The sequence below is a fragment of the Pleurodeles waltl genome, chromosome 8 (genome assembly GCF_031143425.1).
Source record: "Pleurodeles waltl isolate 20211129_DDA chromosome 8, aPleWal1.hap1.20221129, whole genome shotgun sequence".
NCBI classification, from domain to species: domain Eukaryota; kingdom Metazoa; phylum Chordata; class Amphibia; order Caudata; family Salamandridae; genus Pleurodeles; species Pleurodeles waltl.
Window position 1 is genome coordinate 680,948,781 of NC_090447.1, and position 72,089 is coordinate 681,020,869.

At 46.9% G+C, this 72,089-nt stretch overlaps 1 protein-coding gene across 1 annotated transcript; it reads right to left on the bottom strand.

The window, feature by feature from the left end:
• Positions 1–1,068: 1,068 nt before the first annotated feature.
• LOC138249548 (interleukin-1 receptor accessory protein-like 1) lies at positions 1,069–59,562 on the bottom strand. The gene is made up of 3 exons (XM_069203497.1): positions 59,472–59,562; positions 56,100–56,216; positions 1,069–3,190 (listed from the first exon to the last, which is right to left on the bottom strand). Exons 1-3 carry the CDS (start codon positions 59,560–59,562, stop codon positions 2,472–2,474), a joined length of 927 nt encoding a protein of 308 aa, XP_069059598.1. The 3' UTR covers positions 1,069–2,471.
• Between the last annotated feature and the right edge of the window lie 12,527 nt (positions 59,563–72,089).

Genomic DNA, 72,089 nt, shown 5'->3' on the forward strand with positions numbered 1-72,089 from the left:
GGATGTTATAGTTATAGACTGGTGGTCAGTTGAAACACATTGTGAGATTCTGCAATAAAACTTCAAGTACTGCATCATTGACTGTGCCCTGAGTGTGCATCTTCAGTGATTGCTTTCTGTATTTGTCTGACCAGCTTGCTACAGCAGCATACACACCACCCCTTGTGGGTTCTAGGTCCCAGAAGGAGCCACTTTGTGTAACATTTTATTTTATTAGTTCCATATTAATAATACAATTCTTAAATTACATTATATTTTGATTTTAACATTCAAGTATTTTGATAGTTTACTTTAAAGAACAATAAACTGTAATAATTTTCCTTATACTTTCACATATAGTTATCTCTGTCATGGTGGCAGAGGTCTCCAGTTATGTATGTAAATCTACTAGCAGTAACTTTACACAAAGAAATTCTGCTGTAGGAGGCTCCATCCACTGGTTCAAGGAGTGGAGACATGTAACTTAACAACTACGTGTGGATCTACATTCAGAAATGGTGAATAGCGAAAAAGGACAGAGTTACATCTATGTGATTTGTGCCACCTTGTGTGGCTTTGTAAAGAAATGTAGCACAAGACAGCTGCTTGTACTGTGGTATGATACATTTCAAGGTGGGAGTTGTTCAATGGATGGAGCACGAGGTTCCCATGTATCCACCTATGAATTTTGGCACATTCCCAGACAACCTAAAGCTAGTAAACATGGGAATCAAAATGCTACGCCTTTGCCAGTGAAGCGTAACAAGAAGAAATATTTTTATTTCCTCTTTCGATGTGTGCTGCATTCTGCAGCACGCATGGAAAACGGAACATGCCTCTATGGATTGTTTTGTGCAGGAAGGTATCCCTTCCTGCACGAAAACAGTCCTGCCTGTAACAAAGGCACCCTTGCACTAGGATGCAAGGGTGTCTGCATTGGCAATAGGCATAACACAGTGTATCAGCGCAAGGAGAGAGCAGGAATGCTCCAAATCTTTGTACAAATGGAGCATTTCTGCTCTCTCCCTTTACCGCAGTGAGGCACAGCAACTTTGTTTGCTTCCCTGCGTTGCGTGAAAAATAAGTAAATATGCCCCTAAATTTTTAATTTGAAGGAAAGCCTACTATGTTCATTGAGTTATCTGCATGTCTGTCTCAGGGGTGTATTGGGTGAAAAAAGACACACAAACAACTAGCACGCATTAAACATAGATTCATACCTTAAAATACATTTATTTTGTATTCAGGAAAATAAAATTTTCAACATGTTTCTCTTAGTGGAAATGTCACTTTGCTTTTTGAAAGGCCTTAATTAAAACAATCATTGGACTCAATCAATCATCAGTCATTGGTTGTTTTAACTCCCAAGACATTTGATGTATACCACAGCAGATTTCTTTACTTCGTCAGAGGAATGCGGTTCTTTTGTCCCCTGTTGTTAGCAAATTATGAAACAAGGGACATTAGAGGACATGTGATGCCGTAAACTGTTGATATTTTGTTCCTTGTTACCAAGATTGGGGAAATACATAATCCAGCATGACAAAATATGTTACATATCTGCATAATGTTGATTTATTTCTAGTTGGAATGGAACTCACCATTGTCAAGTACTGTACTCATATCTATTCCTATGGCATATGTTTGCTGGGTGACATTTCACATTGGATTCTGAAAAATTTAAAATAAATCAAATGTCTTCTCTACTATGAGCACTTTCTTATTTTTGCCTTTCGAAGAAATATGGAATGCTGCCCATTTAACGGGGCCTTACACAAAGCAAGGAGACAATTAAAATAAAATTGAAATGCCAACTGTGATTCTTTGAAAAAAGGCTACAGTATTCTTGTTGACACTCCGTAGCACTCAACGGTGAATAGGTGTTTTGTTACCCAGCACATATTAAAGATTTTGAAAAGAAAGACAACGAGCAAATTGAGGTTTTTCTTCGAATGCTGTCAACCCAATTATAGTGAAGGTAAAATTAATACAACCTCGATTTCAAATAGGTAGAAAGATCTGCTTAAGAATACAGTACATGTGTTTATGAACTTTTCAACCGTATTTTTTCATGAGATTGCAGGATTGACCGACTCACCTAATATCAGGCAGGTTGAAATGTTCACATTCCTTGCCAGAAAACGCATTGCTCAAACAGTCCAAAAAAACTTTTCAAAATAGTGACATTTCTGAACTATGCTAAACCAACAAAAAAATCCTTATCTACATATTACTCTCGCCAATAGAAATGTAACTTTACAAAGTTCAAAGAGGAATAAAACTGTCAAACGTGTAATGGCAAGACACCGGTAAAACAGGAAGACAATAATGCTACAAAGAAATTGCAAAAGAATATGTACAAGACCCTGTTTTCCTCATATTTTATAGACTGCAATGCATGTTTAACAGCAGCAGTCCAGGATGCAGTTCCAAGCACCAGACTGCTGATGCAGCTTCTATTTCCAGGGATTGTGCAGCCTTCAACTTTTGTGTCACCAAATTACACTTGATATACTTGTTTCCCTTGGCAAAAGTGGCAGAATAGCACTGTTAGTATGTGCCTCTTCGAGATGTGGATCTCTGCTTGCGTTTGTCTGGGACCGCTGGCCATTTATAAGTGTCATGGGGATGTTGCAGTAGGTATGCTGGTTACCTATTGACATAAGAGGCAGAGTGCCAGTAGGAGGTACGGCATATTCATAATTACGGTAACAGTGCTTCTGGCGCAGTTGGGAATGGTATGTTTGATGAAAGGAAGATCGTAGGTCTGGATGGGCAGCAGCTAGAGCTGTGGAGGCAGCAGCAGCCATTGAGATCGCTGAAACAGTCTGCAGTTCGCCAAAAGGCCCCTGCTCGCTGACATCCAAAACCTGCTCGTGTGAGACAGATTCCATCCTCTTAAAAGGCATTTCATACTGTAGGCGTTTCCAGAATTTCGAATTTAAATTATTGCACTTTGGTCCTTGCCATTTTATTACTGTCAGCATCTTAATAGTATGTTTCAGGGCCTCAACCTCTTGATAATTCATAATTCCACGAAGTTCACTGCATTCAATGAGGATAACTTTTATTTCCCCGGTGATTAACATATTGCGTAGCCTGGTTTCCAGTTCAAAGATGCTCCAGCCTCTTCTGACAACATAATTTGGGGTCATAACTATTATCAGCCTCTTGCTTTGGTCAACGCATCTGGCGACGTCTTCGATGTAAGCTGCAACAAATAAGGCAAATAGCAATTGAAATTAATGCTGACACAAGATTAATCATAAGCACTTGTCAGGGAATGCATCTGGCCATTCTTTCGCTTGAGTGAAATTTTAGTGCATAAATTATTGAACAGACGAGCAAATCTATTGAAAGACATCAAAGCCAGTCAGCAAACATCCCAGTGTAATACATTTTTTTAGAAACAGCTTGCAAAAGAATTGCAGAAAGACTAAATACATTTGTCATTACTGCCGTAATCCAGTTATGAAGGAATAAATCTAATCAATTTTTGTATTTCTTCTATCATAACGGAACAGCAGCATAACAGATGCGAAATAGATTATCTTTTATAGTCACAAAGCGTGTAGCCTGCCTCTTCAACTCTGCAATGTTTCCATCCTTGCCTGAAATTCCATATTGGGATTAGAAGGAAAACACATAAGGATAATGTACTTTCGGCATATTTTTAAAGTGATTCTCCCAGATACTTTTTTTTTGTTATAATTCTACAGGAATCGAGTAAAAAGTATGAATTGTTGGTTTGGGTAAACTGCGTGTAATCTTATACACGTGGCAATAATAGTACTTTCGATTTCAATTCTAATGTTAATGTGTTTTCTGAAGTATTGGCAACCCAGGTCTACTCAAAGTCCAAGTCATGAAGAGCTTCATATAAGTAATGAGCCCAAGGATTAGTCGACGTTTTAAGGTCTTGTTTAATAAAATGAAGTAGGGCTTTGAGGGAGCTCTCTAACATGTCTAAGTTGGTGACAATAATTAATATGAGCCGTGTTACATGAAAGATCTTGTTTCAATAGCCAAAATTCTAACTATGTCTGTAACCTACTAGTGCTCTGGAAGAGATGGACAATTCATCAAAACAATTAGCATAGGAGGAGATCTAAGGTGGGAGCTGTAGGAAAGTACCATCTTGCCTGGCATGGTACCCCCATATTTCACTGTATGTATGTTGTTTCAGTCTTTGTGTCCGGGGACCCTGCCAGGCAGGGCCCCAGTGCTCATAAGTATGTACCCTGTATGTGTTTCCTGTGTGATGCCTAACTGCCTCACTGAGGTTTCAGGAAATCCCTATGGGCTGCAGCATTTCTTTTGCCACCCATAGGGAGCTCTGACAATTCTTACACATGCCTGCCACTGCAGTCTGAGTGAAATAACGTCCACGTTATTTCACAGCCATTTACCACTGCACATAAGTAACTTATAAGTCACCTATATGTCTAACCTTCACCTGGTGAAGGTTGGGTGCAAAGTTACTTAGTGTGTGGGCACCCTGACACTAGCCAAGGTGCCCCCACATCGTTCAGGGCAAATTCCCCGGACTTTGTGAGTGCGGGGACACCATTACACGTGTGCACTATACATAGGTCACTACCTATGTATAGCCTCACAATGGTAACTCTGAACATGACCATGTAACATGTCTAAGATCATGGAATTTTCACCCCAATACCATTCTGGTATTGGGGGGACACTTCCTTGATCCCCCGGGTCTCTAGCACAGAACCCGGGTACTGCCAAACTGCCTTTCCGGGGTCTCCACTGCAGCTGCTGCTGCTGCAAACCCCTCAGACAGGTTTCTGCTCTCCTTGGGTCCAGGCAGCCCTGGCCCAGGAAGGCAGAACAAAGGATTTCCTCTGAGAGAGGGTGTTACACCCTCTCCCTTTGGAAATAGGTGTGAAGGGCTGGGGAGGAGTAGCCTCCCCCAGCCTTTGGAAATGCTTTGTTGGGCACAAATGGTGCCCATCTCTGCATAAGCCAGTCTACACCGGTTCAGGGATCCCCCAGCCCTGCTCTGGCGCCTAACTGGACAAAGGAAAGGGGAGTGACCACTCCCCTGACCAGTACCTACCAGGGGAGGTGCCCAGAGCTCCTCCAGTGTGTCCCAGACCTCTGCCATCTTGGAAACATAGGTGTTGGGGGCACACTGGACTGCTCTGAGTGGCCAGTGCAAGCAGGTGACGTCGGAGACTCCTTCTGATAGGCTCTTACCTCTCTTGGTATGCAATCCTCCTAACCTGGTAGCCAAACCTCCTTTTCAGGCTATTTAGGGTCTCTGCTTTGAGGTATTCTTCAGATAACGAATGCAAGAGCTCACCAGAGTTCCTCTGCATCTCCCTCTTCACCTTCTACCAAGGATCGACCGCTGACTGCTCCAGGACACCTGCAAAACCGCAACAAAGTAGCAAGACGACTACCAGCAACATTGTAGCACCTGATCGTGCCGGCTTTCTCAACTGTTTCCTGGTGGTGCATGCTCTGGGGGTAACCTGCCTTCACCCTGCACCAGAAGCTGCGAAGAAATCTCCTGTGGGTCGACGGAATCTTCCCCCTGCTAACGCAGGCACCAAAAGACTGCAACACTGGTCCTCTGGGTCCCCTCTCATCCTGACGAGGGTGGTCCCTGGAACACAGCGACTCTGTCCAAGTGACTCCCACAGTCCAGTGACTCTTCAGTCCAAGTTTGGTGGAGGTAAGTCCTTGCCTCCCCACGCTTGACTGCAAAGCTGTGTGCCGCGTGATTTGTAGCTGCTCTGGCTCCTGTGCAGTCTTCCAGGATTTCCTTTGTGCACAGCCTAGCCTGGGTCCCCAGCACTCCGTCCTGCAGTGCACAACCTTCTGAGTTGTCCTCCGATGTCGTGGGACTCCCTTTCACTCTTCTTCCAAGTCTCTGTTGGGGTACTTCTGCGGGTGCTGCCTGCTTCTGTGAGGGCTCTCTGAGCTGCTGAGCACCCCCTCTGTCTCTTCCTCCAAAAGGCGACATCCTGGTCCTTCCTGGTCCTCAGCAGCACCCAAAAACCTCTACCGCGACCCTTGCAGCTAGCAAGGCTTGTTTGCGGTCTTTCTGCGTGGGAACACCTCTGCAAGCTTCATCGCGACGTGGGACATCCGTCTTCTAAAGGAGAAGTTCCTAGTCCTCTTCTTTCTTGCAGAACTCTAAGCTTCTTCCAACCGGTGGCAGCTTCCTTGCACCTTCAGCTGGGGTTTCCTTGGCTCCTGCCCCCCCGGACACTGTTGCGACTATTGGACTTGGTCCCCTTGTCTTACAGGTACTCAGGTCTGGAAATCCGTTGTCAGTGCACTGCTGGTGTTTGTTCTTCCTGCAGAATCCCCCTATCACGACTTCTGTGCTCTCTGGGGGAAGTAGGTGTACTTTACTCCTACCTTACAGGGTCTTGGGCTGGGCTATTTTTCTAACCCTCACTGTTTTCTTACAGTCCCAGCGACCCTCTACAAGCTCACATAGGTTTGGGGGTCCATTCGTGGTTCGCATTCCACTTTTGGAGTATATGGTTTGTGTTGCCCCTATACCTATGTGCTCCTATTGCAATCTACTGTAACTTTACATTGCTTGCATTACTTCCTTTTGCTATTACTGCATATGTTTGGTATTGTGTACATATATCTTGTGTATATTTGGCATCCTCATACTGAGGGTACTCACTGAGATACTTTTGGCATAGTGTCATAAAAATAAAGTACCTTTGTTTTTAGTAACTCTGTGTATTGTGTTTTCTTATGATATTGTGCATATGATATAAGTGGTATAGTAGGAGCTTTGCATGTCTCCTAGTTGAGCCTAAGCTGCTTTGCCATAGCTACCTTCTATCAGTCTAAGCTGCTAGAAACACCTCTTCTACACTAATAAGGGATAACTGGACCTGGTACAAGGTGTAAGTACCTTTGGTACCCACTACAAGCCAGGCCAGCCTCCTGCAGGAGCAGTCAGGAAAGACGGGCCAGCCATTTTTAAGTGCCGGTACAAATGCAGCCTTTAATATTTCTTCGACTGATGGCTTTGCTAGTTTTGCATTAAGCCTACTCAAAGCGAATATTAATGCTACACCTTTTTTATGTGGATAAATGTTAGCAGGGAGACAGGTTATTTATCAGCCAAACTTCTGAGTTATTTTACGTGGTAGTAAAAGATAAAGAAGGCGTGCCTAGGAACCATTTTTTTGGATTTCCCTTTAATGTTAAAAAATACTATTGTTTTGGTTCTAAATTGGTTGCTAATTAGTTTCTTTCTTAAACTGTGTTTCTGCAGTTTGTTAAGAGACCTTTGTAGACATATGGTGGTTTGGTCCAAAATAACCAGATCATCTTCATACTGCAGAATCTGTATTTTTTATTTGCTGTTCTCAGTCGAAATTGTCTGGTTTTATTCATAGGAGCCCGACATCAGCAAATATATAAACTGAACAATAGGGGTACCAAAACACAACCCTATTTTAAGCCTCTACTTGTGCTGCTAAGCTTTGATACACTGCGTGCCGCACCTACATTAATTCTTACTCAGGTGTCGGCATATAAGGATATTTTGTCTTGTAACACAGCTGAAGAATGCCGTAGTTTGAAAGCTTTCTCCATAAAATAAAGCGATATACTCAATTAACGCTGCTGTGTAGTCAATAAAGAAGACGCAAAGGGTTCCACCTTGTACTTGTGCCTTTTGCTGTGCTGTGGAAATGCAATGATAGTATTTATCACATTTGACCTAAAGCCATTTGAAAAAAAACAGGAATGTTGTTTTTTTCTTTCTGCCCGGTTTTCCAGTTCTGCCAGAAACATTCTGGAATATACTTTTGCCTCCATAACTAAAAGTGCGATTAGACTGTGACTGACTGGGTCGGACCTAGATTCCTCTTTAAGAGAGGATGAACAATAGATCCATAGCAGGAGTCTAGAACGTGAGCCGTCTGAAACAAGGCCCTGTGAACTGATGGTAAACAGTTTCCAATAAGTATAATTAGTCTTGTCAATTGAGAACAGGATAATGTTGGGACAAGGAAAATTGTTTAATAATAATTTCCTTGTGTTAGACCTAATATTGACCATCGTAAGAACTAATTGGTCTATTTTAGAAGGGCCCTCAATACTAAAGCTACTACTACATATGGTGACTAAAAAGCCACAACGCATGCGTCATCTGTGTTTAAATCTAGGGCTATGAATTGCTCCTATTTGAGAAATCCAGCTCCATTTTCTGTGGGATGGCCATCAACAACGTCTAGATGATTAATAAACTGCCAAAATTGACTTTGTCCCTTAATCTGGATAATTTAGACTCGTTTCCACTAACGGTCAAGGAGCTTTCTCTTTGCCTCTCATGTTTATTTTTTGTAGTTAATTTTCAAATGTATTAAGTTAGCTAGAATCCCAGAATTATTCGTTTTTTGTATGGTTTCGGAAATATTCTGAGACCCCATCTTTGCCTTTTTAAGGAATGGGAGAACCAACCATGGTTAACAGTCAATATGGTCTTGTGATTGTGTGGATAAGTTCTGCTGTGGGCTAACTTATCAAAGAGGGGAGATATTACCAGTAGCTATCAGGATAGCTGCAATGTGAAGTCTGAGGAACTCACTAGACTGTTATACAGATCGATAACTGCCATGCATATAGTTACTCCAATGACCAATATAGCCGAGATGTAGAAAGAGCCATGAGTAAAACTACTTTACGGACGATTAAATATATTAATTTCGGGGATCATCCCCATAAAACACGTGAGATAAATACATAAAGTCCAATGAAGAAGTGATACAATAAAAATACCTATTACAACGTTGAATGCAATTCATACAGATTTAAAATTAACAAAGCAACAATTACAACTATTATAAAACGTTGAATTCATCTAGGCTGCAGCTATAAAACGTTTCCTTAGCCTCCACGGTAAGTACACAAATCGTGCCAATCCGAATACAATAACTCATTGGTATTCGATCTGATACCTCTAAAGGTGTCTTTGTAAAATCGAAAACCTATACCTTTGCATGGGAAAACAATAAATTTTTCCTCAAATTGCAATACAATGGGCAAAAATGTACATGGCTTTAATATTCAATTTAAGATGCACAAAATCGGCATTTGTTGTTGTCCAGTATGCAGTGTGATCACTTGGACGTGAAGGTCTCAACAGGCAAAACCACCAGCCTGGTTGTTGGTACAGGTTATTTGCCATAGAGGGCTCAATATTGTCCATGTATTGTTTGATCTTCAGTGAATACTTGAAAGACAAGAAATTGTCAACCCCCGTCATTTTGCTTCCGCAAACCAACCATCCATTAGCCCAGTATTTATTCTTGCACTCGTCTTTAAATGTACCTAACACAGGGCCATTAATGTCCCAAAGGTCATTTAAACCCAATTGAAACAACATTTTTATTTTAAACAAACGCTAAACATATCTTGCCACATACCTTGTCCAACTTTACCAGTTCATCTAATGGCTGCCAGTAAACTTCAAGTTCTGGTAATGACCAGATGTGTAACTAGTATAGCAAAGGACTCAGGTGTGCTATGTGGGAGATTCTGTGCAGAGCCAGATCAAATTATATGAGTGTAAGAGGTGCACTTTGTGGAAAATTGAACAATGGTCTCAAAAATTGTTCTCTGCTTTTAATAATAAAGGCACTTTGCCGTAACCCCAAATTTTTGCTCTGTGAAAAGAGAAGCACCCAAACCCTTTGTACCATAGACTTTAACAGTGGGTAACATAGACCTGTATTGGGTCGCTTTATCAGGAGCGGCTTCTCTGTTAATGTGGAGGAGCGTCGCCACACTGCTGAGAGCCAGCAGTGAAAACATGAAAAATAAAATGATAATAAAGAAATGTTATCATTTTATTTTTCATCATCAAAAGCAGAGTCTAGGACTAGCAGGTCCATCCTGATGGACAGCAGTAGAGAGGAGGAGAGGTTGGCACTATAAGTGTGCATGCCCGTTTGGCCGGCTGTCTTAGGATGGCCAAACCGACATGCGCACTTAGATTTCTCCAACCTAAGCTGTCTTGCACAGCCACGTGAACAGGCACAGACTCCCAGGCTCCCTGGCCCTGGTTGAGTGCCAAACCAGCCCACTCAGACCAATCCCTGTGCTTCTCTCACGCCAGGAGATATCATTACAAGCATGAGAGCAGTGTCTGGATTTGTGTAGGAGAGTCTGGGATTCTGTGCAGTGTGCACCAGTCCAGGAGCAGGGGAGTAGAAGAGCACCAAGGCAGCTGCCAGGAGCAGCAGGTAAGTACTGTTTTTTTTTTCATTATCACAGGCATCTGACACAATGTACAGTAAAGGTAATTAACTGTATATCTGCAAGACAGGTTTCCATGACAGGAGTTCATTTAGGATAGGAAGAGTGGTGTGGCTACAGCGAGAATACTTAGGCTTCAGCTCAGGGAACTATCCTTCAGTCACCCGGATAAATTTACTTCATTAGTCAGTGATGCTGAAAACAATGTGATCTAAATGCCTGCTTTCAAAGAATATGTTTTGTCTGGACACTTCTGTTTCACCACAAGCATTTGTTTCTTCTGAATAACTATTATCTGGTGCCATCTATTGATATGGCTTTGTAAATTGCCTCTTTATTAATAAAGACAGCAGGCTTGCTTTTATTTCAAAATCTATAGATCGCTTTTACTTCTGTCCACTTTGAGACAGGCTACCAGGAAAGGAATTGTTCTCTTATCCTAGCCATTTGCTCACTTATTTCAGGTACTCCTGTTTCAGAACTGACAGTTCTTGATCTTCATTGTGGTTTTCAGCACAGTGCATTGTACAGCCAAATGAAAATGTTGACTGCTGCACTGTTTACTGTAACTCAGCTACTTGGGTGGTGACATCATCTCTCCCGCCTGATTCACAGCTCTGGTACAACACTTCCTTTGTGCAACTCACCTGTTCCGCCTAGAAACCATACTTTGCAGTAGACAGGAAAAAGATGGCATATTATCTTAAGTGCATATTTTATGCTCAAAACTTCTCCTGTCTTAGTTTGACTCTTGCTCTAGGCAAGACATCTGGTTTAAGGATGACAGTACTTATAGGTAGGTGACTAGGCCAATCCTACAAGTTGCAACTTTCATCCCAACCCTCCTGGCTCACAAGCAGTACCTCACCAATAACCCAAACAGTAAAAGGTGATTTTTGGCAGCCTGTACGCATGAACTAAAGAGTGTGACATCTCAGGGAGGTCAACATGTCTCATTTAAACACAGGCAATGAAAAATATGCTGTAAAATTTTCAATAGGTTTTATTAACAAGACTGTAACCTACGATAAATTGAATGGGCTGCAATGATTAGGCTAATGAATAATGCAAGAAACAGAATGGTAAAAACAATAGTCATGAATACAAAGACCCCCACCAGCTTGCAATAACATGAAATGTAGCACAGATGTGAAATAGTCCCTAATACCCTAGCATTAAGAATGTAATCTCTAACCTAAAGAGAGCTAGGAGTGTTAAACCTAATCTGCCAGTACCATCTCCATGAAAAGAGACCCCCAACCTTCGTTACCTTTGAATGAGGTCTCTAGATCAGACTCCGTGGGGGCATGAAGACTGGGTCAGCATCAAGCAACGTGTAGCATAGACAGCATTGATGGCATCTGGTAGGAATCCCTCTGATTATCTTGTTTGTGTGAAATGTATTTATACAGATCTGGTAGGACCCCTGACGCAGGTATGTTCCCAAACAATAAATAAGAAGGCATGCTTAGGGCGGAAAATATATAAACCATTCCCTGAAAAGGTACATTATGTTTCTGGCACACGAAAGTGGGAAAGTCCATAATGTGAATACCTACGTATCTCATTTACCTTTGGCGCTGATAGTGACGCCTTTACAGAGTGGCACTTGTAGGAAAGTACCATCTTGCCTGGCATGTTACCCCCATATTTCACTGTATATATGTTGTTTTAGTCTATGTGTCACTGGGACCCAGCCAGGCAGGGCCCCAGTGCTCATAAGTGTGCCCTGTGTGATGACTAACTGTCTCACTGAGGCTCTGCTAACCAGAACCTCAGTGGTTATGCTCTCTCTGCTTTCCAAATTGTCACTAACAGGCTAGTGACCAATTTCACCAATTCACATTGGCATACTGGAACACCCTTATAATTCCCTAGTATATGGTACTGAGGTACCCAGGGTATTGGGGTTCCAGGAGATCCCTATGGGCTGAAGCATTTCTTTTGCCACCCATAGGGAGATCTGACAATTCTTACACAGGCCTGCCAGTGCAGCCTGAGTGAAATAACGTCCACGTTATTTCACAGCCATTTACCACTGCACTTAAGTAACTTATAAGTCACCTAGATGTCTAACCTTCACCTGGTGAAGGTTGGGTGCAAAGTTACTTAGTCTGTGGGCACCCTGGTACTAGCCAAGGTGCCCCCACATTGTTCAGGGCAAATTCCCCAGACTTTGTGAGTGCGGGGACACCATTACACGCGTGCACTATACATAGGTCACTACCTATGTATAGCGTCACAATGGTACCTCCGAACATAGCCATGTAACATGTCTAACATCATGGAATTGTCACCCCAATGCCATTCTGGCATTGGGTAGGCAATTCCATGATCCCCCGGGTCTCTAGCACAGAACCCGGGAACTGCCAAACTGCCTTTCCAGGGTCTCCACTGCAACTGCTGCTGCTGCCAACCCCTCAGACAGGTTTCTGCCCTCCTGGGGTCCAGGCAGCCCTGGCCCAGGAAGGCAGAACAAAGGATTTCCTCTGAGAGAGGGAGGGTGTGACACCCTCTCCCTTTTGAAATAGGTGTGATGGCTGGGGAGGAGTAGCCTCCCCTAGCCTCTGGAAATGCTTCGATGGGCACAGATGCTGCCCATCTCTGCATAAGCCAGTCTACACCGGTTTAGGGATCCCCCAGCCCTGCTCTGGCGTGAAACTGGACAAAGGAAAGGGGAGTGACCACTCCCCTGACCTGCACCTCCCAGGGGAGGTGCCCAGAGCTCCTCCAGTGTGCCCCAGACCTCTGCCATCTTGGAAACAGAGGTGTTGCTGGCACACTCCACTGCTCTGAGTGGCCAGTGCCAGCAGGTGACGTCAGAGACTCCTTCTGATAGGCTCTTACCTTTCTTACTAGCCTATCCTCCTTCCTAGGTAGCCAAACCTCCTTTTCTGGCAATTTAGGGTCTCTGCTTTGGGGAATTCTTCAGATACTGAATGCAAGAGCTCACCAGAGTTCCTCTGCATCTCCCTCTTCAACTTCTGCCAAAGGATCGACTGCTGACTGCTCAGGGCGCCTGCAAAACCGCAACCAAGTAGCAAAGACGACTACTGCAACCTTGTATCACTTCATCCTGCCGGCTTTCTCGACTGTTTCCTGGTGGTGCATGCTCTGGGGGTAGCCTGCCTCCTTTCTACACCAGGAGCTCTGAAGAAATCTCCAGTGGGTCGACGGAATCTTCCCCCTGCAACCGCAGGCAACAAAAGACTGCATCACCGTTCCTGTGGGTCCCCTCTCAGCCCGACGAGCGTGGTCCCTGGAACTCAGCAACTCTGTCCAAGTGACTCCCACAGTCCAGTGACTCTTCAGTCCAAGTTTGGTGGAGGTAAGTCCTTGCCTCCCCACGCTAGACTGCATTGCTGGGTACCGCATGATTTGCAGCTGCTCCGGCTCCTGTGCACTCTTCCAGGATTTCCTTCATGCACAGCCAAGCCTGGGTCCACAACACTCCAACCTGCAGTGCACAACCTTCTGAGTTGTCCTCCGGCGTCGTGGGACTCCCTTTTCTGACTTCGGGTGGACTCCGGTTCACTCCTCTTCTAAGTGCCTGATCCGATACTTCTGCGGGTGCTGCCTGCTTCTGTGAGGGCTCCCTGACTTGCTGGGCAACCCCTCTGTCTCCTCATCCAAGTGGCGACGTCCTGGTCCCTCCTGGGCCACAGCAGCATCCAAAAACCCTAACCGCGACCCTTGCAACTAGCAAGGCTTGTTGCGGTCTTTCTGCGTGGGAACACCCCTGCAAGCTTCTTCTCGACGTGGGACATCCATCCTCCAAAGGGGAAGTTCCTAGTCCTCTTCGGTCTTGCAAAACACCATGCTTCTTCCATCCGGTGGCAGCTTCCTTGCACCCACAGCTGGCATTTCCTGGGCTCCTTCCCACTCTCGACACTGTCACAACTCTTGGACTTGGTCCCCTTGTCTTACAGGTACTCAGGTCCAGAAATCCACTGTTGTTGCATTGCTGGTGTTGGTTTTCCTTGCAGAATCCCCCTATCACGACTTCTGTGCTCTCTGGGGGTTGTAGGTGCACTTTACACCTACCTTACAGGGTCTTCGGGTGGGCTATTTTTCTAACCCTCACTGTTTTCTTATAGTCCCAGCGACCCTCTACAAGCTCACCTAGGTTTGGGGTCCATTCGTGGTTCGCATTCCACTTTTGGAGTATATGGTTTGTGTTGCCCCTATACCTATGTGCTCCTATTGCAATCTATTGTAACTTTACACTGCTTGCATTACTTCCTTTTGCTATTACTGCATAATTTTGGTATTGTGTACATATGTCTTGTGTATATTTGGCATCCTCATACTGAGGGTACTCCCTGAGATACTTTTGGCATATTGTCATAAAAATAAAGTACCTTTATTTTTAGTATATCTGTGTATTGTGTTTTCTTATGATATTGTGCATATGACACCAGTAGTACAGTAGGAGCTTTATATGTCTCCTAGTTCAGCCTAAGCTGCTTTGCCATAGCTACCTTCTATCAACCTAAGCTGCTAGAAACACCTCTTCTACACTAATAAGGGATACCTGGACCTGGCACAAGGTGTAAGTACCTCTGGTACCCACTACAAGCCAGGCCAGCCTCCTACAGCACTGATAACATGAAACTAAAACATCTTCCTAACTATAAAGATAGCAACCATCTTGGAAGAAATAAATAAATGTGCTAAAACAGAGCAATCTAAGTAGGTTAAAAGTCACTGGGTGACGGGGCACAGGCCTGCAAGCCAGAAGGCTAAGCTAACTCCTGATTTCTGCGTAAAACTAAATAGGATCCACTACACTCCTCCCTGTGTGAATAACAGTGAGTGAGAGTGAGTAAAAGTAAGGCACATTTTGGAAAACTGGGGCAAACTCCTGGCAAGTATTATGCCCCACCACTTTCAAAGATCACCAGCCTCCACTGCACTTTATAAATTTGCAGAACAGATGCTGTTCTACGCGTTAATACCATCTGGCTCTTTGTTACATGCGGTGACCATGATAACGTTTCAGATAACTTCAGGCCCAGGTAGTCAAAATTTCTAACCCTATCCAAGACAATCTGTCCTAATTTCAAACCACCCTTGAATTTCCTGTGAAGTTTGAAATACATATATTTTGTTTTAGCTGGAGTAATCTACAGCCTCTGCTCCACACAAAATGCAGTGAACTTGTTCAATAATGATTGTAGACTCATTGGTGTCCTAGAGATCAAAAGAGTGTTGTCAGCGAACATGACGGCAGGTATTTTAAAGCATTTAGCCTTAGGGGAATAATTAACAAAAGCCAGCAATTAATTAACAACTCCATTGAAGTATAAGGAGACTAGAATGGGGGGGGCAACTCTGCCTTACCCCTTTCAAGATTGGAATTGCTTGGTTAATAATAAGTGGCTGTCCCATCTGACCTGTGCATCATTGTCCTTGTGCAAGCAGATTACAACTGACAAGATGTTGTCAGGTACCCCTAATGAACTTAATTCCTTTCACAGTTAGGCTCTTGGTAGAAGGTGAAAGGCCACTCACAAGTTGACATATGTGACAAAAAGATATTGTGTTGTGGTCACAGAGTTCCAGTATAATGTGGTAAGGCAAAACATTTGATAAATGGTACTTATGTTTTGATGAAGCCCTGTTTGGAGATCATAAATGGCATGATTCTCTAAAATCCAGTCCTGCAGTCTATCCAAAATCTGCTTGCAAAAGATTTTCTGGAAATTATCCAGGAGGGTAATAGGTCTATAGTTTGCAGGGTTATCCTTTGGACCCTTTTTATGGATCAGGATTATTTCCACCCCTTTCCACGTGGCTGGGATGTCTGCACCTTCAACAATTGGCATTTGACAGCATGTTATTCTAGGGGGCCCAAACCAATGGTTCAGATCTATATAAACCACCAGTGATTTTGTATTGTTCCATGGCTATCTGTGGTTTCAGCTCTAAAATGTTTTTTGCAGTCTCTGAGATGAACTATTTCAGAAAGTTGGACGCTCGTTATTTTTTCACGTATTTGTCGAGACGATTGCGATTAAGACGCCAATATGTACAAAAAGCCCACCATATTGGGCTTCTATATAAAAGTGCATGAAAGAGTTAAGACATGCTAACCTTTCAGAAGTGGACTTACAAAAGTAAAATATGAAAGGTATCAGGCAGTGCAGAGTTGAAAAGGTTGCAATTTATGGTTGCTTTGCATGAATGGTGTGCCATTCCTATGCTTCGTTTTCACAATTCCTGATACTATTAAATCTATGTAATGAAATCTAATGAAAGCAAAAAAACATTTCACCAACAAACTCAGTCTTCAGGAATGTGAATTACATTTAATTTTGAGAAACCAATTGATTAAAAATGCATATGTCTATGTGAGATCATTAAAAGAGAGTATGAAATATGTGGAAAAGTATTGAAAGTACTTGGGATGATCTTTGAGTGGTAGTGTGAGTGCTTTTGTATATTTATTAATAAGTAACTAACATGCAGTTTGTCTGAGGTGTAGACTAGCTGTGTGAGAAGTTGGTTCACAAATTGTTGCCATGGAACTGCATATTGTGCATGTGCTGCTTTACTACCTGCTCTAATTGCTAGAAACAAAACCTGCACAGTAAAGGTTAAACTTATACTTATCAAAGTATTGAAAGATGTGAACGTTTTACGTGCTTGTACATGATGTGCTCCTCACAAAGAATGGTTTGCTCTGAATTCTGGGACTTGTAGTCCTATATATTCTATTTTAAAAGAGGACTACAAGACTTAGAGTTGAAAGCGAACAACATGCACTGTGGGTATACATGAAGTCTGAACTTTTGAAAGTTGAGAGCAATGTATTAGATACCTGTAGGATAGGTGTTGGTAAATTATAAGGCAGGTTTGTATGTGCTTAGATGGTAAGATATGGGGCCAGATGTATGAAAAAAGCCTTTTGCGATTCGGAAATAACGATTTTTAAGAAATCGCTTTTTCCGAGTCGCAAAATGCTATGTATCATGTGTGCGATTTGCTAATAGCGATTTTTTTTAAATCGCAAATGCTATTACCGAATCGCAAATTGCGATACAGCCCCCATTCGCACCTATGGGCCTGTCGGCCCATATTTGTGATTTTTTTGCATTTCCTAACTGGAATTCGCAATTTTGGAAATGCAAAAAATTTGCAGATATGGGACAGGCCCATAGGTGCAAAATGGCCTGGTATCGCAATTTGCGATTCGGTAATAGCATTTGCGATTTTTAAGAAATCTCTATTACCGAATCGCAAATGTGATGCAGTGCATTTTGCGATTCAGAAATAGCGATTTCTTAAAAATTGCTATTTCTGAATCGCAAAAGGCATTCTTGGTACATGTGGCCCCTAGTCACAGTGACAGAGGGACATTCAGTTACATGGTGAGCAACTAATTATGTATCCAACAGTATGAAAGAGAGCAGCAGACACACCTACTTTAACCTCTATTCCCTAACACAGCGACAGAGGTAATGGTTCGGGTACTTACATATACATAGAAGTACTAAAACAGACAGTCACATACCAGCACATTTACTTAAACATATCATGGAACTGCTTGACTCCTGCCCTCATTCAGATATGTAGGCAAGTAGTGCTACAACCTGGACATCCATCCACATAAATAGTCCTTTAACTTTGGCTCAGGCCTGCTAATTGAGAGGCTGTCTGGCACTCTCACTTACAGCTTCACTTGGCATATAAAACATTTGTTAAGTCTTAAACTCACGTTTTAGTACACATAAGTCAAGTTTGAGATAAGGTTCAGGTATGTCATAAAGCAACGTGCTTTGTGCTATAATTATTGAGAGATGTCCTTTTGAGTTTTAGTAACATACTCATGCACTTGCAGACACCTACACAAACCACTACATAGAGTATACCACTTATAAAGGAACTCACATACATGTTTCCAAAGCATAGAGCCTGTCTCTCACCCCCTCATAGACCGAAAGAGGTACTTATACATTCACTCACACATTCATGAACTACTTATGTACGCAACAGTATCAAAAGCAGTTGCAAACACACTTACCTACCCCTCCATTTACTAAATCAGGCAGTAAGGTTTTACCTCAGTCAGTTTCATAGACATTTAGAGAGTCATACGGTTGGTACACCAGACAGTCATATACTGCCAGACATATTTAAACAGCTGGACACATAGGGCCTCATTACGATTTTGGCGGTCACAGGACTGTCATGTTGGTGGTCATACCACCAACAGGCTGGCAGAGAAGACCATCAAATTATGACCATAGCGGTATTCCCAACACAATACAGCCAAAACACCGCCGGAACTGCCACTGCGATCAGACCGCAAAGGACGACGGAAGCCACATGCAGGGCGGCGGAGACCATGATTCCGCCAGACAGATTACAAGGCAGCACATCTCCAAGGTTTCTGCTGCGGTGGCACCACCATGAAAACCCAAGTGGAAATGAACTGCATGAAAGGAAACACTCACCTTCAGGAAGCCATATGCGTCCGGAGCCGCCATGGAACCAGAACTACACTTCATCCCGCTGCTCCTGCTCGCACAAAGATTTATGAATCTTCGCCAATGCAGATGACAGCAACCGTAAGTACACACACTACCTGTTACTGTTGTATATTGTCAATGTTTGTGCACTCACACAATATACTATTGGGAAGTGGGTGTGAGGGCGGCAACCACACGCTACTACACACTGACATGTACACTCACATGGTGCCACACACATGCGCACATACACAGTACACACACGTTGGCCAACACACACACATCATTATCACACATGCACGGAAACACGGCACAGGCCCAGTCACACACAATACCAAACAACACCACAACACCATAATCACACCATCATCAATACATTGGCAAGCATTCAGAATAGACACTACCCCAGGACACATCACACATACAACACAACCTACAAGCAACAGGGAACGAACACACACAATCACACTACCATACAACATACCATTTGACATACACATCACACACAGCACATTGTATCTATCATACAATGCACTTAACAGGCACACAGGCACAGCCAAAGTATAAAAAGCCACACAACACAGCAACTATAGGAGGCTGGCCTGGTTTGTAGTGGGTACCTTGGGTACTTACACCTTATACCAGGTCCAGTTATCCCTTATTAGTGAAATGTAGTAGTGTTCTAGCAGCTTAGGCTGATAGAGGTAGCTATAGCTGAGCAGCTTAGGCTGAACTAGGAGACATGCAAAGCTCCTGCAGTACCACTTATAGTTACACAGTACTTATACACAAGTAAAGACAATACTAAGTTTTACCAAAAATAAAGGCAGTTTATTTGGGTGACACAAGGCCAAAAATATCTTAGAGGCAATACTCCTTCTGGAGGTAAGTATTATACACAATATATACACTAGACACCAAATACGGTAAGTAATTAGACATAGGATAGTAAAAACAATAGGAAATGCTATAGAATGCAATGGGAGAAAATAGGTCTAGGGGGCAACACAAATAATATACTAAGAAAGTGGAATGCAAATCACAAATTTCTCCCTAGACAAGTGTAGTGTGTGCAGAATTGCTGGGAGAGTAAGAATACAGGAAAGGTAAGTAAATCACCCCGCCCCAGAGCCCAGAAAAGCAGAAGTAAAGTACTGCAAGTATCCTTAGAACACACTACAAGTCGTGATTAGAGTTATTGCAAGAACCAGGCAAGACTGCAAACAACAAATGGTGGATTCCTGGAGCTGAAGACCTGCAAAGGAAGGAGACCAAGTCCAGAAGTCGAAAGAAGTTCCAGGAAGGACAGGAGCCCTTTCCAACCCAGAAGAGGATGCAAAAGAAGAGTCCCCGGTTGGACGAAGACTGCAGAAATGCACCCAAGGAAGGTGTCAGCGGGTTCCTGCATGATGCCAAGGATGTCCCACAAAGAGAAGTTGGATGTAGGAGAGTTTTGGTGCTGGATTCCTTCAACAAGCTTGGTTCCGGCAAAGTTGTGTTTTGCGTCAAGTTGGCGCTATCTGGACCCAGGATGGACCTGGGGGGCTCAACTCTGTTTGATGAGGAAAATGCGGCTCTTAGCACTTTAGAGAGACCTCAGAACACCAGATAGCACCCACGGGAGTCCCAGGACTAGGGGACAAAAGAGGTGCAAAATGCAGTTGTTGCAGCACTACAAAGGAAGGTCCCACGCCGCGGAACAACTCAGCGAGTTGAGCATCACAGGATAAAGTGCTGGGGACCTGGGCCACGCTGGGCATGAAGGAATTTTGCAAATAGAGTACAGAGGCCTCAGGAGGTGAAGAAGACGCAGTGCACAGGGATACTGTCATTCTCTGGGAAAGCAAGGTCTTACCTCCTCCAAATTGGGACAGCAGGACCTCATGACAGTCTGTGTCGATGGGGTCCACCCTCTGTGTTCCAAGGAGCAAGCTCGTCGACAGGCGAGGACTCCAAGAAAACCGGTTGTCGACTTAGAAGGTGCCTGCTTCCGCAGGGGAGTGACTTTGTCACTCCACTGGAGATTTCTTCGATCCTTCTGGTGCAGGGTGAAGACAGGGAGTCCCCAGGTCATGCACACCATGGAAACTGTTGCAGTTGCTGGCTGAAGCTGAAGTTGCAGAGGAAAAGTAGCCCTTTTGGATACTTTGTTGCTGTTACAGTGGTTCCTGGAGCAGTCTGCGGTCGATCCGAGGTCAGAGGATGAAGTAGTAGTTGCAGAGGATTCCTGATAGAAACTTGCAAGCAGAATCTGAAGAGAACCCACAGGAGAGACCCTAAATAGCACTGAGAGGGGAATTATCTACCTTATCCGGGAAGGACCTATCAGGAGAGGTCTCTGGAGTCACCTGCTGGCACCGGCCACTCAGAGGCCTCCAGATTGTCCCCACACCTTGCAAAGCAAGATGACTGAAGTCTGGGATACACTAGAGGAGCTCTGGGCACCACCACTGGGGTGTGATGGACGGGGGAGTGGTCACGCCCCTTTCCTTTGTCCAATTTCGCGCCAGAGAAGGGACTGGGGGTCCCTGAACTGGTGTAGACTGACTAATGCAAAGAGGGCACCATCTGTGTCCTTCGAAGCATTTCTAGAGGCTGGGGAGGCTACCCCTCCCCAGCCTGTTACAGCTATTTCCAAAGGAAGAAGGTGTAACACCCTCCTCCCAAAGGAAATGCTTTGTTCTACCTTTCTGGGACTGAGCTGCTCAGACCACAGGAGGGCAGAACCCTGTCTGTGAGGTGGCAGCAGCTGTAGCTGCAGTGCAAGCCTCAGAGAGATGGTTTGGCAGTACTGGGGGTCCATGGTGGAGTCCCCAGGCTGCATGGAATTGGCTCCCCAATACCAGATTTGGAATGGGGGGAATTCCATGATCTTAGACACCTTACATGGCCATTTTCGGAGTTACCATTGTGAAGGTACATATAGGTATTGACCTATATGTAGTGCACACTTGTAATGGCGTCCCTGCACTCACAAAGTCCCGGGAATTGGCCCTGAACTATGTGGGAGCACCTTTGCTAGTGCAAGGGTGTAGGAGGCTGGCCTGGCTTATAGTGGGTACCTTGTGGTACTTACACCTTGTGCCAGGTCCAGTTATCCCTTATTAGTAGAATAGAGGTGTTCTAGCATCTTAGGCTGATAGAGGTAGCTATGGCAAAGCCGCTTAGGCTGAACTAGGAGACATGCAAAGCTCCTACTATACCACTCATATCATATAGCACTATATCATAAGAAAACACAATACTCAGAATTACTAAAAATAAAGGTACTTTATTTTAGTGACAATATGCCAAAAGTATCTCAGAGGATATACTCCCTTAGGAGGTAAGTAATATACACAAATTATATGCACACAAACCAAATCAGGTAAGTAAACAGTTAGAAAAGTAGTGCAATAACTGTAGAACACAATAGAATGCAATAGGGAGAAATAGGCCTAGGGGCAACACAAACCATATACTCCAAAAGTGGAATGCGAACCTCAAATGGACCCCAGGCCTAGTGTAGTGTGTAGAGGGTCGCTGGGAATGTAAGAAAATACTAAGGGTCATATTTATACTTTTTGATGCAAAACTACACCAGCGCAGTTTTGCGTCAAAAATATTACCGCCGGCTAACGCCATTTCGGTGCGATGTGCGGGCGTCAAATTTATACTTTGACGAACGGCGGTGCAAACCACAGGTGTAAGTCATTTTTTTTTACGCACACCGCAGCATCAAGTTGTAAAGCAAAATGACGTTAACGCGGCGGAAATGACTGTGGGTCGATTTACGACACCTGATATGCAGCGTTTTTGGACGTAATAGCGTCAAAATTCCCCGCAAACACAGTCATTTCAGCAGAGGAGAGCCAAAATGGATCCCAGATGCCTGTACAGATCCCAGGAAGATGACAACAGACCAGGAACCAGCCAGGAGGACCCACACAAGACCCAGGACAGTTTTAAGAAGAAAAGAAAGTGCTGCTTCAGTGCAGAGGAACAGGAAATTCTGGTAAAAGAGGTGACGGAACACCAGCACCAATTGATTGTCACCTCAAAGTTGCCAATCAGTAGGAGAGAGGCAATATGGCAACAAATTGTTGACAAGATTAACAGTGTGGCAGAAATACGCAGAACAGTCATCGAGTGCAAGAAACGCTGGCATGACTGCAAGCGCAGGACCAAGGAAAAGAAGGGCAGGAATAGGAAGGCAGCACTGCAGACTGGAGGTGAGAGTCCAGCACACCAGGAGGCCCTGGACCACATGGAGGAGATGGTCGCAGCCGTCATCCCTGAGGAGATCGTCACAGGGATTCAAGAACAGGACAGCGCAGACTACCAGGAGACAACACAGACGCAGGGTAAGTCGCATGGGGAATTAAAATGCACTAATGTCAACTGTAAGCAGGGGGGGATACCAACCACAAAATGCATGGAAGTCATCATATACATGGAGTTACATGGGTAAAGGGGTATGGCATGGGGGCATGGCCTGTACAGAGAGAAGCTGGGGCACACCATAACACTACACCAACAACAGTCCCATGGGGGCATGCTGCCATGCCAATGATGGAGCAAAGGTAAAGCCACGCCAGGAGGGAAGGGCACAATGTCAAACTGACATCCCGGCACACGTCAGCCACTATACCCCCTACATTAACTAGGGCCCAATTAACAACCTCTAGCCATACTGACAACTGGAATGTAACAGTGACAACAGTTGCCACTACCACCTCCGCTCTGTGTGCAGCTCAAGTAGCCAATGGCAGTAACGACCCCATGGATCATACACACCTAAATTAGTGGGTGGAGGATGACAACTTTAACAATCCCATGAAACAAGAGAAATGCTCCAGTCCTTGCAATTGTGAATGGCCATAGTTGCCGCAAGCATCAACCAATGTCATGTTCTGCTTTTCTACTTATCTCATATCAGAGCTTACAGAACCTCTCTGGAATGCACTTCTGAGTTCAAAGAAGACCTTTATTGTTGTTAATTCTTCCCCACCCACAAGTTCTTGAGAGACGAATTAATAGATTTCAAGCACAAAGTAGTCGTAGCAAGAAAACCAAATATATCACAGTACTTCTCAGTTGCAATGTACACAGCAGATATATATTATATGATTACAGTAGCAAAGCATAAAAATCAAAATTCATCACTGTATGAGCAAGTAGGACCTATCTTCAGCTTCATCTTTCTGGGGTCTGCAAGTTGATGACTCCGGTCAACTGCGAGAAAGAGATTATCTACCCACACGGGAGACTGGCAACTGACGTCTAGCTCCAGCCTGAAGTCAAGCAGATTTGAATCTAAGTCACTGTAGCCCAGAGTCATCCTTACAAAAGCGTGCCCCCTCTTCTCAGACTCGGGAAAACTACACAAGCCTTTGGAGACTGGCCAAATCTCCTAGACTTCTCCTATTCCCAAGGCTGAGCAGAAAGGAAAACACCAAATGTACTCTCTTTTCTCAGGTCTAGTCTGGTGTGAAGAAAACAGCTTGGTCCATCTTGTGGAAAAACACAGCTTGGAAGAATACAGACATCTGCGATGTTTCAACTGCAATGTCTAACTCCACGTTAAACCCAATAGGCAGCTGAGCTGAATACAAAATGTAATGTCTAATATCATGTCAAAGCCAATAGGCAGCTGAACTTAATACAAAATGTAATGTCTAATATGTCAAAGCCAATAGGCAGCTAAACTGAATACAGCATGTCAAAGCCTATAGGCAGAATACAGAATATAATGGCTAATGCGATGTTAAAGCCAATAGGCAGCTAAACTGAAAAAAACATATAATGTGCTACTGGTGAACATTAAGCAACTAATATGCGCAGTGGTGAAACACAAAGTCATTGGTCAAAAACAATTAATAGCATCACATGTCATCAACAGTAGGAGCTACACAGCACTAAGGTCACACCCATGCTGCATATGCCAGGGTCCATCCTGTGCCTGGGTCACAATGCAACATCCCCAATGTCATACTGCTCAGACAACAGCATTGAGGGGGAGGACACATGTAACTGGTGTAGGAGGCTGGCCTGGCTTGTAGTGGGTACCAAGGGGTACTTACACTCTGTACCACATCCAGTTATCCAGGTCCAGGTCCAGTTATCCCTTATTAGTGTAGAGAGGTGTTTCTAGCAGCTTAGGCTGATAGAAGGTAGCTATAGCAGAGCAGCTTAGGCTGAACTAGGAGACATGCAAAGCTCTTACTATACCACTGGTGTGATATGCACAATATCATAAGAAAACACAATACACAGATATACAAAAAGGTACTTTATTTTTCTGACAATATGCAAAAAGTATCTCAGTGAGTACCCTCAGTATGAGGATGCCAAATATACACAAGATATATGTACACAATACCAAAATATGCAGTAATAGCAATAGAAAACAGTGCAAACAGTGTATAGTCACAATAGAATGCAATGGGGGCACATAGGGATAGGGGCAACACAACCATATACTCTAGAAGTGGAATGCGAACCATGAATGGACCCCAAACCTATGTGACCTTGTAGAGGGTCGCTGGGACTGTAAGAAAACAGTGAGGGTTAGAAAAATAGCCCACCCCAAGACCCTGAAAAGTGGGTGCAAAATGCACCTAAGTTCCCCAAAGAGCACAGAAGTCGTGATAGGGGAATTCTGCAAGGAAGACCAGCAATGCAACAACAATGGATTTCCTGACGAGAGTACCTGTGGAACAAGGGGACCAAGTCCAAGAGTCACGATCAAGTTGGGAGTGGGCAGATGCCCAGATAATGCCAGCTGTGGGTGCAAAGAAGCTGCCACCGGATGGTAGAAGCTGTGGATGTCGCCAATTGCGTGAGGAGACAGAGGGTGCGTCCAGCAAGACAAAGAGCCCACTCAGAAGCAAGCAGCACCCGCAGAAGTGCCGGAACAGGCACTACGAAGTGGAGTAAACCGGAGCTCACCCGAAGTCACGAAAGAGGGTCCCACGATGCCGGAGGACAACTCAGGAGGTCGTGCACTGCAGGTTAGAGTGCCGAGGACCCAGGCTTGGCTGTGCACAAAGGAAATCCTGGAAGAGTGCACAGGAGCCGGAGTAGCTGCAAAACAAGCGGTTCTCAGCAATGCAGTCTAGCGTGGGGAGGCAAGGACTTACCTCCACCAAACTTGGACTGAAGAGTCACTGAACTGTGGGAGTCACTTGGACAGAGTTGCTGAGTTCAAGGGACCTCGCTCGTCGTGCTGAGAGGAGACCCAGAGGACCGGTGATGCAGTTCTTTGGTGCCTGCGGTTGCAGGGGGAAGATTCCGTCGACCCACGGGAGATTTCTTCGGAGCTTCTAGTGCAGAGAGGAGGCAGACTACCCCCACAGCATGCACCACCAGGAAAACAGTCGAGAAGGTGGCAGGATCAGCGTTACAAGGTCGCAGTAGTAGTCTTTGCTACTTTGTTGCAATTTTGCAGGCTTCCAGCGCGGTCAGCAGTCGATTCCTTGGCAGAAGGTGAAGAGAGAGATGCAGAGGAACTCTGATGAGCTCTTACATTCGTTATCTAAGGAATTCCCCAAAGCAGAGACCCTAAATAGCCAGAAAAGGAGGTTTGGCTACCTAGGAGAGAGGATAGGCTAGCAACACCTGAAGGAGCCTATCAGAAGGAGTCTCTGACGTCACCTGCTGGCACTGGCCACTCAGAGCAGTCCAGTGTACCAGCAGCACCTCTGTTTCCAAGATGGCAGAGGTCTGGAGCACACTGGAGGAGCTCTGGGCACCTCCCAGGGGAGGTGCAGGTCAAGGGAGTGGTCACTCCCCTTTCCTTTGTCTAGTTTCGCACCAGAGCAGGGCTGGGGGATCCCTGAACCGGTGTAGACTGGCTTATGCAGAAATGGGCACCATCTGTGCCCATCAAAGCATTTCCAGAGGCTGGGGGAGGCTACTCCTCCCTAGCCCTGACACCTTTTTCCAAAGGGAGAGGGTGTAACACCCTCTCTCTGGGGAAGTCCTTTTTTCTGCCTTCCTGGGCCAAGCCTGGCTGGACCCCAGGAGGGCAGAAACCTGTCTGAGGGGTTGGCAGCAGCAGCAGCTGCAGTGAAACCCCAGGAAAGGTAGTTTGGCAGTACCCAGGTCTGAGCTAGAGACTCGGAGGATCATGGAATTGTCTCCCCAATGCCAGAATGGTATGATCTTAGACATGTTACATGGCCATGTTCGGAGTTACCATTGTGACGCTATACATATGTCGTGACATATGTATTGTGCACGCGTGTAATGGTGTCCCCCCACTCACAAAGTCCGGGGAATTTGCCCTGAACAATGTGGGAGCACCTTGGCTAGTGCCAGGGTGCCCACACACTAAGTAACTTAGCACCCAACCTTTACCAGGTAAAGGTTAGACATATAGGTGACTTATAAGTTACTTAAGTGCAGTGGTAAATGGCTGTGAAATAACGTGGACGTTATTTCACTCAGGCTGCACTTGTCAGATCTCCCTATGGGTAGCACAAGAAATGCTGCAGCCCATAGGGATCTACTGGAACCCGAATACCCTGGGTACCTCAGCACCATATACTAGGGAATTATAAGGGTGTTCCAGTATGCCAATGTAAATTGGTGAAATTGGTCACTAGCCTGTTAGTGACAATTTGGAAAGAAAAATGAGAGAGCATAACCACTGAGGTTATGGATAGCAGAGCCTCAGTGAGACAGTTAGTCATAACACAGGTAACACATACAGGGCACACTTATGAGCACTGGGGCCCTGGCTGGCAGGGTCCCAGTGACACATACAACTAAAACAACATATATACAGTGAAATATGGGGGTAACATCCTAGGCAAGATGGTACTTTCCTACACAACCCCCCCCAAACGAAGGACAATAAGACTAGCCATGACCTGATGAGTCTTCATTGTCTAAGTGGAAATATCTGGAGAGTCCATCTGCATTAGAGTGGGTACTCCCAGGTCTATGTTCCATTGTATAGTCCATTCCCTGTAGGGATATGGAGCACCTCAACAATTTAGGGTTTTCACCTTTCATTTGTTTTAGCCAAAGTAGAGGTTTGTGGTCTGTCTGAAAAATGAAGTGAGTGCCAAACAGGTATGGCCTCAAGTTCCTCAGTGCCCAGACCACAGCAAAGGCCTCCCTCTCTATGGCAGACCAACGCTTTTCTCTAGGGGTCAACCTCCTGCTGATGAAAGCAACAGGTTGATCCTGGCCCTCAGAATTAAGTTGTGATAAGACTGCCCCTACCCCTAATTCAGATGCATCAGTTTGGACAATGAATTTTTGGGAGTAACGGGGGCTTTTCATGACAGGTGCAGAGCACGTGGCCTGCTTCAGCTCCTCAAAAGCTTTCTGACAGTTTGCTGTCCATAATACCTTTTTAGGCATTTTCTTAGATGTGAGGTCATTAAGAGGGGCTGCAATGGAGCCATAGTTCTTTATGAACCTCCTGTAGTACCTAGTGAGGCCTAAAAAGGCTCTCACCTGAGTCTGAGTTGTAGGGGGAACCCAATCTATAATAGTTTGGATTTTCCCCTGAAGTGGTGCAATCTGTTCTCCACCTACCAGGTGTCCCAGATAAACCACTTTCCCCTGCCCTATCTGGCACTTTGAAGCCTTGATAGTGAGGCCTGCCTTCTGCAGGGCCTCCAAAACTTTCCATAGGTGGACCAGGTGATCATCCCAGCTGGAGCTAAAGACAGCTATATCATCTAGATATGCTGCACTAAAAGCTTCCAGCCCTTGCAGGACTGTATTCACCAACCTTTGAAAAGTGGCAGGTGCATTTTTCAATCCAAAAGGCATTACTGTGACTTGGTAGTGCCCTCCAATGGTTGAAAATGCAGTTTTTGCATCCTCTGAAAACTTGATCTGCCAATACCCTGCAGTCAAATCAAAGGTGCTTAGATAATTGGCAGATGCCAGTGTATCTATTAGCTCATCTGCCCTGGGTATAGGGTGAGTATCAGTTTTAGTTACCTGGTTGAGACCTCTGTAGTCAACACAAAATCTCATTTCCCTTTTCCCATCTTTGGAATGAGGTTTTGGTACAAGTACCACAGGAGAGGCCCATGGACTTTCAGAGTGCTCAACCACTCCCAGTTCAAGCATTTTCTGAACCTCTTGTTTTATGCAGTCTCTGACATGGTCAGGCTGTCTATAGATCTTACTTTTGACAGGCAAGCTGTCTCCAGTATCTATAGTTTGCTCACACCAAGAAGTGGTGCCTGGCACAGTAGAAAGGAGTTCAGAAAACTGACCCAGGAGATTTATGCACTGGTCTTTCTGCTCAGCAGTAAGACAATCTGCCAGTACTACACCTTCCACTAGAGCATCTTGTTCTGTGGAAGAGAAGAGATCAGGGAGAGGGTCACTCTCTTCTTCCTGTCCTTCATCTGTTGCCATGAGCAGGGTGAGATCAGCCCTGTCATAGTAGGGTTTCAGGCGATTGACATGGAGCACCCTAAGGGGACTCCTGGCAGTGCCTAAGTCAACCAAGTAGGTGACTTCTCCCTTTTTCTCAACAATAATGTGGGGTCCACTCCATTTGTCTTGGAGTGCTCTTGGGGCCACAGGCTCCAAGACCCACACTTTCTGCCCTGGTTGGTACTGAATCAGAACAGCCTTCTGGTCATGCCATTGCTTTTGGAGCTCTTGGCTGGCCTGAAGGTTTTTACTGGCCTTTTTCATGTACTAAGCCATTCTGGATCTTAGGCCAAGTACATAGTCCACTATGTCTTGCTTTGGAGCTTTTAAAGGTTGTTCCCAACCCTCCTTCACAAGTGTTAGGGGACCTCTTACAGGGTGTCCAAATAGGAGTTCAAAGGGGCTGAAGCCCACTCCTTTCTGGGGTACCTCCCTGTAAGCAAAAAGGAGGCAAGGTAACAGGACATCCCATCTCCTCCGGAGTTTTTCAGGGAGTCCCATTATCATTCCTTTGAGAGTTTTATTAAACCTCTCAACCAGTCCATTTGTTTGTGGATGATAGGGTGTGGTGAACTTGTATGTCACACCACATTCCTTCCACATGGCCTTTAAGTAAGCAGACATGAAATTGCTTCCCCTGTCTGATACCACCTCTTTTGGGAAGCCCACCCTGGAAAAGATTCCCAGGAAGGCCTTTGCCACTGCAGGAGCTGTAGTGTTCCTTAGAGGAATTGCTTCAGGATATCTGGTGGCATGGTCCACTATCACCAAGATAAACCTATTGCCTGAAGCAGTAGGAGGGTCAAGGGGGCCAACTATGTCAACCCCTACCCTTTCAAAGGGAACCCCAACCACAGACAGTGCAATAAGGGGTGCCTTTGGGGTGCCACCTGTCTTGCCACAGGCTTGACAGGTTTCACAGGATTTACAAAATTCCTTTGTGTCCTCTGACATTCTAGGCCAATGAAACCAAGGGACAAGCCTGTCCCAAGTTTTCATTTGCCCCAAATGTCCAGTTAAGGGAATGTCGTGGGGTAGAGTTAGGAGGAACTTTCTGTATTGCTGAGGAATCACCAATCTCCTGGAAGCTCCAGGTTTTGGATCCCTTGCTTCAGTATACAAAAGGTTGTCCTCCCAGTAAACAGAGTCACTGACATCCCCATTTGCTTGTTTGACAGCTTGCTGTCTTAGACCCTCTAGTGTGTGACAGGTATGCTGTGCCACACTCAGCTCCTCCCTGGCAGGCCCCCCTTCACCCAAAAGCTCAGCAGTGTCTGCTTCCAGCTCCTCTGGTGTAGGTTCTGCAGAGGGTGGAAATTCTTCTTCCTCAGAAGTTGAATCCACTGTAGAGGGAGGAATAGTAGGTAGTGTTTTACCTTTACTAACCCTAGCTTTAGGGAGCACTTGGTCCATTATTCCAGGATCCAAGTCACCCTGTCCTTTTTGCTTTTTGGCCTGAGCCCTGGTCAAAGCAAAAATATGCCATGGAATGCCCAGCATTGCTGCATGAGCCTCCAACTCCACTTCTGCCCAAGCTGATGTCTCTAAATCGTTCCCTAGTAGACAGTCTACAGGTAAATCTGAGGCAACCACAACTTTCTTTGGACCAGTAAACCCCCCCAGTTGAGATTCACAACAGCCATGGGATGGCTAAGAGTATTGTTATGAGCATCAGTCACTTGGTACTGGTGACCAAGTAGGTGTTGTTCAGGGTGGACCAGTTTCTCTATTACCATTGTAACACTGGCACCTGTGTCCCTGTAGGCCTGAACCTCAACACCATTTATTAGGGGTAGTTGCTTGTACTTATCCATATTAAGGGGACAAGCAACCAAGGTGGCCAAATCAATGGCCCCCTCAGAGACTAACACAGCCTCTGTGGTCTCCCTAACAAGACCAACCCCAACTAAATTACTAAATGTGAGCCCAGCACTCCCTTGGATTGGCTATTAGTAGGTGTGCTCCCACCACCACTGCTATTACTAGGGACACTAGGTGTAGCAGCAGGGGTTGTAGTGGTAGGAGGCTTAGATTTTCTTTGGGCAACTGGTATCAGTTGTCCAATGGCCTTTTATTTTACATAAATAGCACCATGGTTTCTGTTAAAAATGGGGTCTTTGGTTGACAGTCAGGTTACCCCCTGTTCAAGCAAGGACCCTCACTCTAGTCAGGGTAAAAGAGAATCACCCTCAGCTAACCCCTGCTTACCCCCTTGGTAGCTTGGCAGAGCAGTAGGCTTAACCTCAGAGCGCTAGGTGTAAAGTATTTGTACCAACACACACAGTAACTCAATGAAAACACTACAAAATGACACAACACCGGTTTAGAAAAATAGGAAATATTTATCTAAATAAAACAAGACCAAAACGTCAAAACTCCGACATACACAAGTCAAGTTATGAATTTTTAAAGAATAAACTCAAAAATAGCGCTTAGAAACAAAAATGCTTCAATGAGATGTTAACACGCGTCGTGACGGAGTCGTTCCCAACAAGCCGACACCAGCGGCGCCGGACACGGAGTCGTGTAGACCCCCAAGTACAGTACCTTTGGTGAAGAGTGAAAACAAGCCGAGGCGCGAAGTCAGGAATCGTGGCGTCTGTGCGAAACGTTGAATCCGTGCACTTCAAGCGGCGTCGGTCACGACGTGGTGCGGTGACTTCCACGGAGTCGCGGACTTCAGCGGGGCTGCTGCGGCGACGGGCCTGCGAAGAGTGTCGCGTTCCAGCGAAGGTCACGGCGTCAGGTGCAGGCGGCGTTACCGGATTCAGCAGCAGCGTAGGTCCGGAGTCGTCCGAAGACGATTTCCTTGGATTTCCACCAGCTTTCCTTTCAAGGGCCCAGGGACTGGATAGGGCACCACTTGTCAGAGCAGGAGTCTCTCCAGAGACTCCAGGTGCTGGCAGAGAGAAGTCCTTGCTGTCCCTGAGACTTCAAACAACAGGAGGCAAGCTCTAAATCAAGCCCTTGGAGATTTCTTCACAAGATGGAAGGCACAAAAAGTCCAGTCTTTGCCCTCTTACTCTGGCAGAAGCAGCACTGCAGGAAAGCTCCACAAAGCACAGGCAGGGCAGCACGTCTTCCTCAGTTATCAGCTCTTCTCCAGGCAGAGGTTCCTCTTGGTTCTAGAAGTGTTTCTAAAGTCTGTAGATTTGGGTGCCCTTCTTATACCCATTTTAGTCTTTGAAGTCACCTTTCTTCAAAGGGGACTCACACCTACTTGTGAAATCCTGCCTTGCCCAGGCAAGTCATCAGACACACAGCAGGGGGTTGGAGCCGGCATTGTCAGAGGCAGGCACAGTCCTTTCAGATGAGAGTGACCACTCCACCCCTCCCTCCTAGCAGAGATGGCTAATCAGGAAATGCAGGTTACACCCCAGCCCCCTTTGTGTCACTGTCTGGTGTGAGGTGAAAAACAACCCAACTGTCAAACTGACCCAGACAGGGAATCCACAAACACGGCAGAGTCACAGAATGGTTTAAGCAAGAAACTGCTCACTTTCTAAAAGTGGCATTTTCAAACACACAATCTTAAAATCAACTTTACTAAAAGATGTATTTTTAAATTGTGAGTTCAGGGACCCCAAACTCCACTTGTCCATCTACTCTCTAGGGGAATCTACACTTTAATCATATTTAAAGGTAGCCCCCATGTTATCCTATGAGAGAGACAGGCCTTGCAACAGTGAAAAACAAAGTTGGCAGTATTTCACTGTCAGGACATATAAACCACATTACTATATGTCCTACCTTATCCATACAATGCACCCTGCCCTTGGGGCTACCTAGGGCCTTTCTTAGGGGTGCCTTACATGTAAGAAAAGGGAAGGTTTAGGCCTGGCAAGTGGGTACACTTGCCAAGTCGAATTTACAGAGTAAAAATACACACACAGACACTGCAGTGGCAGGTGTGAGAAATGATTACAGGGTTACTTGTGTGGGTGGCACAACCAGTGCTGCAGGCCCACTAGTAACATTTGATTTACAGGCCCTGGGCACCTCTAGTGCACTTTACTAGGGACTTAACAGTAAAACAAATATGCCAATCATGGAGAATCAATTACGTACACACTTTAAACAGGAGCACTTGCACTTTAGCACTGGTTAGCAGTGGTAAAGTGCCCAGAGTAACAAAAACAATAAAATCAGAGTCCAGCACCCATCAACAACCTGGGGAACAGAGGCAAAAAGTTAACGGAGACCACGCCAAGGATGAAAAGTCTAACACGTGTCCCCCCCAGCTAAAAGTGGGGAGCAACTACCCAACCTCATGGGAGTTCTCATCACTAAGGCAGAAGAACCTGGACAGACCATCAGCATTGGCGTGCTCTGTACCAGGACGATGTTCCACCGTAAAGTCCATCCCCTGTAGGGAAATGGACCACCTCAACAGTTTTGGATTCTCACCCCTCATCTGCATTAACCATCTGAGGGGCCTGTGGTCGGTCTGAACTCTGAAGTGAGCCCAAGCAAGTAGGGTCTTAGCTTCTTCAGTGCCCAGACCACAGCAAACGCTTCGCGTTCTATGGCACTCCACCTACGTTCCCTGGGTAGTAACCTCCTGCTAATGAAGGCTACGGGTTGATCTAGGCCCTCTTCATTAAGCTGTGAGAGTACTGCTCCAATACCATGCTCTGAGGCGTCTGTTTGCACAACAAACTCCTTGGAGTAGTCAGGTGCCTGCAGCACAGGTGCTGTGCACATGGCAGCCTTCAGGGCATCAAAAGCGTTCTGGCAAGCCTCTGTCCAGATCACTTTCTTGGGTTGCTTCTTAGAAGTCAACTCCGTTAAGGGGGTAACAATGGTACCATATCCCTTAACAAACCTCCTGTAATATCCTGTGAGACCTAAAAAGGCTCTCACTTCAGTCTGGGTCTTGGGAGGCTCCCAAGCCAGAATCGTGTCAATCTTAGGCTGTAGGGGTGCCACCTGGCCACTCCCCACCTGGTGTCCTAAGTACATCACAGAACCCTGCCCTATTTGGCACTTGCTCACCTTAATAGTGAGGCCTGCCTTCTGCAGGGCCTCTAACACTCTCCAGAGGTGTTGCAGGTGTTCCTCCCATGTGGAACTAAACACAGCAATGTCATCCAGGTAGGCGGCACTGAACTCATCCAGTCCAGCCAACACCTGGTTGACCAATCTCTGAAAGGTGGCAGGGGCATTCTTCATGCCAAAGGGCATCACATTGAAGTGGAAGTGCCCATCTGAGGTAGAGAATGCTGACCTCTCCTTTGCCCCCTCAGGTAAGGCAATCTGCCAGTACCCAGATGTTAAATCAAACGTACTGAGGTACTTGGCAGCTCCTAACCGATCAATGAGCTCATCAGCTCGGGGGATGAGGTGTGTGTCAGTCTTGCTGACCGCATTGAGACCCCGGTAGTCCACACAGAACCTAATTTCTAGAGTGGCACCAGGAGCAGCAGCCTTTGGGACCAAGACCACTGGGCTGGGCCAAGGACTGCTGGAGTGCTCAATAACCCCTAGGGTTAACATTTTGGAGACTTCCTCCTTAATGCAAGCCCTGACCCTGTCAGTCACCCTGTAAACCTTATGTTTAACAGGTGTACTGTCCCCAGTGTCCACATCATGTGTACACAGGTGTGTGACTCCTGGGATCAGGGAAAACAGCGAGGCGAACTGTCCCAGCACGTGGCGACAGTCCCTCTGCTGTTCCTCAGTCAGGGAGGGGGAGAGGATCACTCCCTCCACAGACCCATCTTTCTCTCCTGCAGACAGGAGGTCAGGAAGAGGCTCACTCTCTTCCTCCACCCCATCATCTGTCGCTAGGAGCATGGATAGCTCAGTTCGCTCAAAGTGTGGTTTGAGGCTGTTGACATGCAGGACCCACAAAGGGTTTCTGGGGGATTGCAAGTCTACCAGATAGGTGACCTCGCTCTTTCTTTCCACCACCTCAAAAGGCCCAGTCCACTTATCTTGGAGAGCCCTAGGCTCCACTGGTGCCATGACCCACACTTTTTGTCCAGGCTGAAACTCAACCAGAGTGGCATTCTGGTCGTACCACTGTTTCATATCCTCCTGGCTTGCTTCCAGGTTCTCCTGAGCGAGACTCCTGAAGCGGGCAGTCTGGTTTCTTAGTGCCAGCATGTAGCTAAATACATCCTGGGGTGGTTTACTAGGAGCTTTCTCCAAAGCCTCCTTCACCAGACTGAGCGGTCCCCTCACAGGGTGGCCATAGATGAGCTCAAAGGGGCTAAAGCCAAGTCCCTTTTGAGGCACCTCCTTGTAAGCGAACAGAAGGCATGGCAAGAGAACGTCCCACTTACGCCTCAAGGGCTCTGACAGGCCCTGAATCATGCCTTTCAAGGTGCGGTTGAATCTCTCAACCAGACCATTACTTTGGGGGTGGTAAGGGGTGGTGAACTTGTAGGTTACCCCACACACCTTCCACAGAGACTTCATATAAGTGGATATGAAGTTTGTACCTCTATCAGATACCACCTCCTTGGGGAACCCCATGCAGGTAAAAACCCCCATCAAGGCACGTCCCACCACAGGGGCAGTGACCGTCCTTAGAGGAATGGCTTCTGGGTACTGTGTGGCATGGTCCACCAAGACCAGGATGAACCTGTTGCCCATGGCTGTCTTGGGATCCAGAGGCCCCACAATGTTAATTCCTACCCTTTCAAAGGGAGTGCTGACTACAGGTAAAGGTTGGAGGGGAGATTTGCATTTCCCCCCACTCTTGCCACTTGCCTGACAAGTCTGACAAGACCTACAATAAGCAGCTGACTGCTTGTGCATCAAGGGCCAGTAAAAGTGGGAGACAAGCCTCTTATAGGTCTTGTCCTGCCCTAGATGTCCTGCCAAAGGCACATCATGAGCCAAACCCAGTAGGAAGGCCCTGAAGCACTGGGGTACCACCAGCATACGAGCTGACCCAGGCTCAGGAACCTTAGGCTCACTGTACAGGAGGCCATCCTCCCAATAAATCAGGTGAGTACCTGGCGCCTCGCCAGCTGCCTGGGCTGCAGCCTGCTGCTGCAGCCCCTCAAGAGTAGGGCACTCCTTCTGCGCTGTGCAGAATGCTTCCCTGGTGGGTCCCCCTTCCTGCTGCCACTGCGACAGCTCAGGGATCTCCCCCAGTTCAGCCACCTGTTCCCCTGTAGGCTCTGGGGCATCACCCTCAGGCTCTGCCTCCTCCCGGACCTTGGGAACTTCTGGGGCTGGTTTCCAGTGCCCCCTGCCCTTCCTCTTCTTGGCGGTCCCCTGGGCCACTGTTTCAGGCTTCAGGGGCTCTTGACTACCCTGACTGGCTGCCATAGACCTGGTGGATACGCATACCCACCCAGGCAGACCCAACATCTCCAAGTGAGACCTGTGTTCCACCTCCTTCCAAGGGGAATCCTCCAGGTCGTTACCTAGCAAACAATCAACAGGCATGGTTGGACTCACAGCTACTTTCCAGGAACCTGAGACCCCCCCATTCAAAGGGAACCTGCGCCACTCTGCAGAGGCGCTCAGAGTTGTCTACCGCAACTACTTGGTGAAGTACCCGGGGATCAATCTGCTCTTCAGACACCAGGTGACTCCTCACTGTAGTCACACTGGCTCCTGTGTCTCTCAGAGCCTCTACCCTCTGTCCATTGATGGTCACCCATTGCCTGTGCTTCTTAGTGTTATCAGGCACTAGGTTTCTCTGGACCATCTCACTGTCCCCTAGTGAGACAAGGGACATTTCTGCTGGTTCCCACCCACCTGAAACCAAATCCTCCCCAAGCGCTACACTGGCCAAACCCTGGGACGGTGCACCAGTGGGTGCCGGTGTACTTTTGGGGCATTTGGGGTCCCCCCTCACATGACCCACCTGGTCACATGCATAGCACTTACGTGGGGGACCACCTGCCACTGGCTTCCTTTTGGACAACCATGGCTTCTTTTCACTGGGAGGTTGGGAATCCTTACCCTGGGAATCAGTTTGGGGCCTTTTAGAGAACTCCCCCTGTTTGCCCTTACCCCCCCCCTTTCTTCTGAGAGGGACCCTGCCCACCCTTGGCGTGGTCTCCCCCATACCTCTTTTGGACCCTGGTGCTCTCCCAGCGGTCCGCTTCCTGTGCAAGCTTCCTGGGGTCAGTCAGCTTGCTGTCAATGAGGTGCTGGCGCAGCTCTGGAAAACATAAACTGTACAAGTGCTCCCAAGCAATTCAGTTGTAAAGCCCCTCATACGTGTTCACCCAACCATCCAGTGACCTGCAAAAAGAATCAACACATTCCAACCATGTTTGGGATTCCTTTCTCTTGTAGGATCTAAACTTCTCCTTGTACTGCTCAGGGGTGAGACCATACCTGGTGAGTAAGGCCTCCTTCATGACAGGGTAGGTGAGATCCTGAGCATCCCCTAAGGCTGTCAGTGTGTCCCTCCCCTCTGCCTCAAAATGCTTCCACAGGGCTGCCCCCCAATGAGCTTCAGGGACCAGGTTCATGTGGAGAGCTGACTCATAACCCTTGAACCACAAGTAGGTATCATCCTCCCTCTTATAATCCCTCACAAGGTCTTTTGGGATGTGTACCCTTCTCTCAGGCTGCACTGTAGGATTGCTGCCACCATCCCTACTGGGCTGACTCCTCTGATCTATCTCTTTTAAACTGAGCTCATGAGCCATTGCTAACTTCCATTCCTCAATGGCCAGCCTTCTCTGTTCCATATCTAGACTGAGCTTTTTCAGCTCCAATTGGTACTCCCTCTCTGCCTGTCTGTCCTGTAACTCTCCAGGTGTCAGACCCTTGGAGGATACACTGCTACTTGCCCTAGAGACTCTTTCCCTGGGAATAACAGGTCCCCCCACTATACCATTATGTACTGATTGCTCTCCCTCCTCATCCTCATCCTCCTCCTCATCCTCAGTGTGCCCTCCAGTGCTTCTGGTTGTCACCCAGGCCCTCTGCGCCTTTTTCAGCTCATCCTTCTTGGAAGAGCTCTTAATGGGACAACCAAAAGTTTTACAAAACTGCTTTAGCTGAGCCTTGTTATACCTATCCAATTGCTTCAGGTCAAAAACAGCTTCAACTGATGCATCTCCAAGTAGAGACATGATAAAAGGTTAAAAGAGTGCAAAGTTCCAAATGCAGAAAAGCAAGTTCTCAAATGAAGTTCCAGAAAAGTCAATCACCGCATCAGCGAAAAAAGAAACTGAATGCAGAGCAAAAACAGTCCAAATAGAAAAAAACAAAAATCACAAGACTAGTAGTATGTGGTCACGTAGTGGTCTGAACTCAAACAGTAGTGTACACTTAATTACTGTATGTCAAGCACAAATACAAGTCCAAATCCCAACCGCTGATCACCAATGTTAGAAATGGGGTCTTTGGTTGACAGTCAGGTTACCCCCTGTTCAAGCAAGGACCCTCACTCTAGTCAGGGTAAAAGAGAATCACCCTCAGCTAACCCCTGCTTACCCCCTTGGTAGCTTGGCAGAGCAGTAGGCTTAACCTCAGAGCGCTAGGTGTAAAGTATTTGTACCAACACACACAGTAACTCAATGAAAACACTACAAAATGACACAACACCGGTTTAGAAAAATAGGACATATTTATCAAAACAAAACAAGACCAAAACGACAAAAATCCGACATACACAAGTCAAGTTATAAATTTTTAAAGATTAAACTCAAAAATAGCGCTAAGAAACAAAAATGCTTCAATGAGATGTTAACACGGCGTCGTGACAGAGTCATTCCCAACAAGCCGACACCAGCGGCGCCGGACACGGAGTCGTGTAGACCCCCAAGTACAGTACCTTTGGTGAAGAGTGAAAACAAGCCGAGGCGCGAAGTCAGGAATCGCGGCGTCTGTGCGAAACGTTGAATCCGTGCACTTCAAGCGGCGTCGGTCACGACGTGGTGCGGCGACTTTCACGGAGTCGCGGACTTCAGCGGGGCTGCTGCGGCAACGGGCCTGCGAAGAGTGTCGCGTTCCAGCGAAGGTCGCGGCGTCAGGTGCAGGCGGCGTTACCGGATTCAGCAGCGGCGTCGGTCCGGAGTCGTCCAAAGTCGATTTCCTTGGATTTCCACCAGCTTTCCTTTCAAGGGCCCAGGGACTGGATAGGGCACCACTTGTCAGAGCAGGAGTCTCTCCAGAGACTCCAGGTGCTGGCAGAGAGAAGTCTTTGCTGTCCCTGAGACTTCAAACAACAGGACGCAAGCTCTAAATCAAGCCCTTAGAGATTTCTTCACAAGATGGAAGGCACAAAAAGTCCAGTCTTTGCCCTCTTACTCTGGCAGAAGCAGCACTGCAGGAAAGCTCCACAAAGCACAGTCACAGGCAGGGCAGCAAGTCTTCCTCAGTTATCAGCTCTTCTCCAGGCAGAGGTTCCTCTTGGTTCTAGAAGTGTTTCTAAAGTCTGTAGATTTGGGTGCCCTTCTTATACCCATTTTAGTCTTTGAAGTCACCTTTCTTCAAAGGGGACTCACACCTACTTGTGAAATCCTGCCTTGCCCAGGCAAGTCATCAGACACACAGCAGGGGGTTGGAGCCGGCATTGTCAGAGGCAGGCACAGTCATTTCAGATGAGAGTGACCACTCCACCCCTCCCTCCTAGCAGAGATGGCTAACCAGGAAATGCAGGTTACACCCCAGCCCCCTTTGTGTCACTGTCTGGTGTGAGGTGAAAAACAACCCAACTGTCAAACTGACCCAGACAGGGAATCCACAAACACGGCAGAGTCACAGAATGGTTTAAGCAAGAAACTGCTCACTTTCTAAAAGTGGCATTTTCAAACGCACAATCTTAAAATCAACTTTACTAAAAGATTTATTTTTAAATTATGAGTTCAGGGACCCCAAACTCCACATGCCCATCTACTCTCTAGGGGAATCTACACTTTAATCATATTTTAAGGTAGCCCCCATGTTATCCTATGAGAGAGACAGGCCTTGCAACAGTGAAAAACAAAGTTGGCAGTATTTCACTGTCAGGACATATAAACCACATTACTATATGTCCTACCTTATCCATACAATGCACCCTGCCCTTGGGGCTACCTAGGGCCTTTCTAAGGGGTTCCTTACATGTAAGAAAAGGGAAGGTCTAGGCCTGGCAAGTGGGTACACTTGCCAAGTCGAATTTAAAGAGTAAAAATACACACACAGACACTGCAGGGGCAGGTGTGAGAAATGATTACAGGGTTACTTGTGTGGGTGGCACAACCAGTGCTGCAGGCCCACTAGTAACATTTGATTTACAGGCCCTGGGCACCTCTAGTGCACTTTACTAGGTACTTAACAGTAAAACAAATATGCCAATCATGGAGAATCAATTACGTACACACTTTAAACAGGAGCACTTGCACTTTAGCACTGGTTAGCAGTGGTAAAGTGCCCAGAGTAACAAAAACAATAAAATCAGAGTCCAGCACCCATCAACAACCTGGGGAACAGATGCAAAAAGTTAAGGGAGACCACGCCAAGGATGAAAAGTCTAACAGTTTCTTTTCTTTGTTTTGATTTGAAGAGGATTTGGGCCCACTACCCCCACCAGAGTGTTTTTGTGGGCCTGATGAAGACTCATTTTTAGATTTGTCCCCACCCTTGTCAGAAGACTTACCATCCTTCTTCTTGCCATCCTTGTCACCCCCTGTATGAGCATTTCTGTTCACCCTTGTTCTGACCCATTTGTCTGCCTTCTTTCCCAATTCTTGGGGAGAGGTCACATCAGAGTCTACCAGGTACTGGTGTAACAAATCAGACACACAATTATTAAGAATATGCTCTCTCAGGATTAAGTTATACAGGCTTTCATAGTCAGAAACTTTACAGCCATGAAACCACCCCTCCATGGCCTTCACTGAATGGTCAACAAAGTCTACCCAGTCTTGTGAAGACTCCTTTTTGGTTTCTCTGAACTTGATCCTGTACTGTTCAGTGGTTAAGCTATAACCATCAAGGAGTGCATTCTTAAGAACTGTAAAATTACTGGCATCACTTTCTTTAACAGTAAGGAGCCTATTCCTACCCTTTCCACTGAAAGATAGCCATAGGATAGCAGCCCACTGCCTTTGAGGGACCTCCTGTACAACACAGGCCCTCTCAAGTGCAGCAAACCACTTGTTAATGTCATCCCCCTCCTTGTAAGGGGGTACTATCTTGTGCAGATTCCTAGAATCATGCTCTTTTACAGGATGACTATTTGGAATACTGCTGCTGCCACCATGGGGTCCTAACCCCAACTTCTGTCTTTCTTTTTCTAAGTCAAATGCTTCCCTGTCTAGGTCCAGCTGTTGCTTCTTAAGCTTCAGCCTGGATTCTTCCACTCTCAATCTATTGAGTTCCCTTTCTAACATTCTGTCTTCAGGGAGGGTGGGTTGGGCATGCCTTGACACAGAAGAATGGTGTGAATGAACAGAGGGAGACCTGTCCCTAACAGATGGCACTCTAACAACCTGGCCTACAGAAGTCACACTCCTACTGTGATGAGAAGTCACATGAGTACCAGCTATGCTAGGTGGCCTGCTAAGGGGCAGGTTGGGAAGGTCCCCTTCTAACCCTTTCACTGGGGGTGCCCCAGAATCAGAGTGGGAACCATCAGCTAATCTCTCACCAGAAGTGCCAACTAAGGTCTTATCTTGTTCAACGAGCATGTTAACTAATAGTTCTCTAGAGGGATTCTTCCCTACCCTTAAACCTCTTTCAACGCAGAGACTCCTTGCTGCTTTCCAGCTAAGGTGGTCATAAGCCGTCTTGGAAAGAACCAGAGTTTGACCTGTACCAGACATAATAGAAAAGATTTAAGGGACAGAAAAAGAAATAAAAAGTTTTCAGAACTTTTTTTAAAGGACAGAAAAAAACTTTTAAAGAACCTTTTGAAAGTTTTAGAGGTACTTTTCAGCACTTAGCAAAAGAGTAAGAGAAGAAAAGAAAAACTTTTTGGTTAGGTGTACATACACTGAACTTGTTTTGTATATTTTTCTCTCATGAAAAGTATAATATGACAAAGTCGCGGTTAGGGTTTTTGGATGCTGCTGTGGCCCAGGAGGGACCAGGATGTCGCCAATTGCGTGAGAAGACAGAGGGTGTGTCCAGCAAGACAAAGAGCCCACTCAGAAGCAAGCAGCACCCGCAGAAGTGCCGGAACAGGTGGAGTGAACCAGAGCTCACCCGAAGTCACGAAAGAGGGTCCCACGACGCCGGAGGACAACTCAGGAGGTCGTGCACTGCAGGTTAGAGTGCCGGGGACCCAGGCTTGGCTGTGCACAAAGGAAATCCTGGAAGAGTGCACAGGAGCTGGAGTAGCTGCAAAACACGCGGTTCTCAGCAATGCAGTCTAGCGTGGGGAGGCAAGGACTTACCTCCACCAAACTTGGACTGAAGAGTCACTGAACTGTCGGAGTCACTTGGACAGAGTTGCTGAGTTCAAGGGACCTCGCTCGTCGTGCTGAGAGGAGACCCAGAGGACCGGTGATGCAGTTCTTTAGTGCCTGCGGTTGCAGGGGGAAGATTCCGTCGACCCACGGGAGATTTCTTCGGAGCTTCTACACCACCAGGAAAACAGTCAAGAAGGCGGCAGGATCAGCGTTACAATGTCGCAGTAGTCATCTTTGCTACTTTGTTGCAGTTTTGCAGGCTTCCAGCGCGGTCAGCAGTCGATTCCTTGGCAGAAGGTGAAGAGAGAGATGCAGAGGAACTCTGATGAGCTCTTACATTCGTTATCTAAGGAATTCCCCAAAGCAGAGACCCTAAATAGCCAGAAAAGGAGGTTTGGCTACCTAGGAGAGAGGATAGGCTAGCAACACCTGAAGGAGCCTATCAGAAGGAGTCTCTGACATCACCTGCTGGCACTGGCCACTCAGAGCAGTCCAGTGTGCCAGCAGCACCTCTGTTTCCAAGATGGCAGAGGTCTGGAGCACACTGGAGGAGCTCTGGGCACCTCCCAGGGGAGGTGCAGGTCAGGGGAGTAGTCACTCCCCTTTCCTTTGTCCAGTTTCGCGCCAGAGCAGGGCTGGGGGATCCCTGAACCGGTGTAGACTGGCTTATGCAGAAATAGGCACCATCTGTGCCCATCAAAGCATATCCAGAGGCTGGGGGAGGCTACTCCTCCCCAGCCCTGACACCTTTTTCCAAAGGGAGAGGGTGTAACACCCTCTCTCTGAGGAAGTCCTTTTTTCTGCCTTCCTGGGCCAAGCCTGGCTGGACCCCAGGAGGGCAGAAACCTGTCTGAGGGGTTGGCAGCAGCAGCAGCTGCAGTGAAACCCCCGGAAAGGTAGTTTGGCAGTACCCGGGTCTGAGCTAGAGACTCGGGGGATCATGGAATTGTCTCCCCAATGCCAGAATGGCATTGGGGTGACAATTCCATGATCTTAGACATGTTACATGGCCATGTTCGGAGTTACCATTGTGACGCTATACACATGTCGTGACATATGTATTGTGCACGCGTGTAATGGTGTCCCCGCACTCACAAAGTCCGGGGAATTTGCCCTGAACAATGTGGGAGCACCTTGGCTAGTGCCAGGGTGCCCACACACTAAGTAACTAAGCACCCAACCTTTACCAGGTAAAGGTTAGACATATAGGTGACTTATAATTTACTTAAGTGCAGTGGTAAATGGCTGTGAAATAACGTGGACGTTATTTCACTCAGGCTGCACTGGCAGGCCTGTGTAAGAATTGTCAGATCTCCCTATGGGTGGCACAAGAAATGCTGCAGCCCATAGGGATCTACTGGAACCCCAATACCCTGGGTACCTCAGCACCATATACTAGGGAATTATAAGGGTGTTCCAGTATGCCAATGTAAATTGGTGAAATCGGTCACTAGCCTGTTAGTGACAATTTGGAAAGAAAAATGAGAGAGCATAACCACTGAGGTTATGGATAGCAGAGCCTCAGTGAGACAGTTAGTCATAACACAGGTAACACCTACAGGGCACACTTATGAGCACTGGGGCCCTGGCTGGCAGGGTCCCAGTGACACATACAACTAAAACAACATATATACAGTGAAATATGGGGGTAACTGTAGGAAAGTACCATCTTGCCTGGCATGTTACCCCCATTTTTCACTGTATATATGTTGTTTTAGTTGTATGTGTCACTGGGACCCTGGTAACCCAGGGCCCCAGTGCTCATAAGTGTGCCTGAATGTGTTACCTGTGTAGTGACTAACTGTCTCACTGAGGCTCTGCTAATCAGAACCTCAGTGGTTATGCTCTCTCATTTCTTTCCAAATTGTCACTGACAGGCTAGTGACCATTTTTACCAATTTACATTGGCTTACTGGAACACCCTTATAATTCCCTAGTATATGGTACTGAGGTACCCAGGGTATTGGGGTTCCAGGAGATCCCTATGGGCTGCAGCATTTCTTTTGCCACCCATAGGGAGCTCTGACAATTCTTACACAGGCCTGCCACTGCAGCCTGAGTGAAATAACGTCCACGTTATTTCACAGCCATTTTACACTGCACTTAAGTAACTTATAAGTCACCTATATGTCTAACCTTTACCTGGTAAAGGTTAGGTGCAAAGTTACTTAGTGTGAGGGCACCCTGGCACTAGCCAAGGTGCCCCCACATTGTTCAGAGCCAATTCACTGAACTTTGTGAGTGCGGGGACACCATTACACGCGTGCACTACATATAGGTCACTACCTATATGTAGCTTCACCATGGTAACTCCGAATATGGCCATGTAACATGTCTATGATCATGGAATTGCCCCCTCTATGCCATCCTGGCATTGTTGGTACAATTCCATGATCCCAGTGGTCTGTAGCACAGACCCTGGTACTGCCAGACTGCCCTTCCTGGGGTTTCTCTGCAGCTGCTGCTGCTGCCAACCCCTCAGACAGGCAGCTGCCCTCCTGGGGTCCAGCCAGGCCTGGCCCAGGATGGCAGAACAAAGAACTTCCTCTGAGAGAGGGTGTGACACCCTCTCCCTTTGGAAAATGGTGTGAAGGCAGGGGAGGAGTAGCCTCCCCCAGCCTCTGGAAATGCTTTGTTGGGCGCAGATGTGCCCAATTCTGCATAAGCCAGTCTACACCGGTTCAGGGACCCCTTAGCCCCTGCTCTGGCGCGAAACAGGACAAAGGAAAGGGGAGTGACCACTCCCCTGACCTGCACCTCCCCTGGGAGGTGTCCAGAGCTCCTCCAGTGTGCTCCAGACCTCTGCCATCTTGGAAACAGAGGTGCTGCTGGCACACTGGACTGCTCTGAGTGGCCAGTGCCACCAGGTGACGTCAGAGACTCCTTGTGATAGGCTCCTTCAGGTGTTAGTAGCCTTTCCTCTCTCCTAGGTAGCCAAACCCTCTTTTCTGGCTATTTAGGGTCTCTGTCTCTGGGGAAACTTTAGATAACGAATGCATGAGCTCAGCCGAGTTCCTCTGCATCTCCCTCTTCACCTTCTGATAAGGAATCGACCGCTGACCGCGCTGGAAGCCTGCAAACCTGCAACATAGTAGCAAAGACGACTACTGCAACTCTGTAACGCTGATCCTGCCGCCTTCTCGACTGTTTTCCGGCTTGTGCATGCTGTGGGGGTAGTCTGCCTCCTCTCTGCACCAGAAGCTCCGAAGAAATCTCCCGTGGGTCGACGGAATCTTCCCCCTGCAACCGCAGGCACCAAAAAGCTGCATTACCGGTCCCTTGGGTCTCCTCTCAGCACGACGAGCGAGGTCCCTCGAATCCAGCGACACCGTCCAAGTGACCTCCACAGTCCAGTGACTCTTCAGCCCAAGTTTGGTGGAGGTAAGTCCTTGCCTCACCTCGCTGGGCTGCATTGCTGGGAACCGCGACTTTGCAAGCTTCTCCGGCCCCTGTGCACTTCCGGCGGAAATCCTGTGTGCACAGCCAAGCCTGGTTCCACGGCACTCTAACCTGCATTGCACGACTTTCTAAGTTGGTCTCCGGCGACGTGGGACTCCTTTGTGCAACTTCGGCGAGCACCGTTTCACGCATCCTCGTAGTGCCTGTTTCTGGCACTTCTCCGGGTGCTACCTGCTTCAGTGAGGGCTCTTTGTCTTGCTCGACGTCCCCTCTCTCTGCAGGTCCAATTTGCGACCTTCTGGTCCCTCCTGGGCCCCAGCAGCGTCCAAAAACGCCAAACGCACGATTTGCGTGTAGCAAGGCTTGTTGGCGTCCATCCGGCGGGAAAACACTTCTGCACGACTCTCCAAGGCGTGGGGGATCCATCCTCCAAAGGGGAAGTCTCTAGCCCTTGTCGTTCCTGCAGTATTCACAGTTCTTCAGCCTAGTAAGAGCTTCTTTGCACCAACCGCTGGCATTTCTTGGGCATCTGCCCATCTCCGAGCTGCTTGTGACTTTTGGACTTGGTCCCCTTGTTCCACAGGTACCCTCAGTCAGGAATCCATCGTTGTTGCATTGCTGATTTGTGTTTTCCTTGCATTTTCCCTCTAACACGACTATTTTGTCCTTAGGGGAACTTTAGTGCACTTTGCACTCACTTTTCAGGGTCTTGGGGAGGGTTATTTTGCTAACTCTCACTATTTTCCAATAGTCCCAGCGACCCTCTACAAGGTCACATAGGTTTGGGGTCCATTCGTGGTTCGCATTCCACTTCTGGAGTATATGGTTTGTGTTGCCCCTATCCCTATGTTTCCCCATTGCATCCTATTGTAACTATACATTGTTTGCACTGTTTTCTAAGACTATACTGCATATTTTTGCTATTGTGTATATATATCTTGTGTATATTTCCTATCCTCTCACTGAGGGTACACTCTAAGATACTTTGGCATATTGTCATAAAAATAAAGTACCTTTATTTTTAGTATAACTGTGTATTGTGTTTTCTTATGATATTGTGCATATGACACTAAGTGGTACTGTAGTAGCTTCACACGTCTCCTAGTTCAGCCTAAGCTGCTCTGCTAAGCTACCATTATCTATCAGCCTAAGCTGCTAGACACCCTATACACTAATAAGGGATAACTGGGCCTGGTGCAAGGTGCAAGTATCCCTTGGTACTCACTACAAGCCAGTCCAGCCTCCTACAGTAACATGCTAGGCAAGATGGTACTTTCCTACAGTGACCCAGGCGCAAACGGGAAGGGGTCCCCATGGGACCCATTCCCCTTTGTGTCTGGCAAGAAAAAAACAAAATTTCAGGGCACGAGTGGTCCAATGGACCACTACCTGCCCTGAAAAATACCGAAACTAAAGGCTTAGTTTTTTTCTTCAAAGTGCAGCTCGTTTTCCTTTAAGGAAAACGGGTTGCACTTTGAAAAAAAAAGACTGCTTTATTCAAAAGCAGTCACGGACATGGTGGTCTGCTGTTCCCAGCAGGCCACCATCCCCGTGAGTGCCCTGAATCGCTATGGGGTCGCAAATTGCGACCCACCTCATTAATATTAATGAGGTGGGTCTTTGCGACCCCATAGCGACTCGCAGAAGGTGTCTGAGACACCTTTCTGCATTCCAAATTGCGAGTTGCAATTTGCGAGTCGCTGGGACTTGCTACACTGGCCCTTGGTGTTTTGCAAGAACGAAGAAGACTAGGAACTTCCCCTTTGGAGGATGGATGTCCCACATCTTGAAGAAGCTTGCAGAGGTGTTCCCACGCAGAAAGACCGCAAACAAGCCTTGCTAGCTGCAAGGGTCGCGGTTAGGGTTTTTGGATGTTGCTGTGGCCCAGGAGGGACCAGGATGTCGCCACTTGGATGAGGAGACAGAGGGGGCGCCCAGCAAGTCAGGGAGCCCTCACAGAAGCAGGCAGCACCCGCAGAAGTACCGGAACAGGCACTTAGAAGAGGAGTGAACCGGAGTCCACCCGAAGTCACAAAAGGGAGTCCCACAACGCCGGAGGACAACTCAGAAGGTTGTGCTCTGCAGGTTAGAGTGTCGGGGACCCAGGCTTGGCTGTGCACAAAGGAAATCCTGGAAGAGTGCACAGGAGCCGGAGCAGCTGCAAATCATGCGGTACCCAGCAATGCAGTCTAGCGTGGGGAGGCAAGGACTTACCTCCACCAAACTTGGACTGAAGAGTCACTGGACTGTGGGAGTAACTTGGACAGAGTTGCTGAGTTCCAGGGACCACGCTCGTCGTGCTGAGAGGGGACCCTGAGGACCGGTGATGCAGTCTTTTGTTGCCTGCGGTTGCAGGGGGAAGATTCCGTCGACCCACGGGAGATTTCTTCAGAGCTGCTGGTGCAAGAAGGAGGCAGGCTACCCCCAGAGCATGCACCACCAGGAAACAGGCGGAAAATCCGGCAGGATGAAGCGATACAAGGTTGCAGTAGTCGTCTTTGCTACTTTGTTGCGTTTTTGCAGGTGTCCTGAGCAGTCAGCGGTCGATCCTTTGGCAGAAGGTGAAGAGGGAGATGCAGAGGAACTCTGGTGAGCTCTTGCATTTGGTATCTGAAGAATTCCCCAAAGCAGAGGCCCTAAATAACCAGAAAAGGAGGTTTGGCTAACTAGGAAGGAGGATAGGCTAGTAAGAAAGGTAAGAGCCTATCAGAAGGAGTCTCTGACGTCACCTGCTGGCCCTGGCCACTCAGAGCAGTCCAGTGTGCCACCACACCTCTGAATCCAAGATGGCAGAGGTCTGGGGCACGCTGGAGGAGCTCTGGGCACCTCCCCTGGGAGGTGCAGGTCAGGGGAGTGGTCACTCCACTTTCCTTTGTCCAGTTTCGCGCCAGAGCAAGGCTGGGGGATCCCTGAACCGGTGTAGACTGGCTTATGCAGAGATGGGCACCATCTGTGCCCATCAAAACATTTCCAGAGGCTGGGAGAGGCTACTCCTTCCCAGCCCTGACACCTTTTTCCAAAGGGAGAGGGTGTAACACCCTCTCTCTGAGGAAGTCTTTTGTTCTGCCTTCCTGGGCCAAGCCTGGCTGGACCCCAGGAGGGCAGAAACCTGTCTGAGGGGTTGGCAGCAGCAGCAGCTGCAGTGAAACCCCGGGAAAGGCAGTTTGGTAGTACCCGGGTTCTGTGCTAGAGACCCGGGGGATCATGGAATTGTCTCCCCAATGCAAGAATGGCATTGGGGTGACAATTCCATGATCTTAGACATGTTACATGGCCATGTTCGGAGTTACCATTGTGACGCTATACATAGGTAGTGACCTATGTATACTGCACGCGTGAAATGGTGTCCCCGCACTCACAAAGTCCGGGGAATTTGCCCTGAATGATGTGGGGACACCTTGGCTAGTGCCAGGGTGTACACACACTAAGTAACTTTGCACCCAACCTTCACCAGGTGAAGGTTAGACATATATAGGTGACTTATAAGTTACTTAAGTGCAGTGGTAAATGGCTGTGAAATAACGTGGACGTTATTTCACTCAGGCTGCAGTGGCAGGCCTGTGTAAGAATTGTCAGAGCTCCCTATGGGTGGCAAAAGAAATACTGCAGCCCATAGGGATCTCCTGGAACCCCAATAGTCTGGGTACATCAGTACCATATACTAGGGAATTATAAGGGTGTTACAGTATGCCAATGTGAATTGGTGAAATTGGTCACTAGCCTGTTAGTGACAATTTGGAAAGCAGAGAGAGCATAACCACTGAGGTTCTGGTTAGCAGAGCCTCAGTGAGACAGTTAGTCATCACACAGGGAACACATACAGGGCAGACTTATGAGCACTGGGGCCCTGGCTGGCAGAATCCCAGTGACACATACACTAAAACAACATATATACAGTGAAATATGGGGGTAACATGCCAGGCAAGATGGTACTTTCCTACAACTGGTCACTTAAATACACCTGCACAGTCAGAGGAGGAAATAGGACACTGCTACGACTATCAGGGCAATCCAATCTCCACACATTCCCCAACATCAGTTGTACACATTACCAATGCTAACACCCATATCATGCCATAACAATGCTATGCATAGGATACGCTATATGTCAACTACATATAAGTGGATGTGAAAGATCAGAGACTGGGGCAGGTCCAGATAGTTAAGTGTGCTGCCAGTGCCATCAGAACACCCACAGCCAGTGAAAGGCCTCGCCATTAGAATGGATGTAGACGGAGGGTTGAGTAGGACAAAAAGGTGGCAATTCACTATTTGGCCAGAACCAACACCTAGAGGAGATGATGCCGACAAGTCTAATAACTTACCACAATACATGTGACATGCAGGTGGGCCATAGGCCTGGGAGAATGCTCATCTGAAAGACTGGAGCAATGAACAGGAAACAAGATCACAATGTGAAAATGTGAGAAGGTAGCCTCTTTCTAGCCTTGTTACCCCCACTTTTGGCCTGTTTGTGAGTGTATGTCAGGGTGTTTGTCACTGTTTTCACTGTCTCACTGGGATCCTGATAGCCAGGCCTCAGTGCTCATAGTGAAAACACCATGTTTTCAGTATGGTTGTTATGTGTCACTGGGATCCTGCTAGTCAGGACCCCAGTGCTCATAGGTTTGTGGCCTATATGTATGTGTCACTGGGACCCTGTCACACAGGGCCCCAGTGCTCATAGGTGTGCATGTATATGTTCCCTGTGTGGTGCCTAACTGTCTCACTGAGGCTCTGCTAACCAGAACCTCAGTGGTTATGCTCTCTCATTACTTTCAAATTGTCACTAACAGGCTAGTGACCAATTTTACCAATTTACATTGGCTTACTGGAACACCCTTATAATTCCCTAGTATATGGTACTGAGGTACCCAGGGTATTGGGGTTCCAGGAGATCCCTATGGGCTGCAGCATTTCTTTTGCCACCCATAGGGAGCTCTGGCAATTCTTACACAGGCCTGCCACTGCAGCTTGAGTGAAATAACGTCCACGTTATTTCACAGCCATTTTACACTGCACTTAAGTAACTTATAAGTCACCTATATGTCTAACCTTTACCTGGTAAAGGTTAGGTGCAAAGTTACTTAGTGTGAGGGCACCCTGGCACTAGCCAAGGTGCCCCCACATTGTTCAGAGCCAATTCACTGAACTTTGTGAGTGCGGGGACACCATTACACGCGTGCACTACATATAGGTCACTACCTATATGTAGCTTCACCATGGTAACTCCGAATATGGCCATGTAACATGTCTATGATCATGGAATTGCCCCCTCTATGCCATCCTGGCATTGTTGGTACAATTCCATGATCCCAGTGGTCTGTAGCACAGACCCTGGTACTGCCAGACTGCCCTTCCTGGGGTTTCACTGCAGCTGCTGCTGCTGCCAACCCCTCAGACAGGCAGCTGCCCTCCTGGGGTCCAGCCAGGCCTGGCCCAGGATGGCAGAACAAAGAACTTCCTCTGAGAGAGGGTGTGACACCCTCTCCCTTTGGAAAATGGTGTGAAGGCAGGGGAGGAGTAGCCTCCCCCAGCCTCTGGAAATGCTTTGTTGGGCACAGATGTGCCCAATTCTGCATAAGCCAGTCTACACCGGTTCAGGGACCCCTTAGCCCCTGCTCTGGCGCGAAACTGGACAAAGGAAAGGGGAGTGACCACTCCCCTGACCTGCACCTCCCCTGGGAGGTGTCCAGAGCTCCTCCAGTGTGCTCCAGACCTCTGCCATCTTGGAAACAGAGGTGCTGCTGGCACACTGGACTGCTCTGAGTGGCCAGTGCCACCAGGTGACGTCAGAGACTCCTGCTGATAGGCTCCTTCAGGTGTTAGTAGCCTTTCCTCTCTCCTAGGTAGCCAAACCCTCTTTTCTGGCTATTTAGGGTCTCTGTCTCTGGGGAAACTTTAGATAACGAATGCATGAGCTCAGCCGAGTTCCTCTGCATCTCCCTCTTCACCTTCTGATAAGGAATCGACCGCTGACCGCGCTGGAAGCCTGCAAACCTGCAACATAGTAGCAAAGACGACTACTGCAACTCTGTAACGCTGATCCTGCCGCCTTCTCGACTGTTTTCCTGCTTGTGCATGCTGTGGGGGTAGTCTGCCTCCTCTCTGCACCAGAAGCTCCGAAGAAATCTCCCGTGGGTCGACGGAATCTTCCCCCTGCAACCGCAGGCACCAAAAAGCTGCATTACCGGTCCCTTGGGTCTCCTCTCAGCACGACGAGCGAGGTCCCTCGAATCCAGCGACGCTGTCCAAGTGACCCCCACAGTCCAGTGACTCTTCAGCCCAAGTTTGGTGGAGGTAAGTCCTTGCCTCACCTCGCTGGGCTGCATTGCTGGGAACCGCGACTTTGCAGCTACTCCGGCCCCTGTGCACTTCCGGCGGAAATCCTTCGTGCACAGCCAAGCCTGGGTCCACGGCACTCTAACCTGCATTGCACGACTTTCTAAGTTGGTCTCCGGCGACGTGGGACTCCTTTGTGCAACTTCGGCGAGCACCGTTTCACGCATCCTCGTAGTGCCTGTTTCTGGCACTTCTCCGGGTGCTACCTGCTTCAGTGAGGGCTCTTTGTCTTGCTCGACGTCCCCTCTCTCTGCAGGTCCAATTTGCGACCTCCTGGTCCCTCCTGGGCCCCAGCAGCGTCCAAAAACGCCAAACGCACGATTTGCGTGTAGCAAGGCTTGTTGGCGTCCTTCCGGCAGGAAAACACTTCTGCACGACTCTCCAAGGCGAGAGGGATCCGTCCACCAAAGGGGAAGTCTCTAGCCCTTTTCGTTCCTGCAGAAACCTCAGCTTCTTCTGTCCAGTCGAAGCTTCTTTGCACCCGCAGCTGGCATTTCCTGGGCATCTGCCCATCTACGACTTGCTTGTGACTTTTGGACTTGGTCCCCTTGTTCCACAGGTACCCTAGATTGGAAATCCACAGTTGTTGCATTGCTGGTTTGTGTCTTTCCTGCATTATTTCTCTAACACGACTCTTTTGTCCTTAGGGGAACTTTAGTGCACTTTGCACTCACTTTTCAGGGTCTTGGGGAGGGTTATTTTTCTAACTCTCACTATTTTCTAATAGTCCCAGCGACCCTCTACAAGGTCACATAGGTTTGGGGTCCATTCGTGGTTCACATTCCACTTTTGGAGTATATGGTTTGTATTGCCCCTATCCCTATGTTTCCCCATTGCATCCTATTGTAACTATACATTGTTTGCACTGTTTTCTAAGACTATACTGCATATTTTTGCTATTGTGTATATATATCTTGTGTATATTTCCTATCCTCTCACTGAGGGTACACTCTAAGATACTTTGGCATATTGTCATAAAAATAAAGTACCTTTATTTTTAGTATAACTGTGTATTGTGTTTTCTTATGATATTGTGCATATGACACTAAGTGGTACTGTAGTAGCTTCACACGTCTCCTAGTTCAGCCTAAGCTGCTCTGCTAAGCTACCATTATCTATCAGCCTAAGCTGCTAGACACCCTATACACTAATAAGGGATAACTGGGCCTGGTGCAAGGTGCAAGTACCCCTTGGTACTCACTACAAGCCAGTCCAGCCTCCTACAGAAAACATCTCAAGGCAGGCGTGTCACATCACTAATGCCACAACACAGACACACTAATTGTACCCTATTTCATTGCAGAGGATGATGGATCTGCTGTGGAAAAGCCTATCCAGGAATACCCTGATGACATGGATGACGAGCTGACACACATCAGCCACCAGACCCTCCAAGATGTCCTTGGAACCCTCCAGACCCCACATTCAGTCACAAGGAGGAGCTCAGAATAAGCAGCCATCACAGAGGACCCACCCACAACACCAATTGCAAGACCTGCCAGCTCCAATACAGCTGAGGACTCAGACGACATAGGGTGGGGATGCAAACTATGGCAGCCAGCCTAGAGGGGGTGCGTTCGTGCATGATGTCATCTGCATATCAGGCAGCAGCCAGGCAAGCGCTAACATCCATCCTGCAAGGACTACAACAAACTGTCAAGGAATTCACCACTGCAGTAAGGGAGTTGCCACAACACCTCGCACTCCAAACCTTCCACTGCATACACGAATGCAATCATAACCCCCTCAGGGCAAACCTGGCTGCCTACCATCGTGATGTGACTGCTATTCTTAAGAATCAGCAGATCCTCCTTGCAGCAGTACTGCCCTAAAGACCTTCACAGGTAGCAGCAACCGGGATGTCTGACTCCACGTCTTCTAACACTGAGGTGTGTGTTGCCCCTTCACAACCACCACCACCAAGGACAGAGGAGGTAGTACATACATCAGAAGATGAAGATGTGGAACAGATCACCTTCACACGGAAAAGTACCGGGAAGCACTAGTCCCTGCCACATGGCCAACTATTACCAAGGTCCAGCACTTTGTAACATGCCAGTCTTACAACAACTGTACTCAATGACTGTTCTGCAAACCACTGTTTATCTTGTCATCCTGCCCAGTGATTGTCTCTCATTTACTCATTGGCAAAGCTTGTCCCTCTGCACTGTCTGACACATCACCCCAGCATGTCAGATGCATTTTCCTTTACCACTTGTGTATAATCACAATGGAAGATGTCACTATAATGGACTAACAATCATGGACAATGTACATAAAGCACTACAGCACTTTTCAATAAATAGCACTTACACAACCACTTTGTCTCTCTGTAATGTGACACATCAACTGTGCAGTAGATAACTGAAATGTGCCTCCTGTCAAATTACATAGCTTGTCAATACAACTGTCCTGAAATTATGTAGTCTGATAATTATGCACAGTGGCCTGGATTGCACCATCCTCTGCCATTCCTGAGGGTTATATCTGAAGAAAAAAGAGAAACCATACACCATCATGCTGTGTTGGACAGAATAATGCTTCCTCAAGGGATATCTAAGCCATCAAATAGTGGCAGCTAAATGTTGCCACCATGCAATACTAACACATATAACAGTGCCCACAAATCTAAGCAAACAGTCAACAAACTGCATGAATGAAGGTGTCTGAGTTTACCTCCAAATAAGTAATCATGCTGAACAGTGTCACAAATGATCTCTGTGAGTCATGAACACGATACTACAAGAGTGCTTACGACCACTCAGCTAATAAGGGTTTCCTTGAACATCACACTGAAGTCAGACATAAAACAGTGTCCCCAATACCAAATCTGGAAGCACTGTTTGTGACTTTGAAAACATACGTAATGAAAAAAAGATGTTGGGATCCATAGTAACTGTGATTGGTGGTTGCAATGAATGGTGGAATCTTTGCAAGGTAGCACTGGGGTAGCTGCCAATTTTACAGCTCAGTTGGGATTTGTTCGTAGCATAGGACACAAATGTAATAGAACAAAATTCATGTACACTTATGCCAAGGCCCTGATCAAGAAGCATTTTACACATACTGTAAAGGGTTCACTACATATTTATTAAATGTCAATAACAGAAGAGGAAACTCTGGGAAAAGTCTTGCCTACCCTAATCTACCCTAACTACTCATTACCCACAACTGTCCCTAACGAACCTAAGCTAAACTTACTTATCACGTGTAACAAAATGTTCTAAACATCAACCCCCCACCCCCCTTATGAGATGGGACACATGGAGGACAACAGATACTAACCTAAACACATAGTATTCTATACTAAACAAATATATATTTTTTGTTTTGTTTTTTCTAAACACACAAGAACCCCAACATAGCCCCGCACCCACCCACCCACACACTCAAAAAGAAAAAATTGAAATAATCAGTACCCCCCACCCCCCCACCCACTACCACTAACTAAACTAACAGCCTATACTAACCTAACACTAAGCCCCCTAAGCCCACTAAGTATAAGAACAAGGAAAGAGGAGGGAGGGAATCATGTCCATTAACAAAGTCTAGAAGTTGGCCCTCCGGAGGGTCTGCTTTATGGACCGCACACGCCTGTTCATATGGCGAACATCCCGGCTCAGGTGACTAATGTTCCGGAGGACACAGTCCATTTTGCTCTGCATGTCCTGAAAAGCAGCAGGGTCAATTGTTGCAGCTGGGGCAGTCTGGGTACCAGCTGAGGACGTGTGGGGCTGTGTATTGTCAATGCCTGTGGGCTGCCCTGAAGGTGGTCCACTGCTAGGGCCTGGGGCACTTGCAGACATTGTTGGGACAACAGTCCCAGCTGTGGGTGGTGCCACCTGGGTGGAAGTGGTGGTCGTGCTGGTGGTGGCTGTGGTGGGCAAAGTAGGGCCACCCTGTGGGAAAGCCCTCCAGGCTCCGGAGGCACGTTCCGTCCTGTATCTTCGGGCCATCCGTCTGTACCCCGACTCAACCAGCAGGATATACTGGTAACGCATTGACTGCCTCTGGAACTCATGGACCTGGATGGGTGTCACGTTAGCAGCTGTGAAGACAAAGGCAAAAAATTACATTAGGAACTGCATTGTGTGAAATGTCATAAGAAGTAAATCAGACAGTACATCTACTGTACTTGTAACAGCTCATATCATCATACAGATCATTGAATGTCCCTGAGGAAGTATATGGCAGGCCAGCCTACAAAGGTCGTGTCACACATAGCACATCCAAACCCTACAAGATGGTTAACAACTGGCATGAATTTGGCATCAGAGTTTTGACAGTTGTCAGCTAACAATCAAGCAGCAGATCCTCCGCCAATGCCAGGGTTACAAATGTCAGTGTACAGGATGGAAATCTAGGGCCACATGATCTGCAAGTTGTAAATGGACTTGCTAGTATAGTACTCATGTGCTATACCTGAGTGTGTATATTAGGATCCGACCAAAGATTCACTGATTTACATGTCTGTTTAAAATACTTGTATCATCAGTCCAAGGTACGCTATTCACAAACCCATGCCTGTGTTTGAGGGTGGGGGGGGGTGTAGAAACAATTAACAATTTCAAAAACATGGAAACCCAGGAAACTTTGGAAAGCAGGACATGTGTATGGCTCTATACACACACCACAGGTAAGGTGTATCTACAAATAGGAGACAGCAAACCCTTGACCAATCCCAGCACCACACATGTCTGGCAATGCAGTCCTTTGTCCACATCATATACTTCCAGTAAGGCATGACTTACAACAGACACAGAGTTGCAAGAACACCCCTGCCCATGATTTGCATGCACACCTAGGCCATTGCACTCAAGTGCCACATACTTGTAGCACTACATGTGGAGCTACATGCTGCTAGGAAGTTCAACCTACAGTTTCATAAGTACGTTAGTGAATAGGGAAGCATAAGTCTGTGGGTAAGCATTTTGCAGCCCCATTCTGGGAGAATGTGGGTCTGACAGGCAGACTAAATCTGAGGTTAGGTCCAGTGCGACTCTTGTTTATACAAGTGTTATCCACATGACTCACTCCAATTCACATTGCAGGGCCTACAGAAATGACCTAGAATCCCTAGATAATACAATAGGATAAGCATTGGCAAACTCCTAAATGCTGAGATAATGAAATCCCACTCATGGAACAAGACAAATAATGGGCCAGCGCATCACAGCTTGCTATGTGTTCAACACACAGGAGTCCATCACACATCACCAGCAAAGACAACACATAACAAACATATCAACACTTACTGGGTGCCGGTCCACCTGTAAGGTATGGAAGGAAGAAATGTGCTCAAAATCTGTGCACTGACCAACAATTTCAAAGACAAAAACTATGTGTAAGATGACATAAGTAAGTAAAGCCACTCAGACATGATGATACTGCATCCGATATAGCACGGTTAACATGCACATAGCATGGGTCTCCTGTGACAATTACACACATATCTGCACACATGCAGTGGCCCTAACTATCATGTGGTGGCAAACATGCTCCTTCATTAGTGAGCAGACATAATGATGGCGTGTATTTGTCTCATCATGTGCATCCAAGAGAGACTTCCAAAGCCTGTTTACTTGAGGAGTGCATTACCAGTCAAACAGCCATTGTGGCAGTGACAAATTCATGACACATAGGTACAATGTACAGAGGGGCAGGGACAGTTGTAAGACCTCATGTTGTTACAGTTTCTTCATTTGATATGGCCCAGCTATGGTGATTTGCACCAACCATAGAGATATGAACCCATGTGCATACCTTTGGCCTGCCATCCCTAAACGAAAGGTGGAACACCAAACACCAAGTACCAGTGTAAGATGTTAGCTGAGGGCACCTTGCACTTTTTCTCTATGCTTCCAAATCCAGATCTGACATGTATCCAAAATTATGAAGGACCACAATAATCCCTAACATTTATAGAACTTCCGTGATCGCTTTCCTTACACACTCACCAGAAACACAGGGGCCACATTGCTATCATCAATTGACGTGAAGCCTGCACTCATTTTCTGCATCATGTAGTGTTTCTAAAGTCAGTGTAGCTGTTGTGTCAACAAAGGTTGGTAATATTTTGGTAAATCTATACGTCACTGGCAAATGTGACCTATATAGACATGATCAGCTCCTATTTTGTGTTGCTGTCTGACACAGAGGTGGCACCAACTTACATTAAGCAAAAGTATTCAGTAAGTTTGCAGAGCTCTTGCTTCCTGACAGCTAGCAATTGTGGTCCTTCACACAGTCCATCAATGACCCTGTATGTTTCCTAAGCATTCCACACACTCAACAACATAGCCGGCAGATATTGTACAAATCGCCTGATGTCACTACAGAGCTTTTAATCGTGCATATTTACATGATTTGTACTCACTAACAGGGCCACCAATCACTATTCCCAGGTGGTCCAGCAGATCTTGCTCCCTGGAGATGAGGTCAGCCCAGCGGTGCTTCAGCTGGTGGTCATTCTTTTGGCTCCGATGCACGCGCTGCAAGTGATGCAGGACCTTTCCCCACTGGATTCGACGGGCCTCGGTGTGATGCCCCTGTATCACCCGCCCCCCTGCCTCAATCATCAGTGGGAGGAAATGGCACACCAGCCATATAAATCCCCCAAGCTCCTCCTCACCCATCTTGCCAAGACGTGGCCTACCCAACATCTTAGCACCGAAAAAGGGGAATAGGGGGTAAAGAATAACAAAGGAGAAAAGGGGGAAAGTAGAATAAGAAAAAGTAAGCTTAACAACTAAAAGAGCCCAACTATCCCCAAACTAGCACTACCCACAACAGACTCCCACAAACAACAAAGATAATACAATACTGGACAATAGTACACAATAAACACTCAGACAGTATACAACAAACATTTTATATAACAAACTAACAAGTAATGGAGCACACAGGAGACAAAAGGACAATTTCACTGGACAACACTCTGAACACAGCCACACAGTCTAGAAGAATCACAGACTGCAAAGGGAAAGTACCCCCACTGTACATATTCTGTAAACAGGATATCCTATTACATCACTTCCTGCATAAAATGGCCACCATTTTTATCGTTATGCGTCATCATTTTTTACGCATACAGTATGGGCGGCATGCAGAAGTAAAAATTAGGCCGCATCCATATATTAGGAAATAGTCTTAACAGTTAACCAATTTTAAGGGCATAAAGCGTCGTTTTTCGGGCATGAGCGTCATTTTTTGACGCTTGTGCGTCATTTTTTGACGCGTAAACGTCAACATTTCAGGGCAGTAACTGGGTTTGGGTAATTTTGCCATTTTAATGTACTGTTACATTTGTGACACAACTGAGATAGGCTGATTGCACCCACTTCGGTGTTGACGGGGTATGGGCACATGTGAGACATCATACTGCTGCGGATCATGGTCCGCTACTTCCTTAACAGGATTGTCACGCTTGGCTGACTCACTAGATGACCATATGTGTGGCCTACATATATGTATTGCACAAATTGGGCATGTTTGGCATCAGGATAGGATAGCAATGTGACGCACATAAGTACAATACCTCAATGTCTATGGCTCAATGTGTGTGCATCACAAGATGCATATTGAAAATATGCTTGTATGAATGTGAAGTCAATGTGTCCAAACCTTAGATGCAAGTCAGTGTGGAAATGAGAGAGGACATGTGCTAGTCATACATGTAGCAACATCTGTTGTGTGCACTTCCAAGATTTTGGGTAACGTAGATACCACAAATGACAAAGCATGCACTGGATAGATGGCAGACGCTTGTTCATGTCAATGGTCCACAAGTTGCCTAGAAATTTGGTAACTGCTTCCTAGGCACTTGTTGGTGAACCCACCGTGAATCTGGCACAAGTACAGACTAAGTGGGTACCATGTTATTGGCACAGACAGCCAAAGGTGATCCCCAACTGTTATATCACACCACAGTTGTGGTCATATGACTGAGCCACAACTCTCCAGTGACAGTGGTGGACCAGCAGACGAGGCAGCACATGGCCACATATTTCCAGTGGTCAACTGCACAGAGGTGTCTGGTTCATGTGTGTGGTCCAATGTTGATCCAGTATATTTTTAGGGGTGTATGTTGTCACAGTTACGTCCAGGTCTCATCATGAGTCAGTTGCGCCTATTCCTGTAGCTACTGAGTAACCTTCGGAGATCAATGTGAGTAAAGTCAATGAGGACATGAGAACCTATATGGGGATGGTCCCACCCTGTCACTGCAGACATGTTATGAGACTGTCAACATGGCAACCTTGGTGTGCTGAGTGAGATCATATGTCAGGAGTCATGTTCCGGCAGGTGTCATTACAAAATTTGTAAACAGGTTGGCCTGTAAAGTTCCCACTGTATCTGGGAACATCATAGCCTCTGGGTTGATTAATCTTGCAGCTATTCACCACGCACAGCCCATCAATATGTTGTGAGAAATGTGATTCTGCGTGTGAACTGTTGGAGTCCTAACATGTGTGGACTTTTCATGCACATTATCAGAGGTAGCTGGTTCTGCTGGAGGCACCATACCCAATCCCTGCATACGGCCCTGGTACACTGTCACACCTTGTCGTTCATGCATACATGAGATCCAGACAAGGGATAGGCCATGATGTTGGTATTCAAAGACAATTTTACTAATATGGTACAATAAAAAAGCAGATGATGCTATACAATGTATTTGGGTATCCAATGAGGACGCACATGACAAAATACCCCGGAGGAATGTTAGGTTTGTAACGCAAGTGTGATACATATGTAGCCACAAGGGACCTTTAGGGTAATACACAGACAGGTGGCAGTCAGGCTGACAGGATGCAGGGTCAATCAGGATTCTGCAATTTCACAAGGTACATACTCAGTGGTCTGACGAAGAATGGTCGGAGGAAGAACAAGACAGTTGACAAGGAAAACTGTGTTTGTCCTGTGTTTTTGAAGGTGACAAATAAACCCAAGCGCTGTGTTACATGGCTTAAATACTAGCAATGCATAACAGTGTATTTGACAAGATGGCAAATTCTATGCTGTTCCAATCATCTGCATGGGCAGTGCATGTTGACTTGGGTGGTGTGCATTAGGGTGATCACAGGTGTGTGCTGTATCAGTTTCTCAGAAGTCCTGTAGGTGAGATCCGAGTTCAAATTTCACACGGGAAGCCATCTACAGGTGATAACAGGGCTTAGGAACTACAAGCCAGTGTATTAATTGACCTGACGTCCATGCAGTCAGGTGTACTATGACAATGGCATAACATAGGAAAGGGTGTAGCACACTGGATGACTATTGTTAGTCTGTGTGTGTAGAGGAGGGAATATCGGGGTACCCATATTACCATTCCAGGGACCTCTTCAGACAGGTGGGTTGAGACCAGGGGCATGGGTGTGTCAGGAGTTAGGAAATGGGCTGACATGTACATGGAATGTCATGTGCGCAATGCTTGTCATAGGTGTGGCACTTGTGCTGTCTATGTTCTGCTTCTATGGAACTCTAGTCACAGATAGTCCTTGCAAAGATACGTGCTGTACGACTTACTGCTGTGAAGGGTCTGGTCATACATTCCTGTTACCAATGCAATTGCACATCCACTGCGTCATGTATGAGGCATTTTTTCCCTTAGTGACTGATGGTGTCTTAGTTGTGTGCCATATGCTGCGATGAACCATGTTGCCAACATGTATGTGTGAAATAGGTGTGGTCCTCTGCTATTGCCCTTCAAAGGTGAAACGTACAGGATATATGTCATTTACATTGTGTGTGTATGTGACTGTTGTATGATACGCATCACAATTGCTCAGGAAAGTTCTGTGTCATGATTGGTATATCAGCAATGCTCCATGAGGCTACACTATTATTCTGATAGTTAGAGATAAAGGTGAGCAAAAATGATTACCCAGACCATGATATGGTGATTATTATCGGTGTTTATTTACATTAGTTAATACAGTGGTGATGGTGAGTTGGTTTAAAAGAAATTGTTCACAATATGTTGGCGCCTACGCACTCCAGCAGCTGTGTTTTGTTGTTCCACCTAATGTTGCAGGCCATCATCCTCCTCTTCAGGCATGTGTGGCTCTGGTTCTAAGAGGGGAATGTTCCTTCGTATGCAAATGTTGTGCAGGATGGCACATGTTAGAATGATCTTACAGACCAGTTCTGGGGAATATAGGAGGCTGCCACCAGTGATGTTGAGGCACCTGAATCTCGACTTGAGTATGCCGAAGGTCATCTTGACTATGCTGCGTGTCCACCTATGTGCGTCACTGTAGGCACGCTCTGCTGCAGTGCTTGGGTTGCCAAATGGTGTCATAATCCATGGCTGGATCCCATACCCCTGATCAGCTGAAAAAGAAAATGAATGGGATCATGTTGATGTAGCCTGCCCCATTGATATCAGCTTGCATGGCAGTAGTTGTCTTGTGTTGTCTGTGATTCTTTTGTATTATTGTGTTCCTTCCTAGGCTTGTAGGATGTGCCATCTGCATTGGGTTGTTTCCTTGGCTGAACAAGTGTTTGCCTGCTGACCGGTTGTCAGCAGTATGTTTTGGGATTTGCAGTACAGTGTGTACTCCCTAGCATTGTGACTTGTGATACAGGTGTCCCTGTGTCTTCACTAGGGGTGAGATGATAGTTCCATACACAGATTCATTTTGACAGTGGTGGTAACATGTTTGCATCTCTGTACCCTGGACATCCCATACCTTTAGACTTATGCAATGGATTAATTTAAACATCAGTGAGCCGCTTACATTTTGCAAGGTGACAATTAGGCAAACCTCTCCAAACATTGTGATCATTGATGTCTTAACATTAGACAGTACACTAATTTCAGATGTGTGACAGGTTCACTGCAGACCTATGAAACATGGCTAGCGATGTCACAACCTCAGTGTGTTCCTGTCCACATGTTGCTGTCGTGGTGTATGTGTTGTGTGTCCTAGAGGGTTGCTGTGCAGTGTGTATATAAGTAGGTTTTTGTACTTACCAACAAGTAGTCCATTGCCATCCATCCTGGAAGTGTTGATTGATGGTAGAGTGACAGAAGATGAATGAGTCATGGATACTCTCAGGATATTTTGCCACGATGTTGGTGATCAATCCTTGGTGATCGACAATGGCCTGCACATTGATGGAATGTGTGTGCTTCCTGTTGCGGTAGAGGTGTTCAGTTGCAGCAGGTGGCACAAGGCGTACATGTGTGCAATTGATGGCACCAAGGACATGTGGAAAGCCACTAATGAGGTAAAACCCCTGTTTTGTCTCCTGCTGCTTCTGCAGTGTGTTTGGGAAGCAGATGTTGCCGGGTGTGAGTCCAATGATGGCATCCACTACTTTGGGCAAGAAGGCAGAAAATGATGGCTGTGATATTCCAGCAACCAGGTCACCAGTTGTTTGGAAAGAGCCACTTGCCAACATGTGAAGTACAGCTAGCAGCTTGGTTTCTGTTGGGATGGTGCGGGGTGCCAGCAAGGTGGGTGCCAACTGTGGCTCTATGTTGCGCAGCAGCTGCTGAATGGCCTGCCAGTTCAACCGGTACCTCTGGATGATGTCATGTTCCCTGAGGCCATGAAGGGTTGTTCTGGTGCGGAATATTCTCTCCTGCCTTCTGCGCTGCCTTTGGGGTCCCTGCTGGTGTTGTGGTAGCTGCTGTTGTTGTTGCTGGGCTCTGCGTCTGTGTGCACACTGGATGAGTAGCACCTCCATGTCTCCCTTTTGCTGCTCTGCTGTTGCTTCTGTGTGTTCTGATTAAATACAGGTGTGTTTGCCCCATTTTAACGCCTGCCGTGACCCAGGCGTTAATTTTTGATGCAAATCGGGCTGTGCGTCATTTTTCGACTGCGCCTCCCGGCCGTGCAGCATTTTTGCCCGGAAGCATAAATACGACGCACGGGCGTTTAAGTCATCTTTTGGACGGGAACACCTACCTTGCATATGATAAACGCGAGGCGGGTTCCCGCATCCAAAAAATGATGCACACGGGGGGATTTTGACATCCGCGGGCGTCAAAGTTTAAATATGGGGCAAGGTTTGCGCTGAATGTGCGTCAACATTTTTTATGCACATTCAGCGCAGACAGAGTATAAATATACCCCTAAGCGTGTCCAAGATACCCCACCCCAAGACCCTGAAAAGTAAGAGTAAAGTTACCCTACTACCCCAGAAAGACAGTAAAGTCGAGATAGGGGATTCTGCAAGGACAACAACTGGCTGCAAAACACTGAAGACAGATTCCTGGACCTGAGGAACTGTAAAGGAAGGGGACCAAGTCCAAGAGTCACGCAAGTGTCCGGGGGGGGGGGCAGGAGCCCACTAAACCCCAGATGAAGGTGCAAAAGGGCTGCCTCTGGGTGGAAGAAGCTGAAGATTCTGCAAGAACGGAAGGTGCCAGGAACTTCGCCTTTGGTCAGAAGATGTCCCATTACGTGCTTGAGGATGCAGAGTTGTTTCCACGCAGAAAGACCGCAAACAAGCCTTGCTAGCTGCAAGAGTAGCAGTTGAAGATTTTGGGTGCTGTTGGGGACCAGGAAGGACCAGGATGTCACCTCTGGGATGAGGAGACAGAGGGGGCGCTCAGCAACTCGGAGAGAAGGCAGCACCCGCACAAGTACCAGAACACGCACTTAGAAGATCTGGGAACTCAGAGTCACAAAAGGAGGGTCCCACAACGTCGGATTTCAACTCAGCAAGTTGGGCAATGCAGGACGAAGTGCTGGGGACCCAGGCTAGGCTTTGCACAAAGGAATCCTTGGAAAAGTGCACAGAAGCCGGAGCAGCTGCAAATCACGCAGTACACAGGTTTGCTGTCTGGCGTGGGGAGTGTAGGAAAGTACCATCTTGCCTGGCATGTTACCCCCATTTTTCACTGTATATATGTTGTTTTAGTTGTATGTGTCACTGGGACCCTGGTAACCCAGGGCCCCAGTGCTCATAAGTGTGCCTGAATGTGTTACCTGTGTAGTGACTAACTGTCTCACTGAGGCTCTGCTAATCAGAACCTCAGTGGTTATGCTCTCTCATTTCTTTCCAAATTGTCACTAACAGGCTAGTGACCATTTTTACCAATTTACATTGGCTTACTGGAACACCCTTATAATTCCCTAGTATATGGTACTGAGGTACCCAGGGTATTGGGGTTCCAGGAGATCCCTATGGGCTGCAGCATTTCTTTTGCCACCCATAGGGAGCTCTGACAATTCTTACACAGGCCTGCCACTGCAGCCTGAGTGAAATAACATCCACGTTATTTCACAGCCATTTTACACTGCACTTAAGTAACTTATAAGTCACCTATATGTCTAACCTTTACCTGGTAAAGGTTAGGTGCAAAGTTACTTAGTGTGAGGGCACCCTGGCACTAGCCAAGGTGCCCCCACATTGTTCAGAGCCAATTCCCTGAACTTTGTGAGTGCGGGGACACCATTACACGTGTCACTACCTATATGTAGCTTCACAATGGTAACTCCGAATATGGCCATGTAACATGTCTATGATCATGGAATTGCCCCCTCTATGCCATCCTGGCATTGTTGGTACAATTCCATGATCCCAGTGGTCTGTAGCACAGACCCTGGTACTGCCAAACTGCCCTTCCTGGGGTTTCACTGCAGCTGCTGCTGCTGCCAACCCCTCAGACAGGCATCTGCCCTCCTGGGGTCCAGCCAGGCCTGGCCCAGGATGGCAGAACAAAGAACTTCCTCTGAGAGAGGGTGTGACACCCTCTCCCTTTGGAAAATGGTGTGAAGGCAGGGGAGGAGTAGCCTCCCCCAGCCTCTGGAAATGCTTTGTTGGGCACAGATGTGCCCAATTCTGCATAAGCCAGTCTACACCGGTTCAGGGACCTCTTAGCCCCTGCTCTGGCGCGAAACTGGACAAAGGAAAGGGGAGTGACCACTCCCCTGACCTGCACCTCCCCTGGGAGGTGTCCAGAGCTCCTCCAGTGTGCTCCAGACCTCTGCCATCTTGGAAACAGAGGTGCTGCTGGCACACTGGACTGCTCTGAGTGGCCAGTGCCACCAGGTGACGTCAGAGACTCCTTGTGATAGGCTCCTTCAGGTGTTGCTAGCCTATCCTCTCTCCTAAGTAGCCAAACCCTCTTTTCTGGCTATTTAGGGTCTCTGTCTCTGGGGAAACTTTAGATAACGAATGCAAGAGCTCATCCGAGTTCCTCTGCATCTCTCTCTTCACCTTCTGATAAGGAATCGACTGCTGACCGCGCTGGAAGCCTGCAAACCTGCAACATAGTAGCAAAGACGACTACTGCAACTCTGTAACGCTGATCCAGCCGCTTTCTCGACTGTTTTCCTGCTTGTGCATGCTGTGGGGGTAGTCTGCCTCCTCTCTGCACCAGAAGCTCCGAAGAAATCTCCTGTGGGTCGACGGAATCTTCCCCCTGCAACCGCAGGCACCAAAAAGCTGCATTACCGGTCCCTTGGGTCTCCTCTCAGCATGACGAGCGAGGTCCCTCGAATCCAGCGACTCTGTCCAAGTGACCCCCACAGTCCAGTGACTCTTCAGTCCAAGTTTGGTGGAGGTAAGTACTTGCCTCACCTCGCTGGGCTGCATTGCTGGGAACCGCGACTTTTGCAGCTACTCCGGCTCCTGTACACTTCCGGCGGAAATCCTTTGTGCACAGCCAAGCCTGGGTCCACGGCACTCTAACCTGCATTGCACGACTTTCTAAGTTGGTCTCCGGCGACGTGGGACTCCTTTGTGCAACTTCGGCGAGCACTGTTTCACGCATCCTCGTAGTGCCTGTTTCTGGCACTTCTCCGGTGCTACCTGCTTCAGAGAGGGCTCCTTGTCTTGCTCGACGTCCCCTCTCTCTGCTGGTCCAATTTGCGACCTCCTGGTCTCTCCTGGGCCTCAGCAGCGTCCAAAAACGCTAACCGCACGATTTGCAGCTAGCAAGGCTTGTTGGCGTTCTTTCGGCGGGAAAACACTTCTGCACGACTCTCCATGGCGAGAGGGATCCGTCCACCAAAGGGGAAGTCTCTAGCCCTTTTCGTTCCTGCAGAAACCTCAGCTTCTTCTGTCCAGAAGAAGCTTCTTTGCACCCGCAGCTGGCATTTCCTGGGCATTTGCCCATCTCCGACTTGCTTGTGACTTTTGGACTTGGTCCCCTTGTTCCAAAGGTACCCTAGATTGGAAATCCACAGTTGTTGCATTGCTGGTTTGTGTCTTTCCTGCATTATTCCTCTAACACAACTTCTCTGTCCTTAGGGGAACTTTAGTGCACTTTGCACTCACTTTTCGGGGTCTTGGGGAGGGTTATTTTTCCAACTCTCACTATTTTCTAATAGTCCCAGCGACCCTCTACAAGGTCACATAGGTTTGGGTTCCATTCGTGGTTCGCATTCCACTTTTGGAGTATATGGTTTGTGTTGCCCCTATCCCTATGTTTCCCCATTGCATCCTATTGTAACTATACATTGTTTGCACTGTTTTCTAAGACTATACTGCATATTTTTGCTATTGTGTATATATATCTTGTGTATATTTCCTATCCTCTCACTGAGGGTACACTCTAAGATACTTTGGCATATTGTCATAAAAATAAAGGACCTTTATTTTTAGTATAACTGTGTATTGTGTTTTCTTATGATATTGTGCATATGACACTAAGTGGTACTGTAGTAGCTTCACACGTCTCCTAGTTCAGCCTAAGCTGCTCTGCTAAGCTACCATTATCTATCAGCCTAAGCTGCTAGACACCCTATACACTAATAAGGGATAACTGGGCCTGGTGCAAGGTGCAAGTACCCCTTGGTACTCACTACAAGCCAGTCCAGCCTCCTACATTGGTTGTGCAGCGGTGGGATAAGTGCTTTGAGACTACTTACCACTCTTGTCATTGTACTTTTCATAATATACAAAACAAGGTCAGTGTATATACACATAGCCAAAAAGTTTTGCATTTCCTCTTTTCTAAGTGCTGAAAAGTACTTCTAACTTTCTAAAAAGTTCTAAAAAGTTGAAAAAGTTTTTTTCTCTGTCTTTCTAAAAGCTCTGACAAACTTTTTATCTTTTACTATCACTTTAACTCTCTCTAAAAAATGTCTGGCACAGGCCAAAATGTTGATCTGTCCAAACTGGCATATGATCACCTTAGCTGGAAAGGAGCAAGGAATCTCTGCATAGAGAGAGGTTTGAGTGTAGGGAAGAATCCTTCCTTAGAACTGTTAATTAACATGCTTAGAGTACAGGATAAGGCCATAAGTGCCCAATCTGTTGAAAAAGTAGCTAATGGTTCTCAATCAGATCCAGGGACTCCCCCAGGAAAAGATTCAGGAAAGAAACTTCCTAGCCTGCCCATTACTAGACAGTCTAGCATAGTTGGTAATGATGATGAGCCACACCATATAAATAGTGTTGTCTCACATCATAGCAAAAGCATTTATTCTCACCATACTGGTAGTGATGTTTCTGTTAGCCAAGCTGTTAGGGTGGCTTCTGTAAGGGACAGGTCTCCTTCTGTCCATTCTCACCATACTTCTGTTTCAAGGCATGTCCCTCCCACCCACCCTGATGACAGATTGTTAGAAAGGGAGCTCAATAGATTGAGAGTGGAACAAACCAGACTGAAGCTCAAGAAGCAACAGCTGGATTTGGAAAGACAGACTTTAGAAGTAGAGAAGGAGAGACAGAAACTGGGTTTAGAAACCCATGGTGGCAGCAGCAGTATTCCCCATAGTCATCCTGCAAAAGAGCATGATTCCAGGAATCTGCACAAGATAGTTCCCCCTTATAAGGAGGGGGATGACATTAACAAGTGGTTTGCTGCACTTGAGAGGGCCTGTGTTGTACAGGATGTCCCTCAAAGGCAGTGGGCTGCTATCCTATGGCTATCATTTAGTGGAAAAGGTAGGGATAGGCTCCTTACTGTGAAAGAAAATGATGCTAATAATTTCCAAGTTCTTAAGAATGCACTCCTGGATGGTTATGGCTTAACCACTGAACAGTACAGGATAAAGTTCAGAGAGACCAAAAAGGAGTCTTCACAAGACTGGGTTGATTTCATTGACCATTCAGTGAAGGCCTTGGAGGGGTGGTTACATGGCAGTAAAGTTACTGATTATGACAGCCTGTATAACTTGATCCTGAGAGAGCATATTCTTAATAATTGTGTGTCTGATTTGTTGCACCAGTACTTGGTGGACTCTGATCTGACCTCTCCCCAAGAATTGGGAAAGAAGGCAGACAAATGGGTCAGAACAAGAGTGAACAGAAAAGTTCATACAGGGGGTGACAAAGATGGCAACAAAAAGAAGGATGGTAAGTCTTCCGACAAGGGTGGGGACAAATCTAAAAATGAGTCTTCATCAGGCCCACAAAAACACTCTGGTGGGGGTGGTGGGCCCAAATCCTCTTTTAATCAGAACAAGGAAAAGAAACCATGGTGCTAATTATGTAAAATAAAAGGCCATTGGACAACAGATCCCAGTTGTCCAAAGAAAGGCACCAAGCCTCCTACCACTACAACCCCTACTGCTACACCTAGTGTCCCTACTAATAGCAGTGGTGGTGGGAGCAAACCTACTAATAGCCAATCCAAGGGAGTAGCTGGGCTCACTATTGGTAACTTAGTTGGGGTTGGCCTTGTTAGGGAGGCCACAGAGGCTGTGTTAGTCTCTGAGGGGGCTATTGATTTAGCCACCTTAGTTGCTTGTCCCCTTAATATGGATAAGTACAAGCAGCTACCCCTAATAAATGGTGTTGAGGTTCAGGCCTACAGGGACACTGGTGCCAGTGTGACTATGGTCATAGAGAAACTGGTCCACCCTGAACAACACCTACTTGGTCACCAGTACCAAGTAACCGATGCTCACAACAACACACTTAGCCACCCCATGGCTGTTGTTAATCTCAACTGGGGGTGGTTTACTGGTCCAAAGAAAGTTGTGGTAGCTTCAGATTTACCTGTAGACTGTCTATTAGGGAATGATTTGGAGACATCAGCTTGGTCAGATGTGGAGTTGGAGGCCCATGCAGCAATGCTGGGCATCCCAGGGCATATTTTTGCTTTGACAAGGGCTCAGGCCAAAAAGCAAAAAGGACAGGGAAGCTTGGATCCTGGAACAATGGACCAAGTGCTCCCTAAAGCTAGGGCTAGTAGAAGCAAACCACTTCCTACTATCCCTCCCTCTACAGTGGATTCAACTTCTGAGGAAGAAGAATTCCCTCCCTGTGCAGAACCTACACCAGAGGAGCTGGAAGCAGACGCTGCTGAGCTTTTGGGTGAAGGGGGGCCTGCCAGAGAGGAGCTGAGTGTGGCACAGCAAACCTGTCCCACATTAGAGGGTCTCCGACAGCAAGCTGTCAAACAGGCTAATGGGGATGTCAGTGACTCTCACAGAGTTTACTGGGAGGACAACCTCTTGTACACTGAGCATAGGGATCCTAAACCTGGAGCTGCCAGGAGATTAGTGATTCCTCAGGAGTACAGAAAGTTCCTCCTAACACTGGCACATGACATTCCCTTAGCTGGGCATCTAGGACAAATGAAAACTTGGGACAGGCTTGTTCCCCTGTTTCATTGGCCTAGAATGTCTGAGGACACAAAGGAATTTTGTAAGTCCTGTGAAACCTGTCAAGCCAGTGGCAAGACAGGTGGCACACCAAAGGCACCCCTTATTCCACTGCCTGTGGTTGGGGTTCCCTTTGAAAGGGTAGGGGTTGACATAGTTGGCCCCCTTGACCCTCCTACTGCTTCAGGCAATAGATTTATCTTGGTGGTAGTGGACCATGCCACAAGATATCCTGAAGCTATTCCTTTAAGGACCACTACAGCACCTGCAGTGGCAAAGGCCCTCCTGGGAATATTTTCCAGGGTGGGCTTCCCAAAGGAAGTAGTATCAGACAGGGGAAGCAATTTCATGTCTGCATACTTAAAGGCCATGTGGAAGGAGTGTGGTGTAACGTACAAGTTCACAACACCCTATCATCCACAAACAAATGGACTGGTGGAGAGATTTAATAAAACTCTCAAAGGCATGATTATGGGTCTCCCTGAAAAATCCGCAGGAGATGGGATATCCTTCTACCATGCCTCCTTTTTGCCTACAGGGAGGTACCCCAGAAAGGAGTGGGCTTCAGCCCCTTTGAACTTCTTTTTGGACACCCTGTTAGGGGTCCACTCACACTTGTAAAGGAGGGTTGGGAACAACCTTTAAAAGCTCCTAAGCAGGATATTGTGGATTATGTACTTGGCCTCAGATCAAGGATGGCTGAGTACATGAAAAAGGCCAGTAAAAACCTTCAGGCCAGCCAAGAGCTCCAGAAGCAATGGCATGATCAGAAGGCTGTTTTGGTTCAGTACCAACCAGGGCAGAAAGTGTAGGTCTTGGAGCCTGTGGCCCCAAGAGCACTCCAAGATAAATGGAGTGGTCCCCACACAATTGTTGAAAAGAAGGGAGAAGTCACCTATTTAGTTGACTTAGGCACTGCCAGGAGTCCCCTTAGGGTGCTCCATGTCAACCGCCTGAAACCCTACTATGACAGGGCTGATCTCACCCTGCTCATGGCAACTGATGAGGGACAGGAAGAAGACAGTGATCCTCTACCTGATCTCTTCTCTTCCACAGAACAAGATGCTCTTGTGGAAGGTGTAGTTTTGGCTGATTGTCTTACTGCTGAGCAGAAAGATAATTGCATAAATCTCCTAGATCAATTCTCTGAACTCTTCTCTACTGTGCCAGGTACCACTTCTTGGTGTGAGCACACTATAGATACTGGAGACAGTTTACCTGTCAAAAGTAAGATCTATAGGCAGCCTGACCATGTCAGGGACTGCATAAAGCAAGAGGTCCAGAAAATGTTAGAACTAGGAGTGGTTGAGCACTCTGACAGTCCATGGGCTTCTCCTGTGGTACTGGTACCAAAACCCAATTCCAAAGATGGAAAGAAGGAAATGCGGTTTTGTGTAGACTAT

Coding starts and splice junctions, on each gene's coding strand:
- LOC138249548 (XM_069203497.1), bottom strand. CDS start 59,562: ATGATCCGCAGCAGTATGATGTCTCACATGTGCCCATACCCCGTCAAC. Junction 56,217..59,471: donor ATCTCAGTTGTGTCACAAAT/GTAACAGTACAT, acceptor TTGTCTTCACAG/CTGCTAACGTGACACCCATC. Junction 3,191..56,099: donor CCGAAGATACAGGACGGAAC/GTGCCTCCGGAG, acceptor TATTTGTTGCAG/CTTACATCGAAGACGTCGCC.